Source organism: Mauremys reevesii, linkage group 1 (genome assembly GCF_016161935.1).
Source record: "Mauremys reevesii isolate NIE-2019 linkage group 1, ASM1616193v1, whole genome shotgun sequence".
NCBI classification, from domain to species: domain Eukaryota; kingdom Metazoa; phylum Chordata; order Testudines; family Geoemydidae; genus Mauremys; species Mauremys reevesii.
In genome coordinates this window covers 268,241,116-268,310,483 of record NC_052623.1, presented here as the reverse complement: position 1 = coordinate 268,310,483, position 69,368 = coordinate 268,241,116, and the positions used below count along the sequence as shown (strand labels likewise).

The 69,368-nt window shown below is 46.5% G+C and overlaps 1 protein-coding gene and 1 long non-coding RNA gene across 10 annotated transcripts; one reads left to right on the top strand and one right to left on the bottom strand.

Moving 5' to 3' along the window:
- Positions 1 to 8,769: 8,769 nt before the first annotated feature.
- On the bottom strand, positions 8,770 to 48,777 carry LOC120371921. The gene is made up of 3 exons (XR_005584653.1): positions 47,883 to 48,777; positions 32,220 to 32,335; positions 8,770 to 8,868 (listed from the first exon to the last, which is right to left on the bottom strand). It is a non-coding gene; the product is annotated as an uncharacterized LOC120371921 (long non-coding RNA).
- On the top strand, positions 48,233 to 68,970 carry CBX7 (chromobox 7). Of its 9 annotated transcripts, XR_005584651.1 has the most exons (8): positions 48,234 to 48,381; positions 51,476 to 51,519; positions 55,853 to 55,918; positions 56,516 to 56,582; positions 57,215 to 57,355; positions 58,440 to 58,782; positions 59,879 to 60,007; positions 60,884 to 61,006. XR_005584651.1 is itself a non-coding variant. In XM_039488344.1 (7 exons), the coding sequence occupies exons 1-7, from the start codon at positions 48,286 to 48,288 to the stop codon at positions 61,039 to 61,041; spliced, it is 912 nt and encodes a 303-aa protein (XP_039344278.1). In that variant the 5' UTR covers positions 48,233 to 48,285; the 3' UTR covers positions 61,042 to 68,970. The 9 variants fall into 9 exon arrangements, 6 of the variants coding, with proteins under 6 accessions (XP_039344278.1, XP_039344268.1, XP_039344298.1 ...); XM_039488344.1 differs by lacking the exon at positions 59,879 to 60,007 and having other exon boundaries at positions 48,233 to 48,381; positions 60,887 to 68,970; XR_005584639.1 differs by having other exon boundaries at positions 58,440 to 60,007.
- Positions 68,971 to 69,368: the final 398 nt, after the last annotated feature.

Below are 69,368 nucleotides of genomic sequence, written 5' to 3'. Positions count from 1 at the left end.
AGGTGCTGGATGACACCATTGCTCAGAATGCTTTTGACATTACAACACTTGTTCAATGCCTGGCATCCATATATAACAGCTGTCCTAGAACTGATTATAATGCTTGGGTGCAGGACCTTGGATAAGTCTTTACTTCAGGACTAACTGAACAGGTGCAGCCTACGATGTTTTCTCTCCAATGAGGAGAGGAAACCACAGCACTGCCGCTGCACTGACATAGTCAGGCCTCCAAATGCCATCCCAGAAAGTAGAAATGAGCTCCCAGCAATTGTGCTGGGCACGATGGGCAATTCAAAAGTCCCAGGATTTACTGGTACAAGTTGTAAGGAGTGCTGTATAGGGATGTGCCAAAATAGCTCTGGTGGAGTTGCTGCATGGACACATAAAACCAGTGTTGCCAGCTCTCATGATTTTATCAAGAGTCTTATGACAGCTGATGTTTTACTTAATGCCTCAGTTCCTGGCAAATTGTGATTGCACGCGAATACAGATTAATAATAATAATAATAATTAATAATCAGAAGAAGAATCTTTCATTAGTTTCTAACCCTTGTGGTTGTGGAAAAAAGCTTGACATTTTGACATACGTGCACCCCAAAGGCTCAAAACCTATTAGGCAAATAAAAAGACTGCCAAATTCATTATTTTTTAAAACTCATGATTTTTAAGTGTTCAGGGTTAGTAATACTGAAATCGTTGCAAGGACAAGGGATGCAACTAATTATTACACCCAATCACTCTTCCCGCAACAGTTTCCTCACCTAGGCCCCAGTTCAGGAAAGCACTTAATTACATGCTTAACTCTATCCCTCTTTAGAAATGGGCCTTAAACACATGCTTAAAAGCAGCGGTTCTCAAACTTCATTGCACTGTGATCTCCTTCTGACAACAAAAATTACTACATGACCCAGGGCAGGGCTGGGGTAGAGCCCGAATCCCTTGGGCTTCAGCCCCAGGCCCCAGCCCCAGGCCCCAGCAAGTCTAACGCTGGCTCTGGCAACCCCATTAAAATGGGATCCCCGACCCACTTTGGGGTCTCGACTCAGAGTTTGAGAACTGCTGAGTTAGGCACATGCTTACATGCTGCCCTGAGTAGGGATGCTTTCCCGATTCAGGACCTCAGAGCCAGACTGTGGCCCTCTTAACTAACACTGGTGAGCAGTTACTCACGAGTGGGCTCATTTACATCAGTGAGACTAGTTCTGCAGGTGTTCTCCAGGGTTGGTAAGGGGTCACAATCTGGCTTCAAGGACACTAGCTCTTAGTATAGAAACGACTTCTGACTCTGAGTTCTATGTATGTTTATATAGGTCTGAAAATATGCCCATGTCTCTCTGTGTGAAAGTGTGTGGGAGGAAGGGAGGGAAAGAACAAGGGAAAAACAGAATGAAAAGGAGGAAAATATGAGAAAAAAATAAAAACGCCAAAACCTCAACCACACAGCTGTTCATCACTTAATTTCACACAACCCATGACCGCATTCTACTGCTCCCTTGACTGCTGTAATCTCCCCATGACCAAGTGAGCATAGCAAGGCCCTGGACATTTCTCAACTTAAAAAGCTTTATACATCAATTGTTACAGACTTGTCTCTCTCTCTCTCTCACACACACACACACTCACACACACACACACACATACACACACACTAAAATGGTGTGTTGGAGCCTAGCTTGGGCCTCTCTCATTGGCAGCTGCAGAACTTACTTAAGTGTGGGGACCACAGGATGAGGCTTTGGAGTTCCCAGCCGTCACCATAGCAGCACTGATAATGGCTTAGAGAGGTGCAGAGGGGAACGAACCGAGGCTTGTGTCTCAAAATAAGTAATAATAATACATAGCTCTTTTCACCTGTAGGTCTCAAAGGTATTTGCAAAGGTCAGCATCATTATCCCCAGTTTATGGGGATGGGAAAACTGAGACACAAAGAGGGGCAGTAGCTTGCTCAAGGTCACTGGCAGACCCTGGTCAGGACCCAGGTCTTCTGAGTCCCAATCCAATGTGTGATCCACTAGTTCACACTGCCTCTTGAAATGTGCTACCTTTAGGAACTCTTTCCCCCACCATCAGAACAGATACCAAACTAAATTCTCCAGAGACTCCACAGCCTTGGTTTCACATGCAGGAGAACAACAGTGCCCAGAGAAGAACAGCACCACCAACAACCAAAAAAAAAAGTTCTAATTACAAACTCAGTTAAAGAAACAGTCGGGAAGCAATTAAGCCCAAGTCCAAATGTTGTGGGGAACCTGGCAGCATGTAGATTTCAGGTTTGACAGTCAACACTTACTTTAAAATGTTTGTTGAGATTTTTTTGAATGCTTGTGAAAATGAAGGGCCAACAGCGATAGGCAGAAGCCGGATAGTGTGTATCTGTGGAGGTCCTGGGTGAGCCTGTCTAATGCAGTTCTGCCAGTCACCTCAGCTGTTGAAGCAATCCCTGCTATTCCAGTCCTTGAATCTCTGGGGAGGTCTGCCAATGCACCTCTACCCTGACTGGCTGCAGCACCCTGTGCTTTTCCAGGCCTGGGCCTCACACAGGTCTTTTCTGCATTAGGACACTTCTTACCCATTTTTCAGCAGTGGTGCTGCTGTACTAGTATACCAATGGTGCAGATGTCAGCGCAGAGTAGGATTGAATGACTTGGTGGTAAAAATGCCTGCACCTGGTTTGCCCTGCAGTTTACACCACTGGCAGCACCGGTGCAACTGCATCATTGCTGAAATGCAGGTATGAAATTTCCTAGTGCAGATGTATCCGCACAGCTCTGCCAATGCATCTCTTCCCCTTTAATCCTGCAGCAAAATCACAGTGCCAAATTAGTGACTGTACACTTATCACCTCTGGCTGCAAGCTGTGATGTCACAAACACAGGATGATGAGATCAACACAGGATCAAGCGGGGAAGTGATGAACTGGAATGTGCTTGGCAAGAAAAGCTCTTACTCAGACACATATCTACAATCACAGCAAAGGACACAACCAGCCAAGGAGATATAGAGATCATATATATATATTCTTGTTGTTTGCTCCTGTATGAAAGTCATCTTCTAAGGGTGTCTTCACTGCAAAGGTTAGCTGGGTCCAGGCACCCAGGTCTGGGTACCCAGGTTAGCCAAGCCCGCCAGCAAAGCATTGCTGAGCCATGCTCAGATCACACCCATGTAGCTGTGTCCACACTGCTGCCCCAGGAACCTGGGTTAGGCTCTAGCATTTCAGGGGGCATATCCCATGGTTCTTAGGACTGCACTAAGCTGAGCTGCTCTAGGAATTGTTTCGTGGTATGTTGTAGGAGAACTTGCCTGTCCTGCCCCAGGCCCCTGCGCAGAATGTTTGTAACCCATCAACTCGGTAAACTAAAACACTTATGGCTCTGCCTGCTCCTCACTTCTGTCCATTCCAGATGGTGCCAAGGCATGGCTCTAGCTCAGGACGATTACCTGGTCCTGATTTTGGCACTGTTAATGCAGCAGAATGCAGACGGGGGCATGAGACTCAGTGGAGGGCATTGTGGCAGCAGCTCGTGGCCCTCAGGCAGTGGCAATGGGTCCTGGTGAGGAGATCAGGCAGGCTGCATGCTAACATGGCAGAGTGGAGATGGCTGATGTAGATTGTAATCACTGTGGATTCCTCCTGTGCAGACTGGAAGAGACTGGAGCAGGACCACAAGCACAGTGCCGTGGGATTACATCCTCACGAAGACCTGGGATAACCAACATTGGCTCCAGAACGTTCATATCGGGAAGCAGACCTTCATAGACCTGTGTGATGAGCTTGCCTTAACCCTCCAGTGCCAGGACATGCAGAGGGGGGAGGCCATACTAGTCCAGAATCATAGACGTGTAGGACTGGAAGGGGCCTTGAGAGGTCATCTAGGCCAGTCCCCTGCACTCAAGGCAGGGCTTCATAATAACTAGAAGTGGGTTGCTATTTCCATCTGGGAGCTGGCTATAGGTGGCCGGCGATAAATTGGTGGTTAACCACTCTGGTGTTGGCAAGTCAACTGTTGGTGCTTTGGTGGTGGAGGTGTGGGAGGCAATTATTGCTGTAGTTTACCGGGAGGTGGTGGACATTGCGAATACATCCAAATCAAGAGCTGGCTTTGAGAGAATGGAGTTCTAGAACTGTGCTGGGGCCATCAACAGCACAGACGTGCCCACTGTTTGCCTGCCACAAAGTGCATGTGAACATGCCAACCAGAACGGATATTGTCAGCTCCTTACTCAGGGCTGGGCCGACCATAAAGGATGGTTCGTGATCACCTATGTTGGATGCATCGGCAGGGTGCATGAGGTCAGGGGGCTCAGGAGGCTTAGTGTTTACCTGTTTGGACAAGACGGGACTTTATTCCCTCCCAGTAATATGGATATCAAGGGGGTTCTGTGCCCACTGATATTTTAGGGAACTCAGCCTATCTATCCTCCATTGCCCTGGCTCATGAAGCCCTGCCCTAACATCAGAGCACCTGGCAGAAGGCAGCTTAATTGAGACCAAGATAGTGCTGCCTCCAAACTGTTTGGATGCCAGTGTGCCCAACATCACTTGTGTCATTAGGGTGTGCTGCATACTACACTACATATACAGAGATAAGGGGGGCAGCTTTCCCCCAGAGTGGGTTCAAGACACTTCTAAGATACAGGCCCACACCGGCAATGAGAAAGGGCACCTCTGATCACTGGGGCTGGGTCCAGGAGACCAAGGAAACCCTGTGTGCCCATATCCTTGCATCACATGGGGAGATGGGTGGGGAAATGAGATGTTATGCAGTGATGAGCTGCCAAAATTTTAACAACCGGTTCCCTATAAAAAGTTCTGATTTAAGGGGGGGGAGCGGGAGAGGGGCCGGGGCAGGCGGAGACATACTTGTGGGGCCAGAGGCCCCTGCAGGGCCTGGAGCAAATTGCCCCACTTGCCCCTCCAGCAGCCCTAGAGCTTGCAGCCCCCTCCCCCCTTACCTTGCTGGCAGCTCAAAGCAACTCCGGAGCTCAGCTGAGCTGCCCAGCTGAAGCCGGCGGCTGGCCACGCTGCGGCTGGGGGGAAGCGGGGGAAGGCCCGGGGGAGCCTCAGCCTCCGCAGCTGGGAATCCTGGGAGCAACAGGATGGTCTGGCCCACGGACCGGAGTTCTTTGCCCACCCCCTGGCCCTTTAACAACCGGTTCTCCATAGAGGTCTAATTTTAGCAACCGGTTCTTGGGAACCTGTGGGAACCTGCTCCAGCTCACCACTGATGTTATGACAGGGGAATGTGATGTTGTGTAGTCTTGTATTTTGTGTGTGTGTGTGTGTTTATTTGCTATTGCTTTTATGTAATTTTCTGAGCATTTATGAGACTTTATTAAAAGTTTTGGATAGAACTTCCTGCTCCCTCCTTTTTTCCCAAGCACTCACACACTGGTGTAATGTACAACCACCATACTTCAGCAAACATTCTTTATTCAAAACAAATATAGGCAGCTCAGCTGCCACTATGCAAAGTGTGCAAATGTTAATAAAAGCGAAAATGTAGTGTGTGATGAAAATAGGGTGACCAGATGTTCCAATTTTATAGGGACAGTCCAGATATTCAGGGATTTGTCTTAGGGTAGGTCCATACTTACTGCGCGGGTTGACGCGGTGAGTTCGACTTCTCGGAGTTCGAACTATCGCATCTAATCAAGACGCGATAGTTCGAACTCCCCACGCGCTCCGGTCGACTCCGGAACTCCACCACTGCGAACGGCGGTGGCGGAGTCGACCTTGGAGCCGCGGAGTTCGACCCCGCCGCATCTGGACGGGTAAGTCAGTCGAACTAAGGTAGTTCGACTTCAGCTACGCTATTCGCGTAGCTGAAGTCGCGTACCTTAGTTCGACCCCCCCCCCCCGTAGTGTAGACCAGACCTTATACAGGCACCTATTACTCCCTATCCCTTGTTCCGATTTTTCACACTTACTATCTGGTCACCCTAGATGAAAGCCAACCGTAACACCACACAGTTTTGCAATGTCCCTGGTAATGGAATTGCGTATCACCAGTGTACCTGTTCTCCTTCTCCTGAGGCTGCATGGGCAAGAGTGAACAGGGTACATCCGCCTATGCACCCTTCCATTCTCTGTACTCACCCCAGTTGAGAAGTAATTCTGGAAAGATTTCTTTTTGGGGGCTGGGGGGTGTGGAGAAGGAGAGATGGAAAAGTGTGCTGCCCCTTTAAAGGCTATGGAGGTATTATTTAAGTGGAAAAAGTGTTTCATGGTTGCGATGGAATGTGTTTGTGTTTCACTAATTGATTGAGGCAAAAGAGAGAGCGAAAAGACCTTCCTCCCCCGTGACAGATTCAGGAATTTTTCCGCTAATCAAGAAGGAAAACAAAAAGCTGTGCTATGAGCGGGAGAATAGGAAGAGGGGGGATTCCCAGGTGTCCCATAACACTGACAGTCATGGACAAAACATTTCAATCTAAGCAGACCCTGCACTGGAAAGTCTGAGGCAGCGCTGGTGAAAGCTACAAATTAGGAGCATGCCTCTCGATAGCAATGACTACCCTGGCACTACTATACCTGCTGCCAACAAACTGTGCCTTCTTCCTTCCAAATGCAGAGGGCAGGGGCAATAGACTCAGAGTAGGAGAAGTTATTCTAGAGCAGTGGCCCCCAAACTTTTTCCATCGCACCCCCATTTACTTATAATGGAACCTGTCTGGATACCACCACCCTCCCCCCAGGAATTGTGGTTGGGAGCTGTGGTCGGAGCTGTAGTTGGGGCAGAGAGTGGGGCCGCAGCTGCGGTCAGGAGCCAGGGCCAGGAGTGGGGTTGCAGCCAGGGCAGCAGCCAAGACTGGAGCTGCAGCTTGGGCCGTGGCCAACAGCAGAGCCATAGCCGGGGCTGTGGCTGGCACTGTGGCCGGGAGCAGAGCTGGGGGCCGAGGCCAGGCCCGAGTTTGATCTGCAGGAGGGGCAGGAGCAGAGCTGGGGACAGAGCATGACTGGGTGGTGCTTCCTCCCTGCCCCCACATGGGGGCTGGCCTGGGCCCCGCCATGTCTCCACAAAATGTTCCTCCACATCCCACAGTTTGGGGACCACTGTTCTAGACAGGGCCGGCTCCAGGGTTTTTGCCGCCCCAAGCGGTGGGAAAAAAAAAAGCCGCGATCGTGATTGGCGGCAGCTCCACTGTGCCGCTTTCTTCTTTGGCAGCAGGTCCTTCCCTCCGAGAGGGACTGAGGGACCCGCTGCTGAATTGCTGCCGAAAAGCCTGATGTGCCGCCCCTTCCCCTTGGCCACCCCAGCACCTGCTTGCTGAGCTGGTGCCTGGAGCCAGCCCTGGTTCTAGAGCAGGGGCGGGCAAACTTTTTGGCCTGAGGGCCACATTGGGTTTTGGAAATTGTATGGAGGGCCAGTTAGGGGAGGCTGTGCCTCCCCAAACAGCCAGGCATGGCCCGGCCCCTGCCCCCATCCATCCCCCTGCTTCTCGCCCCCTGATGGCCTCCCCGGGACCCCTGCCCCATCCACCCCCCGCTCCCTGTCCCCTGACTGCCCCCAGAACACCCACCCCTGACTGCCCTCTGCTGCCCCATCCAACCGCCCCTTCTTGACTGCCCCCAGGACCCTGCCCCCATTCAACCCCCCTGTTCCCTGCCCTCTGACCACCCCAATCCCTATCCACACCCTGAACTCCCCTGCCCTCTATCCAACCCCCCTGCTCCCTGCCCACTAACCGCACTGCCTGGAGCACCAGTGGCTGGCGGCACTACAGCCACGCCGCCCGGCTGGAGCCTGCCACGCCACAGCGCAGCACAGAGCACCGGGTCAGGCCGGGCTCTGCAGCTGCACTGCCCGGCCACCCAGAGCATTGCGCTGGACGCGCAGTGTGCTGAGGCTGCAGAGGAGGGGGAGCAGTGGGGGAGGGGCCGGGGACTAGTCTCCCGGGGCAGGAGCTCAGGGGCCGGGCAGGAGGGTCCCGCAGGCCGGATATGGCCCGCGGATCGTAGTTTGCCCACCTCTGTTCTAGAGTGTATGCTAATGGGCAGAAAAATCCTGTGCAGTCTTCCCCTTATGGGAGCTGTTTCCTGAGTCTATTCCAGAGGGGAATAAAAATCCAGTTTGATTCTTCTCCATTCAGGGGCTGCACCCCAGTCCATTTCAAGGAGCCCAGGAATCCAGCGAAGCTTCTTCCTCCCCTTCTGGAGGGCTGTAGCTGTCTGACCATACTGCAAACTTAATTAGTCGATCCTTTTCACATGGGGGCAAGTTACAGGTAACTCGTGGACTGAGGCTGAAATTAGAAATAATTCTCCCCATTCAGTTTTGGCAAAGAATGTTTCTCTCCTGGCTCTGCAAGGGCTGGTATGAGCTGCACAGTAATCAAATAAAGCATTTTCTCAGTTAAGCTGCCTTTAATTGTATTAGATGAAACAGAAGGGAGCAGCTGAACAGGATCCACACTTTTCCCCTGATAAGTATTTTCCCCTTTCCATGGATAATTCCATTGGGTGGGATGCAGCATATTGTTTTGTCTATTTCTTTAGGTTTTGTACATAAATTCAAAGCTTGTGAGAGTGAAGGATACATTGGAGACATAGTGCAAGCAGGTACCAGGCAAGCTTCCCCCTCCAAGTAGGGTTGCCAGTTTTGGTTGGACTTATTCCTGGAGGTTTCATCACATGACATAATATTTAGTTAAAGATGAATCTTTAATTCCCGGAGACTCCATAACAATCCTGGAGGGTTGGCAACCCTACCTCCAAGCATACACACTCAGAAAGGTATGTCAATGTACCTCATTCTTGACCTACAGCATCTGTTGCTATTCCTGTTCCTTCCTCCTCTCAACTCTATCCCAGTACAGTAGCTCAGTTCTGATCTGCAGTCCCTCCACTAACATCACATTCAAAATCTAAGAGAAGAAGAAGAAATACTTTACTCTAGTGCAGTACAAATGTTTTCAACAAGGAAATACTTCCTGAAGAGGGTCTGTGCTAAACAAACACTTTCTATCAGAGGAGGAGCACATGGCATGTGCCCCTGTCCTCAGTAAAGGATTCGCCTTAAAATATGTGATTACCTGCACTCTAGAAAGCAGATTTATTTATGAATGTAGATTTTAAAAAATCTGTAAGAGTGTGAACATCTGTAGGGGAAGTGGGAGCATGCAGACAGAAGACAATAGGACACTGGCCCAGTTATTAACATGCTTGGTAAAAACTCTGAAGATTTGCTGTCAGTATAAACAGCTGGAGGAAGTAAGCTATTCCAGCCTTCCACCCTTACCCCCTGTTAGACCAATCCACCTCAGTCTTTATCTGCAGCAAACCATCCAGTTCATGTCCTAGTATCAAGAGCAAATCCAATACTGTACACTACAAACCTGATCTGCAAGCCCCTCATCACATTGCAGTCCTGGGTCTCTGCTGGGCAGGGACAGCCAATCATGTTTAACATGAAGGAGACGGCAATCATGGGTGATGGTTTTGTGATGTGCAGAAACAGGGATTTGAATGAGACCTAAGGAAATCATTTTATATAGACTCTAATCAGAAGCTGAACCTACGTTTCAAAGGTAAAAGGGAAATGCTGTAATATACCCCACCCACTGGTCTGAGACACAGTAATGTTATGAGACTGAGTGGATGATTATGTAGTAGATAATAGTTACACGGTATTAGGGGGATGCTAAGGTAGTGTTGTTGAAGGCATAATTCCAAATGAACCTCCACCCCTAAAACCTCACAATCAGAAGACTGTGTATTGAAAAATGCCAGGTACTGCCAGACTGTCCATGCAGTCAGAAATTGCATATGTCCCCCACAGCCTGTGTGACCTAGGACATGTCTCTCTAAGATCCCCATCTATAAAATGTGGGAGAATTGTATGTCTCCTGCTCTGTGGTTTTACCCACATTCTGCCATATATTTTGTGTTATGACTGTCTCGGATGATGATCCAGAACATGTTTGATTTAAGAACACTTTCACTGCAGATTTGACAAAACTCAAAGAAGGTACCAATGTGAGATTTCTAAAGATAGCTACAGCACTTGGCCCAAGGTTTAAGAATCTGAAGTGCCTTCCAAATTTAAGAGGGACAAGATGTGGAACATACTTTCAGAAGTCTTAAAAGAGCCACGCTCTGATTTGGAAACAACAGAACCCGAACCACTGAAAAAGAAAATCAACCTTCTGTTGGTGGCATCTGACTCAGATGGTGAAAATGAACTTGCGGCAGTCTGCACTGCTTTGGATCGTTATCAATCAGAACCCATCATCAGTATGGAAACATGTCCTCTGGAATGGCAGTCAAAGCATGAAGAGGCATAGAAATGCTTAGCATGTCTGGCACGTAAAATACCTTGCAACACTGGCTACAACAGTGCCATGCGAATGCCTGTTCTCATTTTTAGGTGACATTGTAAATAAGAAGTGGGCAGCAGTATCTCCCGTAAATGTAAACAAACTTGTTTGTCTTGGTGATTGGCTGAACAAGAAGTAGGACTGAGTGGACTTGTGGGCTCTAAAGTTTTACCCTGTTTTATTTCTGAGTCCAGTTATGTAAAAAAATAATTCTACATTTGTAAGTTGCACTTTCACAATAAAGAGTTTGCACTACTGTACTTGTATGAGGTGAATTGAAAAATACTATTTTTTAAATTTTTTTTGCAGAACAAATATTTGTAATAAAAAATAATAATATAAAGTGAGAACTGTATACTTTGTATTCTATATTGTAATTGAAATCAATATATTTGAAAATGTAGAAAACACCCAAAACTATTTAAATAAATGGTATTCTATTATTATTTAACAGTGCAATTAAAACTGCAATTAATCATGATTTTTTTAAATCTCATGATTAATTGCAATTAATTTCTTTAATAATTTGACAGCCTAGGTACTAGCATACTTGACATCTGGCTTTAGCATGCACCAGTCGAGGAAACAATTGTGCAACTGAAAGAGGAAATCTCTATCCAGACTATTTCCATCCTCTATTGTTTGTTACTCAACCCATTCCTTACAGAGACAAATATGTAAATCTACAGGATTGCAACACTGCATTGTGACATGTGCCTTTTAACATTTAATTTTAGCAGCATGAGATGGATATGCAATTCAGAGAAAACCCAGTTCAGATGAAAGAGGAAACCTGTGATATGGAGGAGACTATGTTTTTACCATAAAAGGAAACAGATCAGTTCAATGACCCTATAGGTTTGTGTTCTGTTGGGTGGGAGATCCAGTTAGATTCCTGCTCCTGCTCTCTCACTCCCAGGACCTGGAAGGGTCTGGAAGTCCTGTGGAGGATGTTTCCAGTGATCCAGGTGATTAGAGCTTTGTGCTGCCAGCCACGAATCCCAGGCTTGATTCCTGGTCTTTAGGCCTTTGCTCCATGGTGTGCAGGAGTCATATTTCCCTCTTCTAAAGGAATCCTAGACTGGGACATTCTTTGCCAGTGAGCAGCTACATATTGATAAAGTTCCCTCCTTGAACCCCAGATCATTATATTTATTTATATAGCATCTTTTAAAATGAGGTTTGATGGTTCAGCTACAGAGACCCTCCCCTAGCATAACACTCTTTCCACCTCACTATGTGAAAGAGTATTTGGTAACAGGCAAAGTTAAGTAGTTGTGAGTAAAATAACTCAAACAGGAAGACTCTAGCACTGAGAAGACTTTCCCCCAGCTCAATGCAGACTGGAGCTTGGGACAACGAGCAGGGACAATACATCTGGTCTTAATTATCTTGGTGGGACACAGGGTAAGAGCTGGTCTTGCAAATACATTGACCCTAGGTTACCAAGGCGCTTATATATTGGAAATATGACCCTAAAGCAGGGGTAGTCAATAGGCAGACCGCAGACCAAATCCAGACCACCAGATGCTTTTGAATGGACCCTGAAATCTTTTTATTTACTTATTATCATTATTATTGTTTTTATTATTTTCTCTGGAGTCTGGTCCTTGACTATACCTTGACCAAGAAATTTGGATCTTGATAAAAAATAATGGACTCCCCCTGCTCTAAAGTGTTTAACAGAAAAGTGCAGATTTAATGCTAAGTCCCCATCTAAACCACAACTTTCTACCATGTCACTAACAAGGTAAAGGCACCACTGGCTGAAAATATAGTTTGTGCTCATTGTGCACATGGTCAGTCGTTTATTACTAATCAGTGAATCTTACCCATGCGTCATCCCTGCCAGTGGCCTAAAGTGGTACATGGCTTTGCTCCTATCAGGGGTAAGGCACATGGTTCTTTTGCTGTTTGGATGGGCTGGGCACTTCCAACCATGTCCTTCTCAATTCCCACTTAAATCGATGTGAGTTGGGATCATTCACAGCACTTGGCAGGATCTGGATCAAAGCTTTTAGCATTGCTTGTCAGTTATCACAAGGCTATTGATAAAGTTCCCTCAAGAACCTCAAATCAAGACATTCCTGGCCAGCCAACACTGATGTATTGATACTTTATTCCTTAAAACGTGGAAATAAGAACATTTTGTTTGCTGAAATCTTGCAGCTACAACACACTTTCAATTCCTCAAACACAATGTTCTCCACATGACTAAAAGTATCCCCATGACTAAAAGCATCCCCTGCTTTCCTCCCTATCTCTTTCCTCCCAAGCACACACACATGTGCGACTGGTGCTCAGAAGGAGAGAGCCTATGCCTTTTTCTTTATAAAAAGGATAAGAATATGATATGTGCATGCTTCATTGAGAAAGTTACCAAACCACAGGAGATTGTGAAAGGGGAAAGCCAAGATCCGGAATATGTGCGGAACAAAGGAACATTTAAAAAAATGTTTTACAGTATCTCCTTCACCAAGTACACTGCTTAGCAAGACTGTAGGGATCCCAATCACTTGCATTCACCATGAAAGACAAAGTGATCATATCATAAGGCTGGTGGGCTATGATGAGATGTTTGCCTCTTCACATCATGCTGTTTTATCAGTGTGGAAAAAGATGCTGCAATTGCTATGTTTTAAATTAAGTGCTGGATCCTGGCCCCCTGCTCTGGCTCACTTGCACCACTCCACTGTGTAAAGGAGCTGTAAACTGAGTGACCTAATCAGTCAGCTGAGAATTTCCCTGCCCTGGGGGAATCTCGGTGAGACATACCTCACCCACACCCTTGTAGCCCTTCGCACAGAGGATAAAATTCGTGGAGTGGCCAGAGCATTCCTGCACTCCAGCCACCCTGGCTGCTGAAACATCCCCATGAGAGTTGTTACCAACTGGTGCAAGTTAGAGCAGCTCTGGTTACTCCAACTTGCATTGGGAAGTGAAATGGCTCAGGACTAAGGGAGTACAAAGGTGATATAGTCACCTTTGTTCCTTTAGGATATCCTACATTAAGCACAGCTTGACTTGAAGATCAGGGCCTGTGACTTCAGAGACAAAGTAGGGGAAAAAAAGTGTGTTTATTATGAGAGCTAAACTCAGCCACACACACACATACATGCAAATGGTATTCTCGTTTTTTCTGGTGCTCAGTCCACACAACTACCCCAGCAGGATAGAAAGTGATGACATTCTCAACCAATGAAACTCAAGACCACAAGATCTAACATTGTAACATCACACAAATTTGTTACTTAGCAACAACCAAAAGTAAATCATGGTTCTCTTTTCAAGAGGATATAAAGTGTTTTAAAAAATGGTTTCCCACCAATGATGGATGTCACTGTCACATGAATTTGTGTCACAATGCAGCGGAGCAAGGTCTGCAATAAATGTGTGGATCTTTAACTGTCATGCAAAACCATTGGCTCATAGGACACTTCATGGAAAGTTAGGACTATACTGTGAATTTAGGGGCAGGTGACTGTAGAGTACAGCTGAAGGAACAGGGACGAAACCAGGTATGAAAATTTAATTTAAAAAAATTAAAGGTTGGGGGGGAGGGCACTGTTCCTCATAAGGGACAGTAGACTTTTGAGGTGGCAGATTTGAGAGTCGTTTTAAGTGAATGTGGTGCAAATGAAGTGTGTCAGATCAACCAATCCTTTTACTTATCCTGATAGTAGGTACAGCCAGGACAGTGGCAACGCAAGATGCCCCCTAAACCCACCAATGTGCCTCAAACCTTGCCCTGGATAAGTCACCTGTACAGACAAGAGAAGAACTCATTTTCTTTGTCCCATTCAATCCTTGGCCTCTCTGCTAAGACTGTCACCGAGGTTAACAAACAGTGCTACTTATTATGGTGATGATTTTTGCGATATGGGTTCCTCACTAAGAACTGGGCTGAGACTGCTTATTTGTTTCCCAGAGAGGCCACTAAAGAGCCAGCAGATGGTGGTAACTTTCAGCAGCGTGAGACAGATCAAGGAAAAGGGCAAATGAGCATTCCAGGTGCATTTGGTTAATGTTACAGCGTGCCCGTTCTGTCCCCTGCAGAGCCATTTTGTAGCGATTGTGTCCCTGACAACTGCCCAGGAATTCCAGGAATGTGAAGTCACCGTGTGCTTTCCCCTCCTGCTCCAGCCGGTCGGCAAGAACAGGATATTCACCATAGGGAAAGAGACACACGTCTTGTTATCAGGAAAAAACACTCAGTCAGCGTCTGCAATATACTCTGATTAACCATATGGCCACCAGGGCTTCATCATCAGGAAGCCAGAGCACATTAGCTTGGGGGAAAGGACATCAGGGAGGCAGTGGGCTACAGAAATTTGCTCAGCAGACACTGAGATTATCCATGTAGCACTGGAAACGAATACAAAGAATAAGGGTAACCCCTTGCCAAACCATAATATCAACAAGAAGTTTTATTTATATCAGAATCCTCCAGAGCCAGCTGAGCAGAGATTATAGAGTTACAGAGAGAACAGCAGACGTGATGCACTGAGACACAGGGGAAAAGTCCCATCAAAGGGGTCCAGGGAAACAACAAACGACAAGAGTGGAACTTGAGCCAGCTAAGTCTCTCCATTATCCACCCATAAGGTGGAACTGCATCCTTAATATAGGAACAATTTGAGGAGTCGGTCATTAATATCATAGCTGTCCATGAATCTTCTCCCCATTCGCTGCTTCTTGTCCTCTTTCTTGATGTAGCATCCCACTAGAAACAGATGGATGGGAACCTCCTTGCAACACTTCACCAGAGACAGGCAGATGGCTGGGATGTTAGTGTAAGTTTTCACTGGAAACAGCACCTCTAATGCCCAGTAATGCACTGCAGAACTGAAGCTGGGTATAAACCTGTAGGGGATTTGAACCCCCAACATCTTGGCTCAGGAGTGAATGATTTTAGGCAGAGAGCTGCAGTGATGGGCCAAACTGAGGCCTTGGCTACACTGGCGCTTTACAGTGCTGCAACTTTCTCGCTCAGGGGTGTGAAAAAACACCCCCCTGAGCGCAGCAAGTTATAGCGCTTCAAAGCGCCAGTGTAAACACTGCCCCAGCGCTGGGAGCGCGGCTCCCAGCACTGTAAGCTAATCCCCACGGGGAGGTGGAGTACCTGCAGCGCTGGGAGAGCTCTCTCCCAGCGCTGGCGCCGCGACCACACTCGCACTTCAAAGCGCTGCCGCGGGAGCACTCCCACGGCAGCGCTGTACAGCTGCAAGTGTAGCCATACCCTTACTGACCCTCTGAGCCCCATGCGATAATCTTCAGAAGTTTGAGAGCCACAAGACATGCCGTGGGGCAGCACCTGCCAGGGCGTGGGGCTAAAGCCCAGAGACCTCCCTCCCCGCAGGGCAGAAGACCCTAGCCACACCATCCCACCACAGGGCAGAAGCCCCAAGCTCCTCCCCACCTCCAGTCTGGTAGGCAGAGAATGCGGGTGGGCATAAGTGGACTCCACAAGCCACACTTTAACTGTAAAAGAGCAGTATATGGCTCACAAGCCACCGTTTGGCCACGCCTGCACTAGACTACATGGCAGTACCTACCAGTGCCCTCTCCCATCTCCCTGATCCACATAAACATCTCTCATTTCCAGCATAGCCTCTGCAAATATGTCCTGTCTCAGGTAAACAGGATTTTGCTGCACTAGCTGACCTTGTTTACCTCCCTGAAAAAAACTCTTTGGAATTTTTCCTAGGAGCTGGTGAGTCACCTCTTAGAAATGTGCTGGCCGTTCCATACTGAGTCATTCCTATTATACTCCCCCCAGCTCACTGTCCTGCAACAGAGAGTCAAGGCCAAACAAGAACCCCCTGCTATCCCGATGATGTAACGTGCTCTCTATCAGCCCAGCAGTGACTGCCCTTGTTATTTCTGTGGCAATTGTCTCTGCAGAAGGAAGTGAGGCCTAGTGACCAAGCATTCTCTGTGCCACAACACAGGAAGTGTGCTGAAAAATTAACCACTGGCATTGTCAAATCCAAAACCACAACACAAAAACAAAACACGAGAAAACTTCACGAGAACAATTACCAAAAGAAAAGAAAAGAAAAAAGGCCAGCTAAACTGGAGAAAGGCCAAGGACCCAGTGTTTTCATTTCACAACACAATGCACATTAAATAATACTTCCTTCTTGCAAGAAGGCCCTTGTGGGGCTGTTTTTTTGTTTTGTTTTGTTTTTCTTCATTACTGGAAGGGAGTCCATCCATATCAGTCATTCTCAGCCACACCATGAGGTCAGGATGAAGGTCTCTTCAGCACTGCTCCTCAGCACCAAGCATATCAGTTATTCTCAGCGCCACTCGGGAGCAAAGCCTCCTTCTGTCTGACCCCCAGCCCTTCCCAGCCCCGTTGCAACACAATGGTCTTTAGAATTGCTTCTGCCCATCTGTCATTCTCAGCCCTTCTGCGGAGTAAAGGGTTCTTCGGCCCTTCTCTTGTCCATCCATCCATCTCAACTATGTCAGCCCCACTGCAGAGCCAAGGTCTCTTCAGCAGAGCTACTATCCATCCATAGGAGCTAGGGAGACTATCTATGCCTAGGAGCAATGTGGACTAAGCCTCCTTGGTGTTGCTCCTCTCCATCCAGCAATATCGGTAGTTCTCACCTCACTGCAGTGTTTTTCAGCACTGATCCACCTATGCACTTCCAATATGCTACTGCAGTCATAACTAGGTACTTCTCTCTGAATCTGCCAACCATATCACCACTCCCAGGCAAAATTCTCTTCCTCACTGCAACTATCCATCCTACTGAGGAGTAGGTCCCAGAACCTCACCACGCTTCGTCACTGTGGCTCAGTAAGACTGTGACACTGGTTAGCCAAGTCCTGTGTCCATCACTGGCCTCATTTGCTGGGGGCTGCTACATACGTACAGGTGGTGCTGCTAGAGCCACCTAAGATCAAGGCTGCCTGACACTTTCTATGATAAAACTGTTTTCAGTTGCTTTTACTTTGCCAGACTTTAACTGTTTAGGATGAAACTTCCCATGCTGAGTGTCTGTCTCAGGCTGAAATTTTTTGGAATGCTTGGGCTAAAGTGGTGAAGCTCTTTCTAAGAATGAGACTAGAGGAAAATATGACGTTTTCCCCATTTAAAAATATTCTTACAACTGTTTTGTTTAGAAACTCTTGTACCTCCATGCTTTGGAGAAGGAACTTAAAGTTTGGCAGGGCCATCACCTTGGTGTTAGGGATGTGCCTTTTGCCATCTCTGTGAAACTGTGCTCAAACTGGGCACAATTATAACTTTGAAAAATCTCAGTTCTCATGTGGGCAATAGAGATTTGCTGGAGTCTGGCAGCTAAATTTCCCAAAGATTCTATCTGTGCTGAGCATGCACCTTCCCAGGATTGCAGGGACTGAGTAGAACTTTCCTTGCAAGTAATGCTCCTGGCTGCTTGTAGCTGCTTTGATGCCAGCCACAGGAACTGAGGGTGGGGGGCTGTCTCTCTTGTGCTGTCAATGCTCCTCCTGTTGGCATTCAGGCTGCATGGATGAGGAGCACTCAAACTGACTCGAAGGCACAGAAGTGAGGAACAAGGTGAGACATGGGGGAGGAGTGGTGTGTGTGAGGAACTGGGGAAGAAGGGTTGCGAGATCCAGAGATTGTGGGTAGGAGCCAAGGTATAGGTGGGAGCAGGGAGGCAGAAGCCAGGGCATAGAGGGGGGATGGGGAGGACAGAGCAGGATGGTGGCAGAAGCCAGGGTGGGTGAACTGGATAGGTGCAGAATGGGACAGGGCAGGAGCTGGAGGATGGATGGTTTGGTTAGGAGCAACAACAGAATGGGAGGGAGGAAGGAGCCAGGATTTTAGGGGGTGGACAGGAGCAAAGTGGGAGGTAAGCAAGAGCTGTGGGGTAGAGGGTGGAGAAGAACAGAGAGAGAGAGAGGGATTGGAAACAGGGCATGGGGAGTGGGTAGGAGCTGAAGAAGGAACCAGAGGGAGAGTGAATAGGTGCAGAGAGGGAAGGGGGCAGGAGCTGGAGTGCTGCAGACAGGAGCAGAGAGGAACAGAAACAGGCTAGGGACAGAAGGATCCATAACCACTGGAGAACACTTCCCTACAGAACCTGGAATTGAATCCAGAAGTGCTCTGTCTCACCATTCGTCTAGTGTGAAACCCATTGGCAAAGTGTATATCTCATCCTCCTCTAGTGACTAGTCCATTCAGAGGATGACACCTATTGCTGTTACCCCTTATTCCATTAGTTCCAGTGGTGGAGATCTGTTTTGTAGATCTAAAGGTTCAAACCCTACTGATAAGCCAGGGTGGTTGTCTGTATGGTTCCCTGTGACAGAATTCCTGGTTTTTAATTTTTTTTTTAAATTAGGGAATTATGTTAGAAAACTGTGTTAAAAGAATGACAAAAAGGTTGCAAAGTCAAGCATTACAAAGTTAGGGAACACCAGAATTAAGGTTGTCTGTGCAACCTTAATTCAGCCCTATTGTGAGTAAGCATTATAATACAGTCATTAATATATGGTCACATATTATTTATTCCACAGGACTACTGGCTCATTCAGTGAATGGGCAGTTATTATTTCTTTTTACCCTCCGCGTTCAGTAACAACCCCAGGCCTTATTCGATACTCCTCTCAAACTTCTCTTCTGCATACTTCCCTTATCAAACTACCCACTCCAAACACTACTAGGTGTGGATATTTGGTGTAGTAGTCAGTTATTTTGGAAGGAAGTTGTTTGGTAAAGGAGGTGATGAAAGGTTAACATCCCTAGGTTAGTAGAATTAAGTGTGTGGCGTGTGGTGTAAAGTAGTTGTGGTAGTGGTACAATGCATGCTTGGGGGTGGAAGTTAACAGGGTATGTACTGTTAGGTGGCTTAACTTTCCATTTCTTTGCTTCTGTGGTTTTGTGTCAGGCATGTTATATGTGTAGCAACCTTAGCTGTTTAATGACATTTTTGTGTATTAATTTCCTAGTTTTTCTAACATTTAAGTGATGATGTTTTATCCATTCAACAGAGAACATTAATCCATGGGTTACCGTGTTGTGCACAGACTTTCAGTTATAACAAATAAGGGCAAAAAATGACCCTAAATCCTAATTTTTATTGAACTCCCTATTTCATCAGATCCACTCAAGAGTCATCTCTCTGCCAAACTTTGTGTAGGCAGACAATGTTTTTTAAAAGCCAGACTCCAATGGACAAATACGAACCACAGTCCTATTTCAAACATGTCCTATTTAAACGTTATGAAAATAAATCAAACAAAACCCACAAAGAACATTCAAAGGGCACAAAAACTAACACTACATGGAAAGGCCTCTTACATGTAAAGAAAAACAGGAATGTATACAGGTCTGTCGCATCTTATGCGCATTTAACATGCACGGTTTCAGCTTTACGCAGTCGGCAAAAACAAAAACAAAAAAAAACAAAAAAGAGAAAAATAACAATTTTAATACTGTACCCGTAGTGCGGGCGATTCCGCCCGCCATTCAACTCAATGTCATTTTGACTATACGCGGTTTTTGCTTTACGCACTAACCGCGGAACGGAACCCCCATGTAAGATGAGACTCGCCTGTACCCTATTTTTAGCCCATTTTAAAAAGCAACCTCAACTGTCGAGTCATGAACAAGCATCTCCATAATATTCTGCAGATTGTAATTACTGTATGTAGCATAGCTCATAATTCTAGTTAAACCAAGAGGGGAAAAGGAATCACCCCAATTTTGGGATGAGAGTCTGTTGCAAAGCACCATTTGGCACAAAGAGTTCCTTATGCTGTGAGAATTCCCCCACCCTGCTCATGTCCTAACTCTGACTCTTTCCCATAGCCCCCACCTCATCCCCTCTACCCCAGACAGCTGCAGTATTTGTTTGAAGGAGAGGAGCTGCAATGAGCTGTATCCCAGAGACATGTTGGGACGCAGAGGGAAGAGCAGAGAGATGGATTCTACTTGTCAACTCGTGATAAAATATGGTGATAAAACCAAAAAAGTTCCAATTTTGTGGTTTAAAAAAAAAAAGAACTTGGCTAAGTCTCTAGACCAGCTGCTTCCTACATAAATAAGAAGCATGTATGGTGCACAAAAAGGAATATCTGACACCCCAATCAATTAGACAAGGGGGAAAATGGCTCATTTTCCTTCTCAAAATATAATTATTGTAGTTACAGAGGATTTCAAGGACATTTGATGTTTTGGCAAAACTGTGGATTGATGACCTGGACTAGAATAGCAGGCAAATGGCTGAGTTACCAGTCCGGATTGAAATGCACTGGCACAACAGCATGTAGAGGTGTGTCAGGAGAGAAATAGCCGGGGATGCTGCCAATCAGGACAGGTGCGCCTTAGTACAACAGTAAATACATGTCTGTTTGTGAGGGTTGAGCCAGAGCTAGCATTAAGAGGAGTTGTTTTGAGACAGGATTTGGACAAACTGGAGAAACGGTCTGAAGTAAATAGGGTGAAATTCAATAAGGACAAATGCAAAGAACTCCACTTAGGAAGGAACAATCAGTTGCACACATACAAAATGGGAAATAACTGCCTAGGAAGGAGTACTGCGGAAAGGGATCTGGGGGTCATAGTGGATCACAAGCTAAATATGAGTAACTCTGTTGCAAAAAAAGCAGACGTCATTCTGAGATGTATTAGCAGGAGTATTATAAGCAAGACACGAGAAGTAATTCTTCTGCTCTACTCCGTGCTGATTAGGCCTCAACCGGAGTATTGTGTCCAGTTCTGGGCACCACATTTCAGGAAAGATGTGGACAAATTGGAGAAAGTCCAGAGAAGAGCAACAAAAATGATTAAAGGTCTAGAAAACATGACCTATGAGGGAAGATTGAAACAATTGGGTTTATTTAGTCTGGAGAAGAGAAGACTGAGAAGGGACATGATTTACAGAGTAGGCCATATGCTGGCCCTTCCCCTGGCCTTTTGTGCAGTTCCAGCAATGCAAAGGGCTTGGAAAGTTGCTCTAATGTGTCAGCTGAGAAATCCTCAAGAGCGGGAGAATCCTATACCACACCTTTTTAGTTCCCTTCATATACTGGGCGGGACAAAGAGGGGGCATGGGAGAAGTGTGATCAGCTCTGGAGATCCCCAGTAGGCTTAAGAGCCTCTAGGGATCCATTACAGAATCTGAGAGAAGGTCTGAGGCTACTCTAAATTATGCTAGGGACCGCACCCCAGGGTTTGGGGGAGTGCCAAGACAGCTCAATAACACCTTTGCCCCCGAGCCCTCACTTTCTTCATCAGCAGCACTGAGCAGAGCTCTGATGCAGCTGAGGCTCATGGATATGAGCCTGGTACTTCACTCATTTATAACAATTTTACATTGGTGTGACTGCACTGCCTTCAGTGCTATCGCTCCTGATTTACATGGGGAGAGCTGGAGGCACTGTGTGGGGAAACTTGACTGCTGCTGCCTGTGCGGTACATGTTTTGTGGCAAAACAGAGGACCCTAGCCCTGGTCTACACTACAAACTTCTGTTGGTAGAACTATATCGCTCAGGGGTGTGGAAAATCCTCACCTGAGTGACGCAGACATACCGACCGAACTTCTGGGGTAGACAGCATTATGTTGATGGGTGGGCTTCTCCTCATCGACACAGCTACCGCCTCTTGGGGAGGTGGAGTATCTATGTGTTGATGGGAGCTCTCCCATCAGCATAGGTAGCGTCTTCACTAAGCACTACAAAACTGCACCGCAGCAGTGCTGTAAGTGTAGACAAGCCCTTAGTCTCCAATGCTGTCAAGACCTCACCTTTCAACAGCACTCTGTTCACCTACTCAAAAAAGAGGGACAGGGTGAGAGGGAGGCCGGGGGGAGTTACAGAGATTACAAACCCCAGCTCAGATCAAAAGGAGCTTCAAGAGAGTGCACTCTCCCTGAAACTATAGGCGTAGAGCGCCACCTAATGAGCAATTATCATTCAGACTTGAACGAAGCACAAAATGAATGTAAACCAAATCAGAATGGTAGCATTTTATATCCTCTATGCACTGGTATAAATGACTACACAAGGTGCAAAGCAATGGCGAATCTGCCCCTGTGTCCTCTTCTCTCCACAGCTCTGCACTCAAGTCTGTGGACCAATCAGAGACAGGGTGAGGTTGAGGTGCTGGCTCATAGTTCTCCTCTCCTTTTCTTTGCTGACAGTTTCAGAGCCATCATGGAAGGCCACGGGGCACCAATGCAGACTAAGGTGACCAGATGAGAGGAAGAAAATATCGGGACACATGGGGAGTGGGGGGTCGCCGGTGGAGCCTGTTCTTCCCACTCCAAGTCTGAGTCCTGCTTCAAAGTATGCCTCAACCATCATCATGTCAAGTTTATAAATAGCAATTTAGCCGTAGGCCAAAGTCACAAAACCAAAATATATTACAATAAAACTTAAAACTAAATCCAAAAAATTAAACTACCAAAATATATGTAAATACAGATGAAAAAGAATATAAAACTAATTAAACCATGTATAATCACCGTGCCACTTGCCTTTCCCTTATTTTAGCGGCTGACCATGCAAATTGGACAACCGCCTGGATCACAGTTACATTGTCAGTTCCTAATAAATATTCTGTTTTCTCACAATTGTATGAGGAAGACTGCAGAGATGGTGGATTAGGCCCAACTGCCACACTGGTGCATCCAACTTCCCCTCTCACAAATCAACACTAATCTCCCAGCATACACCCCTCAGTGCAACCATTCACACAACACAACCCCCATAAAAAATAGCCCCAAACATCACCCTGAGGCCTAGAATGTCTGCTGAGTCACTGTGAAGCAAAGGAAACAGCTACAAGCACGGCTGAGAGCTCTTGTTGTTTAGAATATCACCAGGTTCAATCATCACTGGGAGTCGCAGTTTGTTACTGTCCAATTTTTAAGTTCTCAGCCATTTTCAGCTTTTTTACACACATGACAAATTACCTCCATGCAACAGCATGGGCTTTCAGCTACCTAACTGTATAACAGCCCTTCACACTTCCTAGTGTCTTCCAACTACACATCTCAAGGTGCTTCACAAACATTACTTAAATAACCCTCACAACATGCCTGTAAGCCATGGGGATAATATTATTCTTGAAACTACAGAACAAAGAGGTTAATTCACTTGCCCAAGGTCACATAGATAGTCAATGGTGGACCTGGGACTAGAACAGCTCCTTCCTCTATTCTATCCACCAGATTTCACTGTTTCCCAAGGAACAATAAGGAAACCTGCCACCATATGGGGGCACTGAAGTACTCATCTGTGTCCTCAGCTCAGCTTGAGTGGTACTCACTGGACAGATTCTCACACTCTACCGTTTACCATCCTGTTGGCCTCAGCAGCTCCTTCTCATCAGCTGAGCAATGCAGGAATGGAATTTAGATTGGTTCCCAGGTGATTAGGAGCCAAGCAGAGCAGTTGCAATATTAATAGTAAGATAATATTCATAACATCCATAAAGAAAGTGTATTGTGAGGACTGGGTGGCGTACGGGGATTGTTACTGGGCTATAGCATCTTTCATTTAACTGGTATGTAATTACCAGATGGAACCCAGCATTTTATATGATGAAACATCTAACAGAAAATGAACAGACTTTGCATGTTGGTGTGAATTTGGTGCTTGTGGAAATTGCTGATTTGACAGACCCAGTGATCAAAATCCTCAGTTTATCCACAGAATAGGGACAGCATGGGCAAGGCATGTTTCCTCAAACTGCCCCATCAACATGTCTCAAGCTGGAGAGACCATTATACAGATGAGAGGGTAATTCACTTGCATGCTCATTCAGTCCTTGGACTTCAGAGATGCTCAACGGTGGTGTTTCTTATGATCTGAGCACATATCCGCTAGACTAGGAGCTGGACTGAGACCACCAAATTTATCTCAGCTAGTGCTACAACACCTAACAGCAATCCGACAATAGCAACTTTCAGTCACTCCAGACCTGGGCAGACTTTGAACCACCAATCTACATGTGAAAGATGCTATAGCCCAGTAACAATCCCCCTACGCCACCCAGTCCTCACAATACACTTCTTTGAGTGTTGTCTGCACAGAATACCTGAAGGTCACATCACTGACCCCTTTGCAATGGAGGAACTGGGAATTTATATATTCCAGCCATTTCAAGAACTAACAAGAGAAATTAGTGCTGGCTAAAACTGCTTCTCTGTTGTGCTTTCTGCAGTGTGCACTTTGAAAGTGTATGTTCCATTCTGAGGCATAAATACTATGAAACAGAAATAATGAACTCTGTGGGATAAAATATTGAATTGGAACAAGGTTATATACTCCTTGTGGTGGATGCACAAACCCCATGCTGGATCTCGACAGAAAGGGGTTAATGGTCTATCCTGGTAACTGAGACTTAAATCAGTCCATTCACCACAGCACCTGCCAAAAACGTCAAGCCTGACACAAAGATCTTCCAGCTTTAGTTGATAATCAGGATGGAAGACGATATAAAGGGGAGGAAGTATAACCTAGAGTTAGCTATGCTGATAGTGGGAACACACATCCCCAGAAGGAGATGGGCCTAGGGATTAGAATCCACAAGCAGCCTTCCCTGAACTAGGTAATGTACAGCCAACAGAATGTTTGACCCCCTGGAAATACTGACCAGATCTCCGTGAAGAAAGAGAACACCTACATTTGGAGTAGATATTTTTCTTCTTTCTTCTGGATCTGACCTCAGTCCATTCCCAGCTTGGGCTATGGTACTTGTATGGTTGTTTTGCTTGTTGGTTTTGAGTAAAGACAGTTGTTTTTTCCAATACTACTTACAAGTATTTCATTCTTTTTGGCCATCGCTGTGGCTAGCTGACACTCTACTGGTGTGAAACCTCACTGCAGATACTGTGCCAGAATAATAAGAGAGTTCACTGAAGGCTCAGATTTGAATACAAAATCACTCTCTGGGTAGGCTTGTGTGTTGCAAGGGTTCTGGGTTAGTCTAAATTGACACCAGTTTGGCAGGCATCTCCTACTGCATTCTTTCCATGTGCTTTTACAAGCAATAAAATTAAAAATACAAAACAAAAAGTCCACACCATACAGGGTAGTTTCTCTGATTCCCCACAGCTCCCTGCCTTGGCTTCTAGTCAACACAGCCCCTGTTGGCCTCTTCCTTTTCTTTTACGCTGTTGAGCCTGTGAACCCTGGCTGGGAACTAATTCCTGAAACTCCAAGCTGTGACTTGCTCATCTGGGCCCTCTCCTAGGGATAGTATTGGCATGAAATATGGCAGGGCTTTGGGGTCACCCTCCATGGAGTGCCACAAGACCTATATATCCTTATTCCAGTAGGTGGTGCTAGCTAATCTGTCTAGGAGCTTGGCTTCCTAGGCCAAAGTGGTATTAACCTTATTTGTGGGGTTCAGAAGGCAAGCTTTGATGTCAGTTAACTATTTTACTGTGTGGTCCATCCAGCTCTTGTGAGGACATGTATCTCCCTGAATTGCTGTTAGGAGAGTTCCATACAAAATACACCTGTTTGGGCAGACATATATAAATAGTGCCACCTACTGATAAGAATATAGCATTGGTCATAACTATGTAAGGGTATGTCTACACTACGGGATTATTCCGATTTTACATAAACCGGTTTTGTAAAACAGATTGTATAAAGTCGAGTGCACGCGGCCACACCAAGCACATTAATTCGGCGGTGTGCGTCCATGTACTGAGGCTAGCGTCGATTTCCGGAGCGTTGCACTAAGGGTAGCTATCCCGTAGCTATCCCATAGTTCCCGCAGTCTCCCCTGCCCATTGGAATTCTGGGTTGAGATCTCAATGCAAAAAGCAGTGTCGCGGGTGATTCTGGGTAAATGTCGTCACTCAATCCTTCCTCCGTGAAAGCAACGGCAGACAATCATTTCGTGCCCTTTTTCCCTGGATTGCCCTGGCAGACGCCATAGCATGGCAACCATGGAGCCCGTTTTGCCTTTTGTCACTGTCACCATATGTGTACTGAATGCTGCTGACAGACGTGGTACTGCAGTGCTACACAGCAGCATTCATTTGCTTTTGCAAGGTAGCAGAGACGGTTACCATCCCTATTGCACCGTCTGCCATGCCATTGTAAATTGGCAATGAGATGATGGTTATCAGTCGTTCTGCACCATCTGCTGCTGTCATGGGTGCTCCTGGCTGGCCTCGCTGAGGTCGGCCGGGGGCGCATGGACAAAAATGGGAATGACTCCCCGGGTCATTCCCTTCTTTATGTTTTGTCTAAAAATAGAGTCAGTCCTGCCTAGAATATGGGGCAAGTGTACTAGAGAACCAGAGAGCACAGCCGCTCCATGTCAGAGCCCCAGAGATCCCACAGAAATGATGAGCTGCATGCCATTCTAGGGGGTGCCCCTGCAACAACCTCACCCATTGCTTCCCTCCTCCCCCAACCCTCCTGGGCTACCGTGGCAGTGTCCCCCCATTTGTGTGATGAAGTAATAAAGAATGCAGGAATAAGAAACACTGACTTTTTAGTGAGATAAAATGATGGGGAGGCAGCCTCCAGCTGCTATGATAGTCCAGGCAGGACATTAAAGGGTGTCAGGGGAGAGGAGCCCAGCCTCCCGCTGCTATGATAGTCCAGGCAGTACAGAATCTTTTCTTTAGACATGAAAGGGGGGGGGGCTGATAGAGCTCAGCCTCCAGTTGCTATGATGAAAACGGTTACCAGCCGTTCTGTACCATCTGCCGGGAATGACCGGGAGTCATTCCCATTTTTACCCAGGCGCCCCCGGCCGACCTCACTGAGGCCAGCCAGGAGCAGTCACGGGCTGATGATGACAATGGATAGCAGTCATATTGTACCGTCTGCCACCGGGAAGGGGATGCTGGTGTTCAGCGCTGCAGCACCCCGTCTACCAGCAGCATGCAGCAGACATAGGGTGACATTGAAAAAAGGCGAGAAACGTTTTTTTTCCCTTTTCTTTCAGGGGGGGGGGAGGGTGTAAATTGATGACATATACCCTGAAACACCCGGGAAAATGTTTTTCACCCTTCAGGCATTGGGAGCTCAGCCAAGAATGCAAATACTTTTCGGAGACTGCGGGGACTGTGGGATAGCTGGAGTCCTCAGTACCCCCTCCCTCCCTCCATGAGCGTCCATTTGATTCTTTGGCATTCCGTTACGCTTGTCACATAGCACTGTGCTGAGTCCCTGCTGTGGCCTCTGTCTATCATAGCCTGGAGATTTTTTCAAATGCTTTGTCATTTCGTCTTCTGTAACGGAGCTCAGAACAGATTTGTCTCCCCATACAGCGATCAGATCCAGTATCTCCCGTACGGTCCATGCTGGTGCACTTTTTGGATTTGGGACTGCATTGCCACCCGTGCTGATCAGAGCTCCACGCTGGGCAAACAGGAAATGAAATTCAAAAGTTCGCGGGGCTTTTCCTGTCTACCTGGCCAGTGCATCCGAGTTCAGATTGCTTTCCAGAGCAGTCACAATGATGCACTGTGGGATACCGCCCGGAGGCCAATACCGTCGATTTGAGGCCACACTAACCCTAATCCGACATGGCAATACCGATTTCAGCGCTACTCCTCTCGTCGGGGAGGAGTACAGAAATCGGTTTAAAGAGTCCTTTATATCGATATAAAGGGCCTCGTTGTGTGGACGGGTGCAGGGTTAAATCGGTTTAACACTGCTAAATTCGGTTTAAACGTGTAGTGTAGACCAGGCCTAAGTTCAGTAAAGTTGCTTATATGCATTGTAAATGGCTTCCTGAGTGCAGCTCTTAATGGTTGCCAACTCTTGTGACATTACAGGACAATGGTAGCACAGTGCTATCAGCTTCCAAACCTTACTTCTGTTGCAAGGTCACTACTTGGAGCTTTGCCAAACAGCATTCCTTCGGGGCGGCTACTCACTTCTGATGAGGTTACCTATGCTGATCATTGCTGAAGACTTCTTCTCCAAGATTAGCTTTTGTAGAGTGCAAATGACCACGAATAGATGTTAGTTATTAATTTCAGTGTCTGCATCAACTGCAAGTTAAATCACGTCTTCAAAGAATAGTAGCCATTTAAAACGGTAATCACTATGAGCTAAATCCTGCCTGTAGTCCTTATTCTTATCTTACTCAAGCAAAACTCTCACAACAGTTAGCTGGGATTTTGATTAAGAGATTCTGGATCTAGGTTTATGAATTTGAATGAGATAATGATTCTACAGAAAGGAAGGAGTGAGAGAGCAGCAGAATAAGGACAGTGGACTTCAAAAAAAGCAGACTTTAACAGATTAAGAGAATTGGTAGGTAAGGTGTCATAGGGAAAAAATCTAATGGATGAAGGAGTTCAGGAGAGCTGGCAGTTTCTCAAGGAGATAATATTAAAGGTACAACTGCAAACTATCCCCATGGAAAGGAAAGGTAGGAAGAATAGTAAGTGATCAATATGACTCCATCAATTGCTCTTTAATGACCTGAAAATCAAAAAGGAACCCTACAAAAAGTGGAAACATTGGCAAATTGCTAACTAGGAGTACAAAAGAATAGCACAAGCATGTAGGAAAAATTCGGAAAGGCTTAGGCATAAAATGATTTACACTTAGCGAGGGACATAAAAGGCATTAAGAAAAGGTTCTTTAAATGTATTAGGAGCAAGAGAAAGATGAAGGAAAGTCTAGGTCTTCTACTGAGCGGGGAAGGAGAGCTAATAACTGATGATATCAAGAAAGCTGAGGTGTTTAATGCCTATTTCTCTTCAGTCTTAACTAAAAAGGTGACCAGATACTCAACACAATTAAGAACATAAGAATGGCCATACAGGGTCAAACCTAAGGTCCATCCAGACCAGTATCCTGTCTGTAGACAGTGACCAATGCCAGGTGCCCCAGAGGGAGTGAATCTAACAGGTAATGATCAAGTGATCTCTCTCCTGCCATCCATATCCACCTTCTGACAAACAGAGGCTAGGGCCACCATTCCTTACCTTTCCTGGCTAATAGCCAATGGACTTAACCTCCATGAATGTATTAATTAATATTTAATAATTATTCATTATTATTAATGAATAATTACTATTAACAATAAGGGGGAAGGAAAGTAAGCCAAAAATAGGAAAATAACAGGTTAAAGACTATTTAGATAGGTTAGATGTATTCAAGCTGGCAGAGTACTTGAGGAGCCAGCTGAAGCAATATTGGAACTGTTAGCAATTATCTTTGAGAACTCCTCGAGGACAGCTAAGGTCCCAGCAGATTGGAGAAGGGCAAACATAGTACCTATCTTTCAAAAGGGGACCAAGAAGGACCCAGGGCATTACAGACCAGTCAGCCTAACTTCAATACCTGGAAAGATACTGCATAACTGCAACAAATTATTAAACAATCAGTTTGTAAGCACTTGGAGATTAATAAGGTTATAAGGAATAGCCAGCATGGACTTTTCAAGAACAAATCATGCCAGATCAGCCTAATTTCCCTCTTTGACAGGGTTACTGGCCTAGTGGATGAGGGGAAGCAGTAGATGTCAAATATCTTGATATTTAGTATGGCTTTTTAAACAGTCCCACATTCTCATAAGCAAATGAGGGAAGTATGGTCTACATGAAATCACTATAAGGTGGGTGAACAACTGGTGGATAGACCATACTCAAAGAGTAGTCAAGTATCAGACGGGTAGCTGTGTTAGTCTGTATCCACAAAAAGAACAGGAGTACTTGTGGCACCTTAGAGACTAACACATTTATTTGAGCAAAGAGTCCTGGGGCACCTGTGGCATGCATCTGATGAAGTGGATATTCACTCATGAAAGCTTATGCTCCAATACATCTGTTAGTCTATAAGGTGCCACAGGGCTCTTTGTCACTCAAAGAGTAGTTATCAATGGTTTGTTGCCAAATGGAAAGGGTGTATCTAGTTGAGTTCCGCAGGATCAGTCCCAGGTCCAGTACTGTTCAACATTTCCATGAATGACTTGGATAATGAAGTGAAGAGTATGTTTACAAAATTTGTGGATGACACTGAGCAGGGAGGGGTTACAAGCACTTTGGAGGGCAGAATTAGAATTCAAAACAATCTTGACAAATTGAAGAATTGGCCTTGATTCAACAAGATGAAACTGAATAAAGACAAGTGCAAAGTACTACACTTAGGAAGGAAAAATCAAATACACAACTACAAAATGGGGAATAACTGGCTAACTGGTACTACTGCTAAAAAGGATTTGGGGGTTATAATGGATCACAAATTGCATACGAGTCAACAGTGTGTTGTACATAAGATGCAGGAGGTATTTCTTCTGCTCTACTCAGCACTGGTGAGGCCTCAGTTGGAGTCATATATCCAATTCTGGGAGCAACACTTCAGTAAAGATGTAGATAAATTGGAGAGTCCAGAAGAGAGCAACAAAAATGATAAAAATTTAGAAAACCTGACCTACAAGGAAGGGTTACAATAACCGGGCACAAAGGTGAGGCGGTTCTTATAACAGTCCTCAAATATGTTAAGGGATCTTATAAAGAAGATTGTGATTAATTGTTCTCCACGTCCACTGAAGGTAGGACAAGAAGTAATAGATTTAATCTGAAGCAAGAAAGATTTAGATATTTAGATATTAGGAAAATCTTTCCAACTATAACAGTAGTTAAGCTCTGGAACAGGCTTCCAAGGGAGGTTGTGGAATCTCCATCATTAGAAGTTTTAAAAAATAGTTTAGACAAACATTTGTCAGGAGTGGTCTAGGTTTACTTGGTGCTGCCACAGCACAGAGGGCTGGACTTGATGACTTCTCAAGGTTGCCCTCCAGCCCTACATTTCTATGATTCTGTGATAATATTTGCTTTGAATTGTTCTTTTATTTAACAGCTTAAAACCACCTGCATACTGGGACCCTACACCACCAAGTATTTTAGTGTAACAGCACTTTGGTATTATGGCCCACTTAAAGTCATAACAGGCATGTTTAAAAAAAAAGATCTCAAATCTACCTGTCCTAGATATGCTATGAAATAATATTTTATCATAAAATTGCTTTCAAGCACTTCCAAAATAGACTGCAGGATCTGAACACCTTGGTTATCTGTCTTAATTATCCCTAGTCACTATTAACTGAATCTTACTAGCCATTACCTGATATTCAAGCTGTAAAAACCATTATTTTCCTTTCCCTTGCTCTTTAATTTTCCTCTGGATAGATGACCAGAGGTAGAAAAAGTGGAATCCTACTTCAAACCATTACTACACTACAGTGAATAGCAACTCCAGTGACATTAAATGTAAACCTAATGTACATTATTTTCTCTGAAGTATAAGATAAAATTGAGTGAACATTTTTTACAACAAAATTCTTTAGATGGTTTATCTCTACAGTTCAAAAAGATGTGTCACAAATGACATCTATTAGATGTCTTAAATAAGGATTATGAACCCTATCAGCAATCCCTTCCCTTGGAAATAGCCAGTGATTTTCAATCTTTTTTCATTTGGGGATCCCTAAAAAGTTTCAAACAGAGGTGCAGATCCTTTTAGAAATTCAACCTGTGGTCTGTGGACCACTACCAAAGAAGTCTTAGACTGAAAACTAACTGAACAGAATTAAACTATAAACGTTGCAGGTGCTTGGCAAGGCATTTGGTGCAGTGTGAGAAAGGGTGCTAAACTGTGGGCTTCTACGGTAACACTTCTGGGTTTTGACCTGTAGGTGGGGGTATTCACATACTTTTGATTGATCAGAAAAATGGAATGACTTTTCTGGGATCTAACTTTATTTTCATAGTCACCTTTTGTGGACCCCTTAGACATAGTCTGTGGCTCCCCAGGGATCCGCGGACCACGGGTTGAAAACCACTGGTCTAACTGAAAGCGGTGGAACTACTCATGTGAATAAAGGCTACTTGTCTGAGCAAGGGTTGTAGGATCAGGCTCTTCACCATCATAAGCATCACACAGAAAACAGCCAACTTACACATTTTGTGCTGTCTTGGAATCAAACTGGAACTTCGCTGCTACACTGATGTCATCTAGCGCCAAGAATTAATTTGCAGTCATTCCAGGTGAGAGATACGGGTGCCATTTCAATACCTGTAATACCAGTGATATAATAAGTGACATTCATTAAACTTACATTTTTAGGCAACTATTAATTTGGGAGGTTTGTGATTGTGGATAAATAAATGATACTAATGAGGTCAAATGTGACCATTTCTATTGGATTACCCTAATTTATAGCGACACTGCCAGGTTGGTCAGGCGCCAAATGCAGGTTGTTTAAAAAAAAGTTAGAAAACTTAGTATTAAAAATGTTCACAAAATATTTTTTAAATGTCAGTGAAAACAGTGTGTGCTCTAAATTCAAGGAATTTCATCTGCTAAAAATCAAACTGTAAATCTTTTATGTTAATGGCTTAGATTACTAAACACTGACATTTTAAAAATTCAATTTTGTTCTTGCTATTCACATGCTGCTTGTTTTTCTGCTTCTATCTCAGACTGAACTATGTCAATTTTCTTATTTTCATTCTCAGGATCATAGTGCTGCAATGTTCTGGTTTCTAGCACTACAAACAAAAGTGTTTAAAAATGGGATGGATTTGTTGCAGTTCAGAGAAATGTTTCCAATTTGTTCATCTTTTGTTTTCTGAAAGCTAGTTTAACTCAAACTTAAACTTTATGCCAAATTTAAGTTATTGCTGCCCTTTAAAACATTCTCTGTAGAATCTGAAACCCAAAAATATTGCAGTTTGTGCAAGTGCATGAGAAAGTGAAACGGACTCAAAATAAATGTGAAATTGTAAAGTCTTATTTAACCATGCACTTCAAAAAAAAAAATCAAATATTAGTGGTGAAAGAACTTTTGTTCTAATTTTAACAATCTAAATTATTACATGGTGGTAAGAAACTTTTTTAAATGACTTCTAAATTGACAGTGTCTACTTAATACTCAGCAAAAAGAATACAACCTCTAGACACCATGCTGTTTGTGCAAAGTTTTTGAACGAGCAACTAGCTGCAGTAAATATAAAAAATAGCTGGCAAGTTCAAATGAAATAGATCAAATGCAACATATTTAAAGCAGATAATTAAATAAAACTTCCCTCCCCCACTTTTTTGAGGAGTTCAACTGTACCTACAAATTACCCCACTCTATATATTAATCTGCTCTTCACATAGGTGTCCTTTTCTCTAAAATTTAAATTTATATAGCAGAATTCATACCAAAGTCCTCTAAAATATTACATACATACAGCATCAAAGAAGTGAAGCTACAGCTAGGCAGCATTCAAGAAGTGCGCTGCACAACAGTGGGAGTAAAGGTGGCTAAAGATGGTGGCATAAGTGCTTAGTCTTACGAAAAATGCCTCACAAGACTTAAAGAGCAGATTTTCAGTGCATAGGCCTGCAGATAAAAATGCACATACCTTTGTGTACTGCAAATGGATGCAGACATCTAAATACCCAACTGGTGTGGTAATTGTGCTCTCATCTTCGTACATGTTGCACAAGAAGGTCTCTATCTCTTGAAAATGTGACCTGTGACATCTACCTGGAACAGGTTCTCAAGACCTAGTGTTGGTGTCATTAGGCATAACCCTAGGTAACTCGGGAGGGTGGAAGACCACAAGTATCGATGAAGCCTCCCTGCACTAGGCCTAAATGAACCAAAGCCCTTCCATGTTTGAACTTTAATCGACCTAACAAGCCAGCAAAAGAGAATGGAATGTGTAACAGCTAGTTATCAGGTGCAACCCCACTCACACCGGTACCAGGAAATAATAATGAGGCCTGTATGCCTCTGGCTAAGGGGCAAGATAACAGATCAAAGGGAATAAGACAGGATAACAGTTCAAAAAGAGTTACTAACAAACTAGACTGTTAGATGCCAAGCATGACTTAACCACTTCATGTAATTGCTACTGCTCAGTGTAATTGCTACAGGAGGGTGGGAGGGGGAAGAGGGGTGGGGGAAAGGGAAGAGCTTAGCTAAAGTTATGTATAAAAAGAGAAAAGCTGCTTGCAGCTGTGTGCTTGATTTGAGACGTGTCTGTCTCCTGGCATCGCTTTGAGATCTCAAATAAACGTGGTTTGCTTCTCCACCTTGGTGTGTTCATTGGCGCGAAGCACACCGGGCAACGAACCCTGCTGTTGCTGTCCTCGGGCACTCTTTGCCGGCAACAGTTCTTGGCGCCCAACGTGGGGCTCGAGGCAAAATTGTGCCTTGCCCGGACTCCTCCAATGGCTGGCGGACGACGGTCGCAGCCAACGCCCAGTGCGCACCGGTGCCTTTACCGGGGGCCTCGTCAGAGACGTGTCAGGCCGACCTCGGAGGACACAATGGTGCAACGCGCTCGAGTAGTGGAGAAGCTGTTGCGGGCGACGGTGAGGAACCGGTCCCGTGGATAAGGTAGGAACAGTCCAGTGGTGTGGACTTTTTCCTGTTAGGACCCGGGGATGCCCAGTGTCACCCTAGGATATGGGGCAGGGACAGAGTACGACAGGCAGGGCAAGGTGTACGCCCTTAGAATGCATTCTAGCATATTGGAACGTGTTTGGGTCGGATCCGATGACTAAAAGTAAACTAAAAAAAGTTCTGTACAGTAGACTGGCCTCAATATCAACTAGAGGACCAGGAATGGTGGCCACCGGAAGGATCACTTAATTATAACACAATCCTTCAATTACTCCTGTTTTGTCAGTGAACGGGTAGCTTCTGAAGCTGTTTGTATGGAGAGCTCTTGTAAAAATCCCCCACCATATGTCCCAGAGCCGCACCGGGAGGAGGACAATTTTGTTCCTGTTCTTCCCCCTGTCTGGTGGAGTGCAAGGATTCAAAAGCAGGTTAGGGACAGTTCAGGGACGGAGGAGAATCAAGGGGGAGCTCAGAGTAATGTTCCCTCATCTTCAGAGAAATCAGGCAGCCTCCCTCCCTCTGTGCAGCCTCCAGCCAGCCTTTCGCAAACTTGGCCAGGGACTGCTTTTCAAACACTCCCAATATTACAGCAGCCCTCGTCCTCGCCCTTGTGGACCCCCCCTAGGTTACTTAACTCCATGAGGGAGAATGTTTCTGAGACACCCCTGATATTACAAGCCCTGTTGAGAATTTATCTGGTTCCACTGGTTGCTGGGGAAATTGAGATGGTTTTTATCCATACCCTGTTTACAACTTTAGATTTGTTTGACTGGCAGTGCACTATGCCTCACTTATGAGACAATCCTGAGGCAGTGGAAAAATGTTCTGCATAATCTTTTTCATTTAAATTTCTTTGCAATATCCTTTGCACATTGTGACATGAAAATGGGCACATGTAATTGCTTGTGTTCAGTGTCCAGACGAGCACCCCTCTGACTTTTGTGCTTGACTGATTTGTGAAATGAGAAAGCATGAGAATTTAAATCCTAAAACTGATCATGGAAAGGAGATGGTTAAAATGGTTTTCATGTCACAATGTGCAAAGGATATTGCAAAGAAATTTAAAGAGCATCCAAATGGTATGCAAGGGAAAAATTTGTCTGAAGTAGTTAGCATTGCTACTAAAATACATTGGGGGGCGGGGAAAGGTTGTTTGTGAATGAATCTGCATTTGTTCGTGAAGGAATCAGACACTCTGGATATGCAGTTACTAGCAGGCAGACTGTATTAATAGGGAAAGCTCTCTCCCGGGGTGAGTGCCCAAGCTGCAGAGTTAAAAGCCCTAACTGCAGCCTGCTTTTATGCTAAGGGAAAAGGGTTAATATTTATACGGACTTAAAATATGCTTTTGGGGTGTGTTATGCCACTGGGGTGCTTAACCCCTCTTCCTCACTTCTCCGCAGCCCCTGGGGTTTGTGCTCTGATAAGGTGAGCCCTAACAGAATAAGGAAATACTATCTGGTTCTGGTTGGGGGCCGGGCTCTTATCTGGTCATCTGGTTCTGGTTTGTTATCTGGTTCTGTTTTGGTTAACCAGTTAATGTTTTTCTGCTCTGTTCATTTGGGCGTTAGGTGGGTGGGCGGAACTGAGCCTCTCGTTTGTAATTCCTTGGGGTGGAAGCCATTGCGTGCAATGAAGCTCTGAGGTCGAATTGAGATCCTTCTGTCCCGTCCCCTGTAGCGGTCAGTGTACAGAAGTGGAAAAAAACCTGGATTAGACCGTAATTCCCTCTGCTCTCTGTGTAATTCTCTTTTCTGTTTAAGTGTCAGCAGATAGATGGGTGGGTCTCTGGCTAAACCCTCTAAAGGGGTTTGGATTATATGTTAAGTAAATGGCCTTTACCCCATGGGCCATGTGTTTTTGCCCAGGTGGCAAAGCCTCACAAGGGAGGACTCGGGTAGTCTTGTGAGTAAAAATGTTTAAGGGAAAAGACCAGAAGGGGTGGGGACTAGTTAAGAAGCCCACCCTCCTAGCTAAACTGGTAGTGGAACAAGTTGGTGCCCATGGAAGGGACGGTTCAGCGAAAAAAAGCGGGATCAGGCCCAGGCGGGCAGGCAACAGACAGAGAGATTGGAAAACAGGTTGGAAAATTTTGAGGGTGTAGTGGAAGGAAGGAGTAAGTAAGTGTAAGCATGGAGATTTCAAATACCCAGGAGGATACTTGGAATGGTGATTTGAATTGATAAAAGTGGCTGTTGGGAGACAAGCAAGTGATTTAAGAAAGAGTAAGAAGTTAACTCTGTAGTTGCTGGAGGGAACAGCAGTTGAACTTTGTAAAAATGCTAAAGAGAAAAAGTTCTTGGTGTCTTTGAAATGTTTGTAAATAAATTCAGGCTAAGAAATTATTGGATTGCAATCATTTGGCTATGAACAATTTAGTTGAATTAGCTGAAGAATGTATACAGTGCTATGTAATTGAAATTTTATTAGGCTCTAAGGGCACTATAAGTGGTGATGTTTTCTTTCAGTGTTTAAAAGCAGGAGTTAAAAGTAAAAAGCAAGCCAGAAAGCATCTGTATTAATGCAAATTATCTAACTGATAAGGTAAAAGCCACTGAAACCTGGGCTGCCTATGAAACACATACAAGAAAATATGGGGTAATTCCCCTGTTTTGCCTGAAATCAACAAGGGTATTTGTATATTTTAAGCGATGATTGACTGCCCAGAAGGGGTAGACCTCTGTCTTTTGTCTTTCAGATAATCAGAGAAAACTGATGCCAGCTGAACAGCATTCAACGTACCATGCATTTACTGGCACAATAGGAATTATGTTTTGTGTTCTATGTTCTGTCTTGTGGTGTTTGTCTCGTGGCCAGAATTGTTGTGTTTAGTGTTTTCATGGGATGGTCTGGTTTGGAATCAAGCGGAAGTGTTGGATTGAAATGCAGATACTTGTTTTATTCAACTTTGGAATACAAAGTGTTTGGATACATCAGGAAAATGTGATATACTAAAGTCTAATACATTTCCTTAAGTAAGAAAAAGAAACTTCATTGGCCAAATCTTTTAACTGAAAATTGTTGTTAAAATTTGCATACCAACAGTCTTTGGAAGCAAGGACATGAAAAGTTAACCCACTCCCCATATTGTACATGGGGTCCTTCTGGCTACCTCAGATTTCTAGCCAGAGGGCTGGGGATGGTGGGAAGCTATTGGACTAGAGGTTACATTGAGTGAACTCCTCAAAGTGGGTGTGCTTGTCCTGGCTTGTTGCTCCAAAGCTCTGTAATAAAGTTATTTTAGTGGAAGGGCATATGTGGCATACATTGAATAATAAGACTAATGCACTGTACAACGGCAATGTTTATGTGTTCATGGTATGGAAAAACGTGTATGAGTGAAGAGTGAAAGTTTCCTTTGTAGGTTAAAAGAAGCCAAGAAGGAAAGAAGAAAAAGAACAAAATGAATTAACTGGAAAGAAATAGCTAGCAAGCTCAGGCTAAAGATAAGACACTGGTCCCAGTCAAGGACACTGCTCACAGCTAAGACTTGGCTGACAACCAAGAAAAGGGGGGGCGGCTTGAATGTGCCCAAGCAGCTATGAGATCTGCAGAACACTGCCAGGCACTAATGCAATGTGTTAGGTTTCTTTTCTCACAGGTAAAGAAGCGCTACCCAAAGACCCTAGCAGCCCTGCCACTCCTTGGAACCAGGAGACTGGATCAATGTAAAGGTCCACCAACGAAAGACTGCTTTGGCTCCATGCTGGAAAGGCCCTTATTAAGTCCTGCTGACTACCAACACCGCTGTGAAGTGCCAAAGACTGACTGCTTGGACCCATGATTCTCACTGCAAAAAGACCCCTCCACCTCAGGAGAATTTTCCTACTGATGATTAGCCTATTCCTTCTTCTAGCTCTACTGTGCATTCTGGACAGCAGGGAAAAAGGACAAGGTGACGTGTTAGTAACCTCTCCCTTGTCCACTGACAGACCTACTGTGCCTTTGAATTTTTCTAGAAGAAGCAAAACCATTACAGGGTGATGTGCTGGTAACCTCTCCCCTGTAGGATGCTGAACCACTACTGTTTCGGGAAAGAAAAAGAAACACTCACTCCACTGACATTGCCAAAGTCCAGGAATTCCTGACCAGAAAGGACATTAAGAACTGATCCTGGTGAAGAAACAAAGAATTATACACTGGCAGGAAGAAATTTGTGGGACCCCTGCTTGGGAATGTGGTATTGATTGGATTTTGGGGTTTATTCTACAGGCTGCGCCCTGTGTTCTGGATAAATCCTTCAGCATGTATTGCCCACCCTAATTGGATTTTAAATGACATTGTCCTTATCCAGTTTCCAGATCACATCTACATACCCAAATTGCTCACAAGGGGCTGCCATTAGATTAGCACAACAGAGAGCCTGGGTTATTTCCTCTGGAAGAAGAGGGAATTGACCAGATCCCTGTGGGCTGGGGCCAATAGTGCAGCAGCCATTTGGAATATTCTTAAAAGCCAAGAACATGATGAGAAATTGGGCCAACTAGAAAAGGCCACTAGCCTTATTTCTGGAGCTCAGCTATCCCAAGTACAGGCTGGAGTGGGTGAGTTACATGGTGTGACGAAGTGGGTCTGTTCGTACTGGGGGCTGGGAATGCTGGGTGCAGGCCTCTCCTCTAGTATCTTAGCAGAAGGCCAAGACCTGACCTCCTGTCTCCTGTCAACTGATGGCGAGCACCTCTGCCACCAAAGGTGCATGCAGTTGGAGACAAAGGAAAGGGGTGACCTCCTCTCTGGAAAGAAAAGAAGCTGAGGGAGAGAGGGGGGAGGAGGGGGGGGGGGCTGAGGGGGGGGGGGAGAGGAAAAGAGGGGAGAGAGAGAGGGTCTGATCCCCGATGGGGGGGGTGGGGGCCCCCCAAGATGGCTGTAAGGGGGATCCTGTGTCTGCTGCTGCAAGTTGTGTGTGTGTGTGTATTCTGTCTTCTCCTATAAACTGTGTGTTTGTGCTGCTGGCTGAGTGTGAGAGTCAGGAGGGGAGGGGGGACTCCGTCCCCCCCCCTCACACTCACATGTCATTTCCACCCTTAGTTCTATGACCCAGAAGTTACTGACAGAGATGGTATTGAATATCACTGAGGCTGGGAAGGCATTGCAGTGGGATCTAGTATGTCCAGAAAGTCAGGATTTTCTGAATGACCAGCTGATGGCCATTTGGAATGATCTTGAGCACCAGCCTTGGCCCACTGCCCTTACAGACACATCAGGAGTACCATCTGATCTGTGGTCATGGAGACATACTTGGACACTTTCTGGGTGGAAGTGTGAACATTTACAGTGCTCCTTCTAAGCATTTGGACCGGTTAGGGGGGTGTGGGCTCCCACATACCGAATCCTGCCGGGTCCATGGGGAGGATGAATGTGGGACTGAATTATTTACCGAGACATCTGGGAAATTAGACCACCTGGTATACCTACCTGATTTATAGTCAGTGCCCCTAGAATAACACCTGGCATTTTGGATAGGAATAGGGAGTCAATGGACATTTTGGTGTTAGAACCCCTACAGCCTCAGCGTATCTATAAACTGAAGCCAGGGGAAGTTGTCACTGTTCATAATAACGTTTGCTGGAAGGGTAGAGGACAAGGAACTATCCTGACAGAACACCTACGTTTTTCAAGTTAATGATAGCTGTGTGTATGTTAAAACCACCACTTTATGTACTAAGTGTGATATATTGTGCTTTGTGACCAAAACTGTACAACAACCCCATCATATTATTGCTATGGGAATGTTATTGCTTGTATTGCTATTAGTTAGCTTAGGATTATGTTGTTGTTGTTGTAAAGGATGTACTAAAAGTAATACCTTTCATGTCCATGCTAATCATGCATGGTCATTACATTCAATCAAAACCCCTAAGGTTGAAACATCTGATGTAAACTCTGAAATCCATGGCTTAATGCAAATAGAGGTTTGAAAATATTTGTTGTACTAGAAGTACAAAAGGAGGGGGTGTACAAGTACAGAAAGAACTGACAGGGATTTGTAGGGGATCTTCATGCATGACAGTCTCTGTTAGCCAAAGTTAGGCTAACTGTAACCCTAATAACGCGAGATTTGTAGAAGCGAGGATGGTGTGAGGCGAGCAGAAAAAAACTGTGTAAGAAGTTGTTTTGACCTTGTGTAGATAATGTGTAGATAGACTGGCGTCTCTCAGAAGTGAGAAAAACAAGATATCAGGATGACTTATGTATAAACAAAATGCAGCTATTTTTTTCCACACTGTAACTTTTGATCATACCCTCTCCTTGAGGACCCCAGCTCCTCATCGCTTAATCACATTTTGTCCCTAGATTATGAGAAAACTCAGCCAAAAGTTTGTTGAGTATTCTCAAAGGAGGGAGTTGTTGGTGTCATTAGGCATAACCCTAGGTAACTCGGGAGGGTGGAAGACCACAAGTATCGATGAAGCCTCCCTGCACTAGGCCTAAATGAACCAAAGCCCTTCCATGTTTGAACTTTAATTGACCTAACAAGCCAGCAACAGAGAATGGAATGTGTAACAGCTAGTTATCAGGTGCAACCCCACTCACACCGGTACCAGGAAATAATAATGAGGCCTGTATGCCTCTGACTAAGGGGCAAGATAACAGATCAAGGGGAATAAGACAGGATAACGGTTCAAAAAGAGTTACTAACGAACTAGACTGTTAGATGCCAAGCATGACTTAACCACTTCATGTAATTGCTACTGCTCAGTGTAATTGCTACAGGGGGGTGGAAGGGGGGGGGGAAGGGAAGAGCTTAGCTAAAGTTATGTATAAAAAGAGAAAACTGCTTGCAGCTGTGTGTTTGATTTGAGACGTGTCTGTCTCCTGGCATCGCTTTGAGATCTCAAATAAACTTTGTCTGCTTCTCCACCTTGGTGTGTTCATTGGCGTGAAGCACACCAGGCAACGAACCCCGCTGTTGCTGTCCTCGGGCACTCTGTGCCGGCAACACTAGGTTACGGTATTATAAAATGCTTTTCATCCTTCTTGAAACTCTTTACAGAGGAGGTAAGTATCAAAGTACACCGCTACCCTGCTATAACGCAGTCGTGGGGAGCCAAAAATCCCTACCGCATTATAGCTGAAACCCCGTTATATCAGGGTAGGGGCGGTAGGGCTCCGGCGGTGATTTAAAGAGCTCCGGGCTCCAGCTGCTGCAGGGAGCCCCAGGCCCTTTAAATCGCCGGTGGAGCCCCGCTGCCACAGCCCCAGGGTAGCGGTGGCAGGGCTCCAGTGGTGATTTAAAGGGCCCGGGGCTCCCCACAGCAGCCGGAGCCCCAGGCCCTTTAAATTGCTGGCAAGCCCCGCTGCCGCAGCCTTGGGGCTGCGGGGAGTCTGGGCCCTTTAAATCACCTCCGGAGCCCCGCTGCAACCACACGATACACGAACCCATGTTATATCAGGTCGCATTATAGCAGGGTAGAGGTGTATTATTATCCCCATTTTACAGAGGAGGAAACTGTGGAGTGATTATAGAATTCCTGGTCCTCCACAGTTACTAGACAGGACCAGGATGTGTTGCAGTTGGGATCTTAATAAATGGGGGAATTTCTTGGTTAGGGCTCGGAGTTCTGTATTTGCTGCTTAAAGCATGGCTTTCTGTGTTCATGTCCTCACACTCCATGGTGTCAGAAGCTTGTGAATCCCTTTCTTTAAAGGAGTGAAAGAAAGAGCCCCCCCACCCACCCACCCCGACTGCCAGAGTGGTGAGTGTGTGGGGAAGGTGGAAAATCAGGGAGGAGACCTATGAAAGCTGCAGCGGGAAGAAGGCAGAGCCCTGTCTCAGAGTAGCAATGGAGCCCAAAGCACAAATGAGTCTGTTAGAGAAATTTGATTTTGGAAATAACTCAGGCAGCTGGCCTTACTGGATCCGTAGATTTAAGCAACTCTGTATGGCTTCTGGTTTAACAGAGAAAGCACAAGAATACCATATAAATGCCCTGATATTTGCCCTGGATGCTGATGCTATCCGATAGGCCCTACCCCTCGTTGATGAGGAAAAGAAAGAATACTTCAAAATGAAAGAGGTTGTTGATACCCATTTCATAGGCAGACAGAATATTATGTATGAAAGGGACAGTTTAAAAGGAGATGCTAGGAACAAGAGGAAATAGCTGAGACTTTTATTACTGCTTGTTGAACATTGCAAATAGGCAATGTTCGAAGTAGAACTAATAAGAGACAGGCTAGTTCTTGGTATAGGAAACACCAGTTTATCATCACCACTTCTGTTAGAGCCATATCTCACACTAGCAAAAGCTATATGTAAGGGGACTGTTGGCCCCTTACTAAAACTCAGTGTGTGTGTGTGTGCGGGGGGGGGGGGGGGGAGGTTGGGTTGACTAGCTCCCAGTACCAAAAGAAAGGATAAGGGTCGATGGAAAATCAGGACCCTGAGACTGACAGTCCCCAGGAGCAATAGGGAGAGGACAATGTTCCAGGTCAGCCTGATTGACAGGCCGGGCAGGCTAATGAGGGAGTCAGGAGGGTCCCGTCCTCTGTGTGAGATGGAATTGCCTGGAGCAGAGTGGGGCCGACCTAGGAGAGAGCAGGAGCCTGAACTGGGGAGCAGAGCCATGCCAGCCACAGAGAACCAAAGAAGCAGCCCAGGAAGCAGGTCAGTGCTGGCAGCGGAGCCACAGAAGCAGCCCACAGAACAGACCTGTGCTGGGAGCAGAGCTGCAGCTACCACAGCCAGAGGGGCCAGAAAAGCAGCCCAGGAGGCTGGAGGCAGAGCAGTAGCAGTGCTGGGTCTGGGTCTGGAACAGACCAGAGCTAGGTGTAGCGAGCAGCTGGGGAGGGCAAGGGGGGAATCTGGGCAGCAGGCCCAGGGCAGGGAGACACCTCTAGCCACAAGGCCTTGCAGGCCAGACCTGGAGGGGGATCATAACCCCGACAAGGAGGGCTGATGCTGGGAAGAAGGGTCCTGCTGTCTAGAGCCTGACTGCATGTGGCCAGCACCAGAGCAAGTGTCCAACTCACAGCATCCCTGCAGCACAGCCAGGGCCTGAGAAGGAGGCCTGGGACGTGCGAGGAACAGACTGTGAACTGCCCTGACGTTCCAGAGATGGCTGGTTGTGATGTCCCCGTGCCACAGAGCAGGGTGACGTGTTTTACTTTAACTTTTCCCATTTCTTCCTTATTTTTAAAAAATGGACTGCTCTTTAATAATTGTATTTGCTTGAACTATATGCAATGGTCAGTGGGTCAGGAAAGTGTCCAGAGCAGAGAGAGCACCCCGAGCTAAATTCCAAGCCAGGGGTGGCCAACCTGTGGCTCTGGAGCCATATGCGGCTTTTCAGCGGTTAATATGCGGCTCCCATAGGCACCAACTCTGGGGCTAGAGCTACAGGCGCCAACTTTCCAATATGCTACAGGGTGCTCACTGCTCAACCCCTGGCTCTGCTCCCGACCCCAGCAGCCTATTAAGCGCTGCACAGGTGCTCAGGGCTGCGGCGGGGAGAGATTCCTCTCCCCCAGCTCCAGCCCCGACCCAACCCAGCCCAGCTACGGACCTGCTGCGGCCAGAGGAGAGGCATCTCTCCTGCGGCCTCAGCCTGGCAGCTCTGAGCCAGGCTGCATTGGGGCCAGGGGAGGGGCGCCTCTCCCACAGCTGCAGTAGGTCGGGGCCAGGCTGGGTTGGGGCCGTGGGAGAGGCACCCCTCTCCCCAAGCCCAGGTGCCGCTGGGGGGCGAGTCCTCTCTCCCTGTTGCAGCCTTGGGGCAGCCTGCACACCAAACTCCTCATCCCCAGCCCGCACTCCCAGCTGGAGCCCTCCCCCACACCCCAACCCTCTGTCCCAGTCCTGAGCCTGCACACCCCCAGCTGGAGCCATCATCCACCCACCCACCCACCCCTAACTAGGGGCACTGGAACAATTTTTATAGTGGGGCTGCTGACAGCCATTGTAACCAAACTGTAAACCCTGTATATAATGGAAACTACTTCAAGCCAGGGGGTGCTGCAGCATCCCCCACATTGCTAGTTCCAGCACCTAGGACTCTAACCCTCTGCCCCAGCCCTGAGCCACTCATCCCCGGCCCCACCACACATCCATATTGGTGCACATAACAAAATTCATTCCACACATGGGTGGGAAAAATTAGAGGGAACACTGTCCCAGGGTGGGGATACCCTAGCCCCTGTCCTAAGTAACCATGACAGGTTGGGGGTTGAGCCCTCCAGGAATCCTGGGCCAAGCCTTAGGGTTACAAGGACTGTGCCACACAGGAAAGTGGAAGGGGAGCCCTTGAGGTCAGGCAGGCCTCTGGGTAAAGGAAGTGGGAGCGAGGACTCAGATCCTTTCGCTAGCCCATTTCACTGGGGTAATTTATAAGCCAAGAAAGTTCCCCGCAATAGCGGGACTATTCCCTCACTTACATATAGGAAAAATGAGAATACAAGAAACCATAAAGCAACAGCAAAGTGACTTACATGCTAGCAGACAACATTAACACAATAAAGAGAAAAGGCACAAATGTGAAAGCAGCAATCAGAGCAAATTAAAACATAAGAACAGTGCACAATTAGAGAGTGGGAAACCAAAAAACCTTAATAGGAGGGAAGATTGGAAAAGCTGTGGAAGATGTGGCAAGACACCAAGCCACAGATGGCAACAGTGTAAAGAGGCAGAATGTAGGAAATGCCATAAAATGGGACATTTTGCAATGGCATGCAGGTCATCAGGAGCAGTGGAACAATCCAGGAGGGAGTGTTATCATCAGATGACAATGAGTCCATACTTCTAGGGACTATATCCTCATATCTGATAATGACCCTCAATTTACCTCTGAAACATTCCCAGAGTTTCACAGGACTTTGATTTTGAACATGATACTAGTAGTCCACATTAGCCCCAGAGCCAACAGGGGAGGTGGAAGGAGCAGTGAAGACAGAGACAAATTAAGGTCTCCTGGGACCTGAGCCAAAGCAAGTGGGGTGGCTCCAGTGCCGGAATCGTGGCCCTGCCTCACCCCTTCCGCCTGTGGCCCTGCCCACAGCCCCATCCCATTCTGCCCCTTCCCCTGCAGCCCTGCCCGTTTTGCCCACAGTCCTATCCCATTCACCCCATCACTGCAGCCCCACCCCATGTTCTCTCCTTTCTGCTCCCCCTCACTCACTCTGACCCCAAGACCGGAGAAGCTCTGTGCCCCAGCCACAGCCCCGGCGTCACAGTGGGGAGTGAGTGCTCCTCCAGTCCTGAGGCCACGGCAGGGAGCAAAAGCTCCTCCGGTCCCCGGGCCTGGAGCTTCCCCCGCCACCCCATGCTTCTGCTGGGGACTAGGGTCTGAGTGCTCAGGCTTCCCCCACCCCACCTGTCCTGAACTTCTGCCGGGAACCCAGGTTGGGGCACTGGGGTTTTCCTGCATGCTACACAGCTTCTACCAGGACTCTGGGCTTCCGGTGCCCCACAGCAGATTTCTGCTGGGTGCCCATTTTTGCAGGACCCCCCAATTGGCCAGGGACCCTGGGCACAGGCCCCGTGGGCCCATTGGATAATCCGCCACTGAATGCAGACTACAAAATGTTCTGCAAAAATCAGTGGACCCATATAAAGCATTCCTGGCATATCCGTCGATACCACTTCCATCGAGACTATCTCCAGCAGAATTTCTCATGGGAAGATGACTAAGGATGCCTGTCTCTGTGGCACAAATACAATTTAAACCTAAGTAGACCAACCAGCAGGAATTTTGAAAATAGGATGCCAAAATAAAAATTCGGCAGCAACAAAACATCAGTGTTCAGCACAGAACAAAAGCACTACCTTTCGAGCCAGGGAACAAAGTTTGGCTCGAAAGCTCTCAGACATCCGGAACTGTTCTGAACTCCTCAATCTCCCACATTCTAACTAGTGAAAACTCCAAAAGGATTTCTCTGGAGGAAGTTGGTTCATTTTCAGTATTTCGCAACCCAATGAAGAGAGGTTCTGGGACCTGCTGGCACAGGCACCGACTTTCCAAAGTGCTTGGGGGTGCTTGACCCCTTGCTCTGCCCCAGGCCCTGCCCTCACTCCACCCCTTTCCCCAAGGCCCCACCCCCACCTCTTCCTGCCCCTGCTCCCCCTCTCCCCAGCACCCACCATTTTTTACCTGTGGGTGCTCCAGCCCCAGAGCACCCACAGAGTCTGTGCCTATGCCTGCTGGTGCTTTGTCAGGAAGTGAGCCCCCTCCACAGGGAACTCCATGCACAAACTCAACAGAAGTGAGAACACATCTGGAAGACTGATCAAAACCCCTTCAAAGACCTGATCTTTAGAATACTGTTCTAGACTATTTAAATGCAATTGATAAGGGGAACATAGAAGTGTAAATAGTTTTAAGGAATTGAAGTTTCTTTTGGGCTGCTGTGTGCATACACATTGGTTTATAATTTAGGTTTTAATCTTACAGAGTTCCTGGTCCTTCACAGTTACCAGAGGGGACCAGGATGTGTAGAAGCAGGGATCTTAATAAGCGGGGGAACTTCCCGGTTAGGGAATTCTCCATTTGCTGCTTAAACCATGGCTCTCTATGTTTATATCCTCCTTCTACAGAAATAGCACCACAAAGAGATGAAGTGACTTGCCTAAAATCACACAGCAGGTCTATTCTATTCTACATACTACAGTGGTGAGCACAGATAAAAATGTATCTGAGCGCCTTCCAGTAGCACATTCCTAACATTTGTCATAAGGTGGTTGTTCTCTCATCCTTTCCCTGGGGGGAGAAGCGTGTCCTGTGGAATGTTTTGGAAGGGTTTTTTAAATAGTAACATACAGCAGGTGCCGACTTTTCAGAGTGCCGGGGGGTGCTCAACCCCTGGCTGCGCCCCAGGCCCTGTCCCACTCCACCCCTTCCCCCAAGGCCCCACCCCTGCTCTACCCCCACCCTTCCTCTTCCTGCCCAGTTCCGCCCCCTCCCCCGAGAGCGCTCCTCCTTGCTCCTCCATCCCCCACCTCCAAACAGCTGTTCGCAGTGGGCAGGAGGCACTGGGAGGGAGGGAGAGACGCTGATCTGCAGGGCCCACCAGTGGTCGGGAGGCGCTGGGGGCAGTGGGGGGAGTTGATAGGGGGCTGCCGGTGCGTGTGCACACACAGCTATGTGTTTATATTAGAGAAGGTACGGTCAAAGAAATGCACCTTGCCCTTTGAGCAGAAGGCAATGAGGTTTGTGATGGCCCTCAGAGTTCATTCCACATTCTTGGACTGACCCCTGAGAAAGCTCTGTCTCGTGCACAGACAAACTTTACCCTTGTGGTAGAGATTCCATTGTGCCAGAGAAGCAAAGTTGTCAATCATGGTCTTCATCCTGTAACTTTAGATTGTCTTTTAGATATCCTGGGCACAAGCCATGGAACACTTTGAAGATAAGTTCTGAGACCTTCAACTTGATATTCTCTGAGAAGCCAGGGTAGAGAGCAGGGGACAGTTCTGACGTGCTCACAGTTGTCTGTGTTGCTGAAGTGATGCACTGCAATGTTCTATACTAGTTGGAGTTTCCTGGGAGCTGAAGGCTTCATGCCCAGCTACATCACATTATTGTAGCCCAGCTGAGAGGTGACAAAAGCCGGAACAGCTGAGGTCAGATCATTGTGCCCCAGGATGGAATGAGTCTCTTAGCCCATTGGAGATGGTAGAAAGCATTACTTCCACATGCTCATCAGGGGCAGAGCTGGGAACAGAGCCCAGGTCTCCTGGCTCCCAGTCCAGTGCACTATCCATGGACTGCACTGCATTTCCTCATTTAAGGTCAGTTCTTAAATAGCAAAAAAAACCCTACCCTGCTCTAAACCCCACAGAGCTAAGCAATGCTGCTCTTGGGCTTTCAGAGGGAATGAGAACTGCTGGAGGGGAAAGGCAGGGGTGAGGCCACGTCCTCCCCCTCCCATCATCTTCCAGTTATGAAAGGAAAACACTGTGGCGGCCCTCAGGCTGCTACAGGCAAGGGCTGTTTGTCTCCTAGAAGGGGGTACCGTTGGGTACCCATAGCAGCGAGGATCAGGAGCCCCATGCCTCTCGCACCCCCAGCGCCTCCTACAGAGGTTGGGAGTAAAGGAGCTCCGGGCTCAGCGGGCTGCCCAGAGAAAACTGGTCTAGGCCCCACCCTTCAACCTCAGCCGTCTAGTCAGCGCCAAATAGAGACCCGTCGGGAACAGCGAGCGAAGGCCGGGGATATATCTCACGCTCACGATCCGCTTGGCGGGAGGAGGGACCCGGCCAGGCGCGCGCCCGCTCGCCCGAGAAAAGGGGGGGGGGGCTCGCGCGCGCCTGGGAAAATGTTGCGCAGATTCTAAAATGGAACGTTGTCGGCGGCGTGAATGAGCGCGAGGGGGTGTGTGAGCGTGAGTAAGACAGGGTCCAGCGGCAGCAGCAGCCGTAGGAGCCACCACCGCGCCCGCCGCCTTCTTGCAGCCGGTCCCCCCCGCAGCGGTACGGGGAGCAGCCGCCTCCTCCTTCCCTCTGTATGGAGCTCTCTGCTATCGGGGAGCAGGTGTTTGCGGTGGAGAGTATCAGGAAGAAGCGCATAAGGAAGGTGAGGAGAGGGGGGCACCAGCATCTATTTCCCACCTAGCCCTGCCATCCGGGGGGGTTCCAGACCACCGCGCTGCAGGGAAGGGGCACAGGAGGCCCTGCTCCCCTGTCGTGCCTTCTCGTACATATTCTGTGCTGTAGGGGGTGTGACGGACACGGGCATCTACCTCCCGTCCCATGCTGCAGGCATCGGGTATGGGGGCATCAGTATGTCTCCCCACCCATGCTGCATGCGGGAGGGGGGGCGTGGTGATGGGTACTAGCACCATGCTGCGCGCAGGGGGCGTGAGGGGGGGATCATCGTCAAGCCCCAGTGCTGCAGGTCATGGGTATGTTTTTCTGTCACCATGTTACAAGTGGGGGGTCACCATCACCATCACCTACTCCTCCAACCTCCCCGAGAGAGGACAGGTACCATTTCCATACATGCATCTCTGCATGCTGTTCCCTGCAGGAATGGAGAGAAAGAAGAGCTAGCTGCAAGGCTTGTAGGGGAAAGAGGATCCCTGCCTGTTCTTCTTCCTCTTTTCCACCTCCTACAGCTAGGTCATCTTTTCCTTTTACCACCTCCCCTTAAATGAGTAGTGGCCTGTTAAAGAATAGGCCACCTTGCCAAATTTGCTGACCTCCCCTTCCTGACCCTTCATGCCTGTGGATGCAAGTCTTCTTAAGTGTGGCATATATCTCCAATTCCTTGAGGATTAAATTTCTTAATTTGTAGTAAGGGTTCATTTCTTTTTGGAAAAATGTGGGTGTGGGGAGAGAGGCACTGATGGAAATGGGAGAGATGCCTGCATGTTTATCCTATCATCTCTGCTACCTTAGACAAGTCATTTTTGCACCGTCTTGACTCTTGGTGCTGAGCTGTACTTGTGGTTTGAATGGGCACTTCTGTAGATGATGGGGTGATTGAATAAGGCATAGTGCAATGAATGTTGAAATGTTGATGTGGGACTCTGGGCGGGATCATTGTATAAGAAAGCATGGCATTGTGCTTAAATGATAGAAGCGGGAATTGAAGGAGCTGGGTTTCTACTTCTGACACTGCCTCTTTTGGTAACCTTGGGCAAGTTATTTTGGTCCCATTTTTTTTTAATTGCACTAATTTTGTGTACTGTTTTTGGATGCTGTGGGGCTCTGACTTTTTTCAGGGGTGCTGAGGTCCCATTGACTTGAATTGGAATTATTGGTGCTCAGCACTTCTGAATTTCATGCCAAGATGTGTCAAATGGGGCACCCAAAATCGATGGACACGCCTGAAAATGTTGGTCTTGAATTTAGTGACTCAGTTTACACAGCTGTAAAATGGGGATGGAGAGGGTATTAACCACCTCATGGGCCATTGTGAGGATTAACCATAAACATCTGTGAAATGTCTTGAGAGCCTTCAATGGAAGGCACCTTTATAAGGCAGTATTTTTTCACATGTTTGAAAGCTGAACACCCCACCTTCAAGAAAATGAAACCAACTGCATGATCTCCCTTCCCCCTACAACCCATTGTGTATGTTAAGTGTATCTTAATTTGTACATTTTCCATGCCCTGCCTCCATAAGTATGTGTGTACACACCACACTTCAGTAAAAGTTATAAGGGCAAAATCATGCTGTTATGTATTATTTCTCAAAAATCATATCAGTTGTACACATGCTCCTCAGGGATCTTGAATTGATTTCCATATTCTCCCATTTCTTCCTTCTCCCCCCCTATATAGTGAACAAGTAAATGGATACCTTTAAATTCAGCTTTGAATTGCTGTTTGTTCAGGTCAGAAGGTTGAGTGGCTTGGATGGAGGGGACAGTGTTTGTGCAAGGCACATAGCAACTGGAAGGGGACATGCCCAAGAGGCATTTCATAGCTTCTAAAATTTTGTATTTCTTCTGGCTTCTTATAACTAGCCCCTCAGACACTTGTTCCATTCCTGGCATGAGTCTTCCTCTCATGTTTATGGATGTGGACTTGTTATAGGGTTGCTCATGAGTTGTGGAGCTGTGCACATGTGGGCTGCTTGTTGGAGGGTTGCTGGGGCTCCGCCTTCTGGTACTAGTCACTTTTGTGCTCCCTGGTTGATAGTAGGGTCATTTGAGAGTACTAGGACTACACACGCATTTGCTTGAGAAACCTATGGATTATTCAGTTTAATGAAGAAAAAGCTTAATTTTTTTTAAAGGTAGTGATGGGGAACGAGCTCTTCAGCGCGCACTGTTGCCAGTACAGACCAAAGGGTATTATCTTGTCACAGTTTCTCCTCTTCCTGTAGTACCCATATTGGGTTGCAGGGCTTAACTTTTTTTTTTTCCCCTCTCTCTAGGGTAAAGTAGAATACCTGGTGAAGTGGAAAGGATGGCCCCCAAAGTAAGTATCTTTCCCCTCTCCCCACCCCACCCCCCACTGCTTGCCAGTAATGGCTTTGGCTGTATTTCTGCTCTCCATGTCATTAACATATGTTCTCTTGTGCCTTGCTCCAAAAAAGACAGCCAGCCCTAAACACACTCTATGTACCCATATTCCTGACTGACTTAATGACGAGTGAGGCTGAAGCATGGGCCCATATCCCTCAGTAACCTCTCTCTTGTCTTTCCATCGTCCTCTCCCCTCTGAAACTGTCCATTTGCTGACTACTTCCAATCCATCCATTTTACATAGAAAAACTCCAAGGGGAAACCCAGGTGCTAGGGTTTTAAGTGTTACATTCAGTAGGAAGTGTTCTTCCTTCCAGGTACTGAGAAGACTCCCCAGCATATTATTAGAGGGTGAGTTGCCTCTAGAAGTGTTCCTTTTGGATAAGACACAAATTGTGAGCATTACCTCTTATCATCAAAGATTTCCCTTCATGAGCGAAGAGGCACTGACTCAGATTTACTGGTCACAGTCCAACACAGGGAATCTGTGTTGCCTTTTGAGGATTCCCACTATTTTCCATTGGTTAGGGTATATTTCTGTTCCTGTCCTAAATTATTTTAGTGGTTATTTTAGTCTTCCCCAGAAGTGGCTGCATTTCAATTGGGAGTGACTTTTTCAGCAGGGAACAATCTGTAAAATGCTGTGAGATGAAAGGGATTATGTAAAATTATTACTATATGAACTGCCTGCCTAAGTGGACTAGTTCCTCCTCAGTCCATATGGACATCTGTCTGCACTCTTCTAAAAAGAAGTTGAAACATCCCCAAATGCCCTGTCTCACACCCCCACCTCCCAGGTGTGTGTGTGCACGCACACACACACACACACAAGTGTATACAGTCCCTATCTCTCTGGTTGGTGTGGGAAGGGAAACATTTTCTTCCTGGCTATAAATTCTGTGATCAATTTAACCCTGTGCACTTGAGTACCAATATCTATAGTACAGTTTAGCACCAAGGGCATTTTCTGTGGGCCTGCTGACTTTAGAGTTAACTTCAGCTTTGTGTATTCAGGCATTCAGGTTAGGAGCATGTCTGCACTGCTAGGAGCACAGAACGTTGGTGTTTGTCTGTCCCGTTACTTTCCACGAGTGCAGTCACTGCAGTGGTGCCTGTTTCACTTCTGCTTGATCATTAGCCAGCAGGAATGGGTGGACTGAGTTTGGTCTAATATCTCTTCTGAAGGACAGTGCAGCACTTACCTCCTTTTGCCTTCTTCTTTCTTCTTTCCTTTCTTTCCCCCAGACCTTGAGATCCGCAGCGAAACAAAATCCTAGCATGGGCATTTTAACCCTCTCAGCCTCCTGGCTCAGAGGGGAGAGGATTCCTTGTTTTGCTGCCATGACACCTCAAAACATAAAAATATCAAACCCTGTTGATTGGTATCTCATTTTTGAAACCTGTCCTTTCCAGGGCTAGCATTGCTTGAAACCTAAATGCTTCAGTTGTTAACATTCTTCCTTCCTTTTACCAGTCTCTGTCCTTGATCTCTGAATACTCTGCACATGCAGAGGTGTGCAGCATACTTAGGTGTTTACATCCTAGCCTTCCAGCACATCCCTTCTCCCTCTACTCATCCTGGTTTTCTCTTCCTCTGTGTGTGTGTTTTTTTTGCTGTTTCTGATCTCCTTACCCATTATTCATTTACTCCCACTGTAGTGTTGATGGAAACGGGAAAAGGGTCAGGTACAAGTAGTGCATTTGCTTCTTTCCTGTGCATTCCACATACGCTTCTCAAATTTCCCTCATTAATTTGCCACACCTATCAAATCTCTGGGTTGTGCTGCTGCAGGCCGGGACTGGAAGGGTTACAGATCTGACTCAGCCACAAGCTTGTTTACAACTTGTGTTTGAGGTGGGGGGGGGGGAGATCATGTGATCTGTGTTTTCCAGAGTGTGTGCTCTCTCTGCAGTTCTGCTGCTGCAGCCTGGACTGTGTAAGTGTGTGTGGCGCAAATCGCACCGTGTTTTTTTTTATATATGCAGTGTTTTGCCACTGCAGTGAGCAGGGAGTTGAGCTGCAGAGGAAAGGAAACACCCATCAGGTTTTTTGTAACAAATCCCCCTCCTCCTCTGCCACCAGAAAAGGAATCCGCTGCCTGATTTTCCCCCTCCCTCGTCTGTAAAAAAACGAATGCCAAAATCTCTGGAAGGGAGAAAAAGGAACCTTCCTCTGCACAAATAACATCTTGACTTTGGCAGCCTGCAGATACTGAGACTGCTGCAAGAGGCTTGGGTGAAAAGATGGGGGAGAATTGGTGAGGGTGGAGTGAGAAGGGCGGGAAGGGTCAGTTAACTGGGAATGGTGAAGGCCTGTCTGTTCTTAACCCTGTGCTCTGTCCGTAACCTTCTAGAATAAAGTACATCTTCGAATTTCTGGGTTTCATACCTGTCCTTCTCCCTTGTTGAGGAATCTACATTAGGGGAGATTCCTGAGGAAGATTCTAGAAACCCTATCTTGATGCTCTCTTCCACATCAGGAGTGAATGTTCCAGAACCACATGCACAATGTACACCTCTTTATCCAAAAACCAGACTGTTCTGTAATAATTTGGCTTGCTGCAGAGATGTTTATACAAACACCACTGCCCTGCACGGGCGGCTCTAGGCACCAGCAAAACAAGCTGGTGCCTAGGGCGGCAAAATCTAGGGGGCGGCAAAAGGCTGGGGCCCCAGCTCATCCTGCCGCTGCGAGCCGAGGAGCGGCCCGTCCCCTGCAGCCGGGGGGGGGCGGGGGGCAGGCTGGGCCGGTGGACCTGCCGCAGTCATGACTGCGGAGGGGGCGCTCGTCCCGCGGCTTGGCTGGACCTCCCGCAGGCATGACTGCGGCAGCTCAAGCGGAGCCGCCAGACCCGCGAACCGTCCGCAGCCGCGGGAGGTCCAGCCGAGCCATGCGGGACCAGCGGTCCCTCTGCAGTCATGCCCGCGGGAGGTCCGCTGCTCCCGCGGCTCCGGGGCGCCTCCCGCGCATGACTGCTTGGGGCGGCCAAAAAGGTAGAGCTGCCCCTGGCCCTGCTTGTGGTTTTTGGTACAACTTCTTTCTCCCCCGTTCAGGAATGTATGAGTGTGTGCTCCACTGCATGGGTCATAGACCTTTTTAGTCCAGAAAATAAATCACTCTGGAACGTTTTGTTCTAGAGCTATATTCTCCTCCCTGCTGGGATGGGCATTCCAGATGGATAACACATCCCAGCCCCTGTCAAACATGACCTTTGTGAGTAGTAACCCTTCCAGAATTGTTTTGCATTTAGCTCTTCCATGTTCTAGCTCTTCTCAGAAAGCAGTTTTTAAAGACTTCCCCATAGTCAGAATGTTTCACTGATACCACACATACCTCACCTAACCCCTGGTTCCTGTCTAAGCTGCATAACAGTCAGGGAGGAAGATGGGCTGATGACCTTTCTGCTCTGCAAGGCTAGCTTCTGTTTTCTGGGTGCCAAGTTTGGAAGTACTATTTCCAGTCCTCCCCCACCCCTCCAACACCTGGCTTATGTTAGATAGCTTCTGTGCTGCTGAAAACAATAGGCATGCATTCCCTTTTTCTTATCCAAACCTAGAACTGGTGTATAAAACCTAGTCCATCAGCGTCTTGTCACCGATATAGGAGGAGTTAGGAGGATAAGAAATAGCAAAAGGGTCTGAAGGCTCACAATCAACTTACTTTATGCCCCGAATCTAGGTGTCTTTTTTTTTTTTAATTAAACACCATCTGTGGTGAAAAATCCATTCAGCTGTTTTTAATCCTTTCAGCTTCAATAATCCAAGATATGTTGTTAACACAGGTGAAGAAACATATTTCTGCTTAGGAATCTATTAATCTCAAGTGTCCTGTTTTCTTGAAAATCCCACCCAGTCAGGCCCACTGCCTTAGTGGTTAGTGCTCTGCCGTGGGGCAGAGCTGGATTTGCTCCCCATGTTGGGAGCAGCACTGCAGAGCAGATTTGTTCAGCCTTCAGTGGTGGGAGTAGTTTATGATGCTCCTGCTGACTTTAAGAAAGGTTTTGAGGGGGCCTGTGGTGGGAAGCCCTCTCTGTTCTCTTACAAAGAGTGGCTGATGTAGGGTTTAGACTGATTTGGGGGTTGGGGGGGTGTATGTACAGGTGAAAAGGGGTGATGGGAAGTTCCCAGAGCTCTAAAAGTGGTGTGGCTGGTCCCTGACCTCCCACTGAGGAGTGATCTATGTATGGGAGGCAGGTTCCAGGGCCTCAGCAATGCCAGCAGCAACCCTTGCAGAGAAGATGTTTCATTGAAGTCTGTTAAAAATATATTCATTTTTATTTCTTCAGATACAGCACTTGGGAGCCGGAGGATCACATCCTGGATCCTCGTCTGGTAGTGGCTTATGAAGAGAAGTAAGAGGGCTCAGTGTCGTTCCCCCTCTTCCCCCCCCCCCAAGGAAAACTTAAAATAAAAAAGTCCTGTATGCATAGAATGGGAATAGCATGGGCAGCAATGTCATAAGCATCTCTGCTGTTCTGCCAATACGCCTCAATTGCCATCAAGGGTGGCCACCTCTGGGAATGTCTGGTTCATTCTCCATGGCCCATTCAGCCCTGGGACTCTGCTGAGACTGGCAAGAAAGAAGTCAGTGCCAGTCATAGTGGTTCTGTGAAAAGGACGCTTGTCCTCTCATTGCCCAAACGCTGCTGGAGAGCTATTGTGAATAACTTCCAGTCACTGCCACCTGGGCTGGATATAAACAGGTGACTTAGAGGCACCATATCCCAACCTAAATCAACTGAGCTATGCCGTTTCCTTTCTAACAAGGTTTTTACTCCCACGAGAAGCAGCTCTGGGGTTTTCTCCTTACTCATGATGCTGGCCAGTGGGGTTTGGTGAAGGAATTACGGGAACTAGCTAGATACAGAGAGTGGAAGCCCTAGTTGGGCCTTGTGCTGTGTTGTTCTGTATTGTAGTTTGTCATCTTGTCTCATGTGTTTTCCTTGCAGGGAAGAGAGAGACCGTGCATCAGGATACAGGAAGAGAGGCCCTAAACCGAAACGCCTCTTATTACAGGTAACCTTTCACTGTTCATGGCGTGTCCTCTCCCATCATTAGCCCCTTTGTTACTGCATCTATGGATCTTCCAGGGTGGAGCTGACTTTGTTTGCAATAGTATATCCTCTGACTTTGTCTGTACCAGGAAGAAAGGTGGTGGGTTTTAAGCATAAAAGCTAACACATTTTAAAATCCTAGAGTAGACAGGGCAAGCTGCAGTTTTAACCCACTTAGCGGATTGAGATGAACCCAAGGCATTCCGATTGAGGGTGTGCCTACACTCCCAGGCTGGGTACGCAAGCTTGTGTTGGCAGGGCTCATGCTAGCACACTATAAGTAACAGTGTGAACATTGCAGCAGTGGCAGACCCCATTGAGCGCAGCTGGCTAGCGCGTGTTAAAACTAGAGTATGCCCTGTGTACGCAAGGATTTTACAGTGTGTCAGCTAGCATGTTAAACACCTCATGTTCTAATGTGCACAAGCCCCCTTTCTTTGCTGCTTCAGGCTCTGAGAGGGCGCTGAGAGCATCCCTCTGCTGGAGATTATCCTTGCATGAGGGATGGAGGAGGTTTGGGCAGCACTCGGATATTCTGCCTTGTAAACAGCTCTCTGGTGAAACTTGTGCCTCCGTGTTAATGTTTATTTTCAGCAAAACTTAAACCATGCTCAGGCCCAGATGGAGCTGGCCTGTAGAGGGTCGTTGTGGCAGTGGAGGAATCATATTAGGGCAAGTGGGTTCCACTGTTCAGAAGGGATGGCTGTAGGTGCCCCGCAGGGCAATCAGGGCCATGTAAGTACCTAAACAATTAGTTTTCTGCCATAAAAGAGATGCTACCTGTTTTTGTGCTCACTGGATTCAAACTGGGCCCTGGCTCTGTGGAATGCCAGAGCCGTTAGAACTTTGCTTCCATGTGACTAGCAACCTGCACAAGTAACCATAATATGTCTGCCCACTGCTGTGGCATGGACGTGATCTTAGGAGGTAGACAGAGAGAAGAAAGACTTACTGGCTCAGCTAGTTTATCCTTTTGCAGACCTCTCCATGGTATTCTTCTCCAGGATGTTTTCACAATTTTAAACATCCCAAGCAAGTAAGCTTCCAACTCGTATTTGTTTTTATTATGCTAGTGCCAAGAGGCTCCATGTAGCAAGAGACCACCCTTTCCCTGGAGACTTTAGAGGACAGACAAAAGATGGGAAGGGAAATGGAGGCACAGGGGACGAAGTGACTTATCCGTGGTCATTTAGAAGATCCGTGACAGACTCAAGACTAGAACCCAGGTCTCCTGACTCCTAGACCAATGCCCAGGGATTGACCAGGCTGTCTCAGGAGACTATTCTGTACAGCAGCGGTTCTCAAACTTCATTGGACCTTGATTCCCTTCTGACAAGAAAAATTACTACATGACCCTAGGAGGGGGTACCAAAGACCGAGCCCCGCCGCCCTGGTTGCGGGGGCCAAAGCTGAAGCCCAAGGGCTTCTGCCTTGGGAAGGGAGCATGTAACCTTAGTCCTGGGCAGTGGGGCTTGGCTTCAGACTTGCTGGGGCACAGGGCCAACACCAGCCTTGGCGACCCCATTAAAATGGGGTTGTGACCCACTTTGGGGTCCCGACCTAGAGTTTGAGAACCTCTGCTGTACAGTAATAGCTCTTGCTGTTGGGATGGTTGATTTGATGCATTCATCTCAAGCTTTCCCTCTGCTCAGTGACCTCGCTGCACAACTCTCTCCTCCCTAGGCGTTTATGCACCTGTAGACAGTTATCCCCCTTCCTCTTAGGATGGTTCTGTCCCTGCAAGGGCATTGAAACACACAAATGCTTTAGTTCTGTTACTCTGGAATGATTGGCCTTTCTGTTCCACTCCCATTCACAGAGGCTTTACGGTATGGACCTGAGGAGTGCCCACAAGGGAAAGGAGAAGCTCTGTTTCTCTCTATCACGGCGATTTGGAGGAGGAGGAGGAAGCAATCTGGCAGGGGCCAAGCCAGGACAGACAGAGCTATCGGAGAAGAGTGGGGGAGGTGTCCTACCATTCCCGCTCCGGAAGCAGCGCAAGAACCAGAAATATCTCCGGCTGTCGCGGAAGAAGTTTCCACGCATGTCAAGCCTGGAGAGCCGTAACCATAGGCGTGAGTTCTTCTTGAAGGAATCAGTGGCACTAGAGACTAGGCAGACTCCCAATGACTGGGACGCGACGCAGCATGCTAGCAAAGAAGGTAAGGCCAGGGACCCCATTTGACTGTGAATTGAGGGGCATGAGCGTGATGCTCTCTGATTTTGTTTACTGGACACACACACTCTTCCTCCTTGCCTACTACATCCTGGGAGTGTGGTTTTGGGTTAGCTCTTTACAATGTGTGCAAAGGCTATAATTGGCAAGGTTGTCCCCAAACACCTCTGCAAGTTGTCTGGATGAATAACTCAATTAATCTATTGGTCTGTTTCTGTGGTGTTGCCACCTATGTGTTCTTATATTGGTGACCATCATCATAGTATCAGAGTGCATGTGAAAGCTAGTGCTGCTTCTCCTCCCCTCTGCTTTTCCAGAGAGATGACATGGCTGTCTGTTGCAGTGAGAAACTGTGTCTTGTCATGTTCCAGCATATAGTTCTTCCCCGCACCCTGATAAAGGGAACCTTAAAAGAGAGAAGTTCACATACTCATAATCCTCTAGCAGTGCCATTTTGAGGCATGTGTGCAAATGTCAATGGGAACCCTTCCCTCCCTCTCTTCCACCCAAAATCCCTTTACGTTAATATTGTGCTAAATCACCTGTTTTGAGGGTGGGGTGCGAAGGTCACTGGAACTTCATCAAATATCACAAGCTAAGTAGGGCAGTAAGTGGATGGCAGACCTCCAGGCAAACCCCGGGAGCTGCAGGGGGGCATCTCAGGAGTCATATCCTTCAGAGTCAGTAGCAAACCAATACCCCTGCATAGTTTGAGCTTCTGAAGGCGTGGTTTTCCTGATGAGATGTAAAATTAATGTCATGGTACTTGTGGTAGGAGCAAGGTGTTACCCAAGTTAGAATTAGGTTGGGCCATGGGGCTAATTAGATTCTGGTGATCTAAACTTTCCCTTCTAGTTTCAATTGGAGAAAGTACTCAATTCCCTAAATTCCCCCTCCACGACTGCCCTGTAGCGCCACTAATGCAGAATGGCTGTCATGCTGCATATTGATGGTGGGTGATGTGACCCCTAGTGTACAGTCTGTAAAGCAGTTTGGGATCTGAAGGATGAAAGGTGCTAGAGAAATGTAAAACTATTTTTCTATTCTCCCCTCGACGTGTGCACGTTCGGAATTCCGGTTAGTGTCTGGGTGAATGGACTCTTTCCGAGGTGAGAGTAGACACACCTCAGATATCTGAGACAGAAGCCAGGAAATGCCCAGTTAAGGGGTCCACATTCCATACCCAGGTGGGACAACAGGGTGCAGTACAGGTAAAGTAATAGAGAGGGGATGTTTCCCTCCCCTCTCCATATATTTTTGTGGCTCTCTTTGGGTGCGGGGTTTGTTCAATCTGTTCTTGAGTTTTTTACACTGTGGGGAAGTGGAAGTGGGGGGGGGTATTTGGGTCCCTCACTTTGAGTGGTAGAGATTAGGAGCTCCAGGGGAGAGTAGGTGTTTTTAGCTTCCTCCCTTCGGTGGGGAGGGAGTAAAGAGGGAGACTCTTGTACCCTTTGGACCCCAAAGGAGTGGCATTGATGGGCTTTGGAGAGAGTCACATCCAGCCCTTCCCTTGGCTGGATTTGGAGGTACAATGGAGGAAAATCCTCAGTTTGTTAGGGCCCCCTTAGGCCCAGGGAACATGGCATATCTGGGATGAGCTTTCAAAAATACTAGTTTGGATTGGGGTGGGGGTTGAGTTTACACTACAGTGAACACTTGCACTAACCAGGAGGCCTAGTGGGCTGAGATCCAGTTGCCAGATACTCCCCCTAAAGTGGGATATTTTGACTCCCGTTTGGAAAGAGGGTGGGAAATGTATAATGAACATGCTGATGGACCTGTAAGCATGGTGGTGGTGTTGGGGGCTGTTGTAGTATCAGCCTGCACAATTGATTGTGTGTCTGTCTGTCGTTCTTCTTGCCGCTCCCCCTTCTTTCCCTCACCCTTCACTGTACCATTATTATCTTCCCACCTCTTCTCTCTGCCCCTTACTTTCTGTGTGTGGGGGTTCGACCCTACAGTGCCTTGGAGCATGTGCAAACTTGGCACAGGTTGATGTCACCCACCCATAGCCAGCAAGGATGCTCCTCTTCTGTTAGCCCCTCATTCTTTTTCTAACGTGCTCTTATCCACCTCCCCCTCTGCAGTAGGTGTGGATGCAGTTGATGGCAGCCTCCCCTGGATCCCCACCTTGTCCCCCAGCGAAGTGACAGTGACAGACATCACCGCAAACTCCATTACCGTGACCTTCAGAGAAGCACAAGTGGCCGAGGGCTTCTTCCGAGACCGAAGTGTGCAGTTCTGAATCTCCATTTTTAATGTTCCTAGTCAGATTCTTTTGGGGGTGGGGTGATTATTTCACTCTTTAAAAAAAATCCAAAATGTTTCTTTTAAAATGTTTACAGAGGATTTTTTTTTTACTGAAGTCTCTTTGATTTTTCTTTTCCCCTTCAGATACGCAAAAACAAAAGGCAATGTACAGGCAATGTGTTTTTGTTTGTTATACTTGTCTGTTATTGCTTTGTCCGTCTGAGAAACTGATACCCCTTTCCTTGGCAAAGACTCCCCTGGTAGGGCATCTTGAATTTTTTTTCTCCATGTAGTCCCTTTGCTCTATGAGTTCTGGCAGTTGCATTTAGGGTGAGAGAGGACACGGAGATGGAAGGGGTTGGACCTATTGCTTGCTTCCCTGATTTGCAGTTGTTGTCCCTTGAGTAAAGACGCTTCCTCTGGACAACACCCTCCCTATCTTCCTCCTCCCGCCCAGCTACTACAGTAAGATGTAATGGACCCAATCACTTTAGGTAGCTCAAGTCTGTTATAAAGCTTCCTCCCTTCTAATGTTTTATCTGTGGCAGTATTGCAAGTAATCTGTTTGCCTCGGAAGGTAGGAAACTCCATTGCAAGTAATGAACGGGGCTGATGGTTACAGTGTGATTCCATGAAGAATGAAGGGATGTCTTCCCTCTCTGCGTGATCCACTGATCCTGTAACACAGGGGCTCTCAAACTGGGAGGTGGGACCCCGCAGGGGGTTGCGAGGTTATTACATGGGGGAGTTGTGAGCTGTCAGCCTCCACCCCAAACCCCTCTTCACCTCCAGCATTTATAATGGTGTTAAATAGATAAAAAAGTGTTTTTAATTGGTAAAGGGGGAGGGGTCACAGTACAAAAGTTTGAGAACCACTGCTGTAAAACGTATCTTTGTAACCTCCTAGCTGTGGTATATTGGCTACACATACTCACTTTGGAGTTCAGAGCCTTTAATAAGGGCCCTTTAGGAGGATAACTGTATATATTAACACATTGGTACTCATTTTTCTCTATCCAGAGACCTTCCCAGAACTCTTCTCTCTGACCAGAACCTTCTCTGATCTAGAAATATGGGAAGAAATGTTTGTGTGTAACCGCCCCCCCACACATACACACTGGGGGATGAGGATTCCCCCCAGGCTGAGAACCCCTGTACTAAAAGATTTACGAAACCCAGATTGGATATAAATATTGTCCTGAAAATCCTTTAATAAGTCAGTGAAAAGAGTGGCTCTCTTCATGGGAAGAAGGGCTTACGGAGGGATTGAAACATTGCCCGGCAGTGCTGGAAATCCACAGATAATGGCAGAGGCCTAGTGCATGAGAACTAGGCAGTGAAACTGGATTTTAGCTGGTCAGTTTCCACTTTTAGGTAGTTTTTTGCTCTCTGATCAAATTTAAAGGCCAAAAGTGAATAGCATAAGGGCTGGGAGGAGTCTACTAGACTTCTAACATTTTTTTAACTTTTAATTTATCTTCTAAAGTGATAAGGACTCTTGGATTGAGTGTCCTATTTATATTCCCCCCCCCCTCCTTTTTTGAGGGTTTAAAAAGCTTTGCCAAGGAAAGCCACCTGCAGTTCTATAGAGCCTGCCTGGTCTTGCACTTAAAAACGCCTGGAGATTTGTGCTGGATTCTACCTGTGACATTTTGGGGTTTCTAAGAATTGCTGTATCTTCAGAGTTGATAGTTTAGCATCTGTTCTTGCACGCTCACTCTCTCCCTTCTTTAAACTTAAAAATCTCTCTCTCCCTATGGAAAGCAAGAAGGGTAAGCTAGGGCCTCGGGGGCGGGGGGGGAATTGTGGGGTAGTGTGATACAGTGCAGCCTTGACTCTTTCTTCATTTACTACCCTCCTTTAATTCCCTCCAAAAAAAATGACTTCATCTGCTGGTTTTGTGCTATCTGAAGCTACTTTCATACAGAGCTGAAGCTAAGTGTTAGTGTAAATCCTAAATGCTGTTTCTCTGCAGCTCGTCCCCTGGAGGGCTTAGCTTCAGGCCTGCAGAACTTAGGAGTTCTGCAACACTGATGCTTTGGGTCCTGCAAACACTTGCTTTTTACAAAGGTTTTGAACTGCCTCTAAGCTTTCTTTAAAAGCACATTTTACCTCTAGTAGGCTCTAGCTGCTCATAGGATACTAAGATTCACCCTCCATTGTCTGGACTAGACTGCCTTCCACGAGGTCATGGTACTTGCGGGACAGATTGATACGCCCCATATTTCAGGTGTCTCAGTGCAAATATTTTTGTCCCTCAAAATAAACACAAGGTGGATGCAGGAGACTGCCCCAGCTCCAAGTTTTTATTAGTGGGGAATTCTGAGAGGGTGGTGGTGGAGGGAACCTGAGTTGATTTTTTTTAATGGTGGGAGTAGGTGTCAGAGAAGAAGAGAGAGTGCTGAATCCTAAAAAAATAGAAATAGTGCAACCTGTGGGATAAATATAGGCTCAGGACAAAGTTTGTCAAACACGATTGCTTAGAGTTAGGCTTCTAAATGCATATATAGTCACCTCCATAGAAGTATCCTCTTTCCCCATCCCTCCCCTCAAAAAAAAAGGGTGCCGAGCACCTGCATCTCCTACTGACTTCCCTGAGAGTTGCAGGTCCCCAGCATATCTGAAAATCAGGGTGACTTTGATCCAGGTGACTATAGATTTAGAAGATTAATCCTAGGCACCTGAGTTTGAAGAACTTACTCCCCAACTTGTCGTTCCAAACCTTTGTAGGATCTGGAAGAGTGGTTTTAACTTTTATTTTTTTTTATATGTGGGTATATGGCCTTCTATGCACTTTTCCCAGTTTAGTCCAGAAATACTGCAAGAAAAACTCATTTGTTTGTGGATGTTTCCAGCCCTGGCCAAAATCTGGGAAGCAACAGAAATCCTGTAAAGGGCAAGAAAAAGGCTTCTTCTCTCACCAGACTTCCGTTCTGCTTTTCTCTCTCGTTGGTGTCACCTTCTATGCACCCATTGAGATTTTCCAGACCAAAGAATTCTGTCTTGACATTCATTTTCTTTGAAGAACACTGTTTTTGCAAACTTGACTGTAAGTGGAAGTTCTGGAGCCCTTGCAAACAGGATTCACCCACTGCTTCATTTTTAACTCTTGTAGATGTTTACTTGTATTGCTTCTGATGACTAATATCCTTTCCTGACCTAAAATGATTAAGGAGATATATTGGTAGCCGTACTACCTTATGCCCAATCCACTGGGGGGGTTAATCCATTTCCGGTTGAGATGCAGAACCTTGCTGATGTGTGGGTTGGCTTTTTTGGTGGTGTGGAGAGAACAAGTGGGGAGAGGATGTTTTGTGGTAGGAAACTAAACATGTATCTCTTTTTTTTTTTTTTTTTTTGACACATCCTTAGCAAGGTTTGTATATTGTAACAATCAATCTTGCTCTCTTAACAGAATGGTTTTATTGTTTTTAGTCTCTGTAAAGTGTGGTTCTCTTCTGAAAAGTGACTGGAGAAATGGTGGTGTGGGCTCCAGAGTGGTGGAATGTCAACGATTTTCAAATCAAATGTGCTCAGTTTACAAGCGCAAAGATTCTTAACTGCAAACTCAGCCTGGAATCTGAAAGTCATACGGGGGCCTTGTTGGCTGCTATCATGAAAATCCAAGATTCTGTGATTGGCGCTTCACTAGCTACTATGGTTGATGCAAGAGACAAAATAGAGTCCAGTTGGAACTTACTTTAATGGTTCTGTTTGAAATAGAATCCAACAGACTCCCTTATAGCTTTGCTGACTGCAAGGCTGAAGCAATGCAGACTTACTTCAGCCAGCAGAATTGCACAAAAAGCAGGTCCCTTGAGTAAGAAGGGACTGTTCTTATAGAGTCAGTCTTCAGAACAGAACTGCACTGTAAGAACTTGCCAGCAGTTCTTTGGGCAGGAGTTGCTTGTTTCATGCATCTGTTCATAGTGGTATTTTATGTATTGTTTGTATCATGGCCACACTTAGGGGCCTCGGTCGCATTGGGACTCCATTGTGCTAGGCATTGTACAAACATTTGTTGAAAACTGCTTTTTTCCCCCCCCCAATACCTTTCATTCCCACACCCAGTATTTATATTGATTCCTCAGAGCACCAACCACGAATGATTAGTGGTATCTTAAGGTACGTCTACGCTGCAAAAAACAACTCCCCAGAACCAAGTCTCGTATCCCAGATCAACTGACTTGGGCTCCCGCTATAGGGGCTAAACATACCAGTGTAGATGTTCCCATGCCCAGCCAAGCAGGAACATCTAGACAGCTATTTTTAGCCCTTCAGCGTGAGCCGAAGTCAGTTGACCTGGGCTCTGAGACTTGCTGCCCCGGGTCTTTTATTACAGTGTAGTCCTATCCTTAGTAGCCCTGTGTCTCCAGCACACCCCTTATTCTCCTGTAATGACTTGGGCCCTTGGATGTGTCAAGTCTGATCCTTGTTTTCAGCGGCAGACAGGATATTGTGGGAACACCCAAATGCAGTTCCTTTTGCCAAAATAAACCCAAGTCTGCCAGTGAAGTGACCCTGACTAAGTCAGAGCCTGAGACAGAAACGAACATGTGATTAACACAGCAGAACAGGGTGGTTTTTTTTTGTTTTGTCGTTAGTGTTGTGAAACTGTCCTGAAAGATTCTTCTGGTGTGTTTGATTGAATGTGTGAACTTGGTTTTGACCTCATGGGGCCCTGGGCCCCAGTACTGCTTCCTGCTCTACCCAGCCCCACGCTTAGTATTGTGTTTGATGGTTTAACTGGAATAGAGTGGCCTCATGTAGGCTGAAAAATAGGCAGGCTGCTAATAGGAGATACTTAATGCAACCACCACAGCAAAGGTTGGGGTGAGGAAATACAGTGCTGATGGCTGTGGGCAACAGCCCAAGGTTGATGGTTAAAGCGGGGCCCCTTTGCTGAACATTAATTTCATGCTTTTGAAGCAGGAAAGAAGCAAACCTCCTTTCTAAAAATTGTGATATTTTTCCTTCTCTTCTGTTCCTATTCCATGTACTCTTCCTGCAGCCTAGGAAGGAGGGCAGTGTAGCTTCCTGGGACACTGGGGGCTGCCCGATGAATGGGGCCCCTAACTTGTAGGGTCTGGCATTTCTTGGACTCTAGAGTTGTGCGGGATCTGTGTACCGTATCCCCACTGTCAATAATGCCCTTGCTAGACTGTTCAGGACAGACTGTTGGGTAGAGTGCCTGTTACTTAAGAAAGAGAGTGCATTGCAATGCAAGGAGCATTCATTAACTCCCAAGGCCCTTCCAGGGTCTGCATCATGCTGATACTTCCCATTAATAAAATCAGATGCCAAAGTGAGAACTCCAAAACCTTTCTTGTCGGAGACTTCTGCTCCCATCCTTTGTAAGTGCTAATTCTGACAGTAGTTAATGGCTTCATTCAGCTGCCCAATTCCTTCTGTGCACTCCACAGCGGCCTGTCACAGCTATTGGTATTGCCACAGATTTGTTCACTTTTTTTCATCTGAGTGAAAAGATGAGAATATTAGATGGGGATGTGTATGGGGCAGGCGTGTGCATGGGGAGGGGAGTATCTAGGAAATGGAGTATGTCTGTTCAGTGTAGCCCAGTGTATTCAAATGCACAATTTTCCTATTTCTTCACTTCCTTCTCCCCCTTAGGACATCACTGCCCTGCATCAGCATTTTAGAAGGATTAATTGGCACTCCTCTGTGTGCTCTGAATGGGTACGGAGTAAGTGAGCATGTGTGGAGAGAGTTGTTTGCTTCTGTGTTAAGTAGCTGGGTCTTTCAGGGGGAGGGAAAGCACAGATTTATCTTTGTGGGGGAGGGAGCCAAGCAGGAGAATGACAGTTCAGATCGGAGTAGTTATTAGAAAGGAAAATGTACCATTGGCACATGCAGGTGATAGTGAAAGATTGTTGCATTGTACATGTTCTCAAGCCAATATCTGCCAGAGGCTAGAGCACAGTGGTCTAAAATCAGTTCTCTCTCATGTCAAAGGGGCCGTGTTGTCCTCTGCCCCGCCAAGCTCAAATGCCCATAAGCCAGGGCTGTAGCCTTCACGCAAAAGGAGAATGGCTGTCCCAAATTATTTAACCACTCAGCTGAAATCTAAGCTATTAGGTAGGTGGAAGTGGTTGTGGGACTTGCCCAAGAGATTAGCATTTGTAAAGCAGGGGGTAGGTTGCCAACCTCATCAGAACAGTCACTGATGGGGAAGGGCAGAATAAGGATAAGGAATGTTTCCTGGGGAGTTGGCCACTTCATCCAGAAGCCATTGCCCATTCAGAAATCTGTGATCAGAAGTAGCACAGAGCAACTGAGACCAATAATGGAAGCTGGTAGTGGCTGGCATTTGAATGGGAGACCGAATTACTGTACTTGCCACATGGGATGGGTAGAAAGCTCAGGCTCAGAAAGAGGATTTGCTGCTTTCATTAATTGTGGGCCACTTGATACCCTGCCCCTCTTTTTAGAGAAGAGGCACTCTCCCCTCCCACAACTGTGTGGGTCCTGGAGGTGCCAGATTGACACATGGGGGGCAGGGGGACGGGACTGAGTGATAGTCAGAAACCTGACCTTTTAGAATCTATCTGTTCTGTCTCATTTTAGTGCTAATGGTGGGGGAGGGTTTAGGGATTAGGGTTTTGGAGGGGGTTGGGCAGGTGTTAACCAGAAATGTAGAGGTAGCACCAAAAACTCTCTGAAATCTAAAAATGTTAGTCTGCTTTTTGGCTTTTCTTAAGTCAAGGCCTAAGTATGTTTGAAGCACTTTGAAGATGCAAAGCACTAGGAGCGCTGAGTACTCTTATTGCCTCTTTTAAAAAGTTCCATTTGAAAAGGGAAAGATGTATCCATTTCAGACCACTGGCTATTCCTTATCTCCTTTCCACAGCTGCCATCCAGCCCTTGGCATCCCTTCTATGGTTGTAGCGTGGGTTTGCCATTCCAGGCATCCCAGGTGAAGAAGGGTACAATGAAGGAGGGGAGAAGACTTTAAAACTCCACATCCACCTTCAGAACACGTTTTCCCCCAGCACTTGCTGTAATAGGGGAATTATTAGGTTCTGTTTCCATGTTCAGGAGTCCCAGTGTTTAGAGATGGCTGAGATGTGATCCAATAGGTTTCTTCCATCTCTAGTTTTGGAGACATCTTTTTAGTTCCCTTTTCTGGACAAATTGCACTTTAGGAGCTTATTGGGGATGGGAGGCATGTGTACCTCTTTGGCGTAAGGATAACCCAACAGCTGTTTTCAGTGGCTGGACTCTTCCAGTGGGTTATTGTCTCACCTCACGTCCAACAGAACAGGTGCAAAGGAACTTGTTTTAAAAAAAATCAAAGTTTAGGCTTAAAAAAATAATCTAAATTGAACATTTTAGCTGGCTATGTAGGGTGTTTTACTTAGTAGCAGGCACCTGTGTTTGGAGAAACCCCAATCCTCCCAGCTTTCCAGCACCGACCTTCTTTCCCATGCTTCTGCACTGCTTAATCTAGGTTCTTCTACGACTGTTGTGTGACTTTACTGCCTATTTTATATGCTTGTTTTCCACCAAGGATGGGGTTGGGGAAGGTTACTTTATTTTTATTCTTGGCATGATAGAGCACCTGAGTCTTTGCACAAGAAAGCTTCCTTTGCACAGAATGAGCTAGCTTTTGTACAGACTAACTGAATGTATTTGGGCAGAGGGGGCTGAGGGAACGAATCAATTCCAAACAAACAAACAAAAAAAAGACCCCTAAGTATAATGCCTTTTCGGAGTGAGTGCTTGTTGTAAATGGAGATTGTAATACAAATGGAAGGACAAGTCTAGTTACAATTTGATGCAAAGTGTGGTTTTATTTTTGTACTGATATGGATAAGAGACTGTACAGCATCTATTTATTTAGATGATTTATGTGGTAAATGTTACAAAGTTATTAAAAATATTAAATATGAGAACTGACATTTAACTAATGGCTTGTTTCTGTGTTGTCATTTCCCCCCTTAATCCTACAGTTCCATTCTTTCTATTTCTGCTGACCTCTTGGCCTATGGGATGAATGTGCAGTAGTGCTATTGGCTTAGGAGAGATGGAAACCATATGTGTATGATGAACAGGGCAGAGGGATCATTTTTAGTGAGGGCAGTAAGGGCATTCTCTAACCACACCTCTTAATGGACCATCTCAAGCAGGTTAGGTTTTTTTAATTAATTTAAAAAATGGAAAGTGAGTTTTAACTGACCTCTCAAGATCCCTTTCAGTCCTATATTGCTGTTATTCTGTACAACACAGAATGCACTTGCTGGGCACCCAAAAGTAAATCCATAGTCTTTGCTTCCAAATGTTCTGTGCACACACTACTTTAGG

What these genes read in the sequence shown, in the direction of transcription:
- CBX7 (XM_039488334.1), top strand. Translation starts at nt 48,286, where the DNA reads ATGCTCATCAGGGGCAGAGCTGGGAACAGAGCCCAGGTCTCCTGGCTC. An exon ending in TGGAAAGGATGGCCCCCAAA is followed by an intron (nt 51,520 to 55,852) that starts GTAAGTATCTTT and finishes TTATTTCTTCAG; the next exon opens with ATACAGCACTTGGGAGCCGG. An exon ending in CGAAACGCCTCTTATTACAG is followed by an intron (nt 56,583 to 57,214) that starts GTAACCTTTCAC and finishes GTTTATTTTCAG; the next exon opens with CAAAACTTAAACCATGCTCA.